Source organism: Sminthopsis crassicaudata, chromosome 1, assembly GCF_048593235.1.
Source record: "Sminthopsis crassicaudata isolate SCR6 chromosome 1, ASM4859323v1, whole genome shotgun sequence".
Classification (NCBI taxonomy): Eukaryota; Metazoa; Chordata; class Mammalia; order Dasyuromorphia; family Dasyuridae; genus Sminthopsis; species Sminthopsis crassicaudata.
Window position 1 is genome coordinate 53,991,842 of NC_133617.1, and position 69,758 is coordinate 54,061,599.

Genomic DNA, 69,758 nt, shown 5'->3' on the forward strand with positions numbered 1-69,758 from the left:
TAAACCAAAATTAATTCACAACTGGGAAAAGCGATCCTAGGAATTTCCTTCCATAATCTTCCTCCCCATCATTTCCAACAGACACATTATTGATTGTCCTTTCTCAAAGAATACCCATAAAACATCACTTTGTTAGGGTCAAGAAATAGCTGCTCAGACCAACAGGAACTTAGAAGGCTCTCCCACAGACTGGGGCCCTATGGACATTGAGTGTCAAGATCTCTAAATTTGCACCTCTCACATGTCTTTGAGCTGCTTTGGTCATACACCCTGATGGGGGGTCCTGTGCCAGGGTCTCCCATGCCTCCCAACCGATTCCAAAGTTCTTCAGAGAGCTGACACATACAAGCAGATTGGTCTTATCTCTCCTGAGGCTTCAGAGCTTCCTGCAGAATGCTGAGAAATGGACACAAGCTCTGTACTTGAATCTCTCCAGGAAGGGGGAACCTTCTGCTTCTACAACCAAACCAAAATGGCAAAACTGCTCAGAGTCAGATGGCCAGTTAAGAGGAGACTTTACAGATGGGGTTGCCTCAATGTCCCTTTTTTTGGCCTGGAGGGAGTAACATACACAAATCCAAGCTTACAACATGGAGCATCGGGTCCCAGTTGATTTTTGTTCAGTTTTTGTCCATCATCTCCAACTCTTGGAGTTTTCTTGACAAAGATACTAAAATGGTTTGCCATTTTTTTTTTCCAGCTCATTTTACAGATGAGGAAACTGAGGCAAACAGGATTAAAGGATTTCCCCTGAATGACATCTGGGTTTGAACTCTGGTCTTCACAAGGCAATTGTTTATGCTAAAGCTCCATTCCCTCCCCATTCCAGCTTGTCACATAGCTGTAAGGGGTCTAACATTTAAAGTGGACTACAACCGTCCTTTGTAGGCAGAACAAAGCAGTTTTCTCCAGTGTCTTATGGGGAGCAGGAAAGAGGGAGAAAAAGCGCCTAATTTCTTTGGTAATTATCTAGGGCCACTCATTTTTATGCATGGCTTTACGGAACAAATGGGGAGAGAATAAAAATACTTGGATTTGCCATTTTTACTCCAAAATAGAGGCTAGCTCTAAAACAACTAAAATTCATGTCAGGAGAAATATTAAAGTGCTTTTTTTGGCCTCCTCAAGATTTGTATTTCCATTTAGTTTCATCTACTAGATCTGGCTCATTGTTCTGCTCCCTCTAAATCATTTTGAGCCCTGTGTTTTCCAATGTTAACTCTCCCCCCTAATTTTCTGCCCTATCTATATTCCCTGTGACCTTAAGCTCATCACTTCTGGTCCCTCCACAGTCTGTACTTGGACCACCCAGGGGAAGCCTTGGAGAAGGCTGGGGAGCTAATGACTACTATCTTCTATCACTGCGCGTGGTCCCCCTCCCAGGTCAGCCCACCCCAGCCCCAGCTGCAGGAAGGGAAAAGGCTACCGGATCCTCGGATCCTCCAACTAAGGCCGGTGCCCGAGGAGTGGGGGGCCGAGCCAACAACCCTGGCCCAGCAGCCCGTGGGCAAGAACACAGTCTTCTACAAGGCATAGGTTGCAATGCTTTTATTAAATTCTTACAAAACAGAATACAAAATTCTGGCATTTGATAGTTGTTATAAAGGAAAACTCTTGAGCTGTATCAGTTTACCTGGTACCCCATAGTTAAAGTGCTTTTTTTCCCCTCCTTTTCTTTCTATTGGGATGGTGCGTGTTTTGTTTTTCGTTGTTTGTCAGCAGTTTCTAAGCTGACGTACCCCTTTTCTCATGGGGGCCAGTCTTGGATACCACAGCAGTGCAGTGTGTGACATCATTTCGGCCACTTTCAAGAATGGCCTACCCCATGCTGGGGTGGGGACAAGGGGGGCATCTTATTTATGAGCCTTGAAAAAGGTTCACAGTAACATTTCTAACCAGTTCCAAGTTGAATTAATTGGTTAAAAGGGGAGGGGGCAGGGACAGGGAAACAGTTGGGAAGGAAGGGGAAAGTGAACCTAAGTTAAAAAAAAAAAAAAAAAAAAAAAAAAACGAAAAGAAAAGTCAGTCATCAGTATCAGCTAAGTTCTGATTAGTAGGGGAAATAGCAATTTGAGTCTCCAAGGCTTTTTTTTGGGGGGGGGGGAAGGGAAGGGGGAGTTAAAAGAAAAAAAAATCCCAGAAAACTCCCAGCTGGAAAGAACAAGTATTGATTTTCCATTTACACCCCCCTCCTACTCAATAAACTTCAGATACTGCAGACAGCGTTAGTGGAAGTGAATCAGAAGTCTGACCCGAGAATGGGGCCGAGAACGGGGCCGGAGATGGAAAGGAGGTCTCTCCACCTTCCTCCTTCGTTGTACCCCACCCCACAACACTCACTGGGTCAGTAGGGGAGCAAACTTCAATCCTCCAGGCCCTGCCCTGGCCTGCCAGGTATGTCCAAAGAAGATTTTGGGGGAGGATTGGAGGTCAAGGCATGTGGAGGGGGGGAATCAGAGGAGGAGGGAGTTGCTTAAAAAAAAACCCAAGAACAAAAAACTCCGCCCCCTCCTCCAGGTGTGACCAGGATTCCAGGTGTAGCCGGGGATAGCCTGACCCCTACTTACACCATTCAAGTATTCTTAATATAAGACAAATACCCGCTGGGTAGGGGTGGGGGGCAGGAGGAAATCTACAAGTGAGAATAAAAACAAAAGGCTCCAAAATCCCTATAAAAACACAATGTACAAAGACCTCGGACTCTGAAGAAGCAATGACTACATGTCCCCAGAATCCCCCGCTTCCACCTGTGGCTGTCAGAGCAGTTTCCCAACGTCCTCGGCAGGCATGGGACAGAACTGACCAGTGGGACCCAGTCCGCTCCAGGGAGTTCCGGCCGGGGGCTGGAGGGGGGGGCTCGGGAGCAAAGAAATGGGGGGGGGGCAAGAAAACTGCTATTTGAGGCTTAGGGGGACTGACTATAAAGAAAACCTGAGGACTTCTCTCCGCGCGCCGCCGCCGCCTCCTCCCCCCGGCCGGAGAGCAGAGACCACACACACATTCACAGCTCCCTGTGCGCGCGGAAGACGGGGCTGGTATTGCATAGTTTGTCGCTGCCCAGGGCCCGGGGGGCGGGGGAGGCAGCTGCTCGCGCAGGCGCGCTCCGGGCCCCCGGGGGGGGGGGGGTTCTCTACTCGGAGCGCGGCCTGAGAGATGGGCCCGGAGGAGACACCGAGTCTCTATAGGAATTCCTGGCGGGAGTGTTTCGTCGGAACCGAACTAGAACCCTGAGCCGCTTGGATCTGCCGGGCCCCGGGATCCAAGACACGAAAAGTCTAAGCAGGAAACTAAAAGCTTTTTCCTGAACGTTGGCAAAAGAAATTCTCCCCCGCGGGCGCTGGCGCTCATTTCGGCTTCGGGCTTCCGAGGGGGGAGGGGAAGGCCTGTCCCCACGGACTGAAACCGCCCATTCCGGGCAGGCGGGAGGGAGGCAGGGGGCGCTCATCGCCCGCCCCCGAGCCCTGAAGAAGGGCCCGTTAGGCCTGGGGCACAAGTGCCCCGCCCTCGGCACCAGAGAAGCCCGTTCCAGCCAGTGAAGGGAATCAAGCCTTCCTCTGGTTCCCGGCACCCCCTCCCCCCGTGGGACAAGGTCGGCGCGAGGCGGGCGGGGGGAGGCACGTAGCAGCACCCCGGGGATCCTGGGAAATCCGGCTCTCCTCCTCCCACCCCGGGCGTGGGGGGCACGAGTATTTTAATGGCCCAGGATCCCAGCACCTTCCAGCAGTGTTGTCCCCGTCACCGACAGTCAGGTACGCTTGCTTCCCCCAGGGAGGCCGATACCTAACAGGGTCCCAGGAAAAGGGGGGGAGGGGGAGACTCGCAGAAGCCCCAGATTGTCTGCCCCGAGAGGTGGGGGCGGGGTTAAGTAAGGGACGCCAGCCACACCCTGTCTTAGACTACATTCTGGCCAGTCAGTGATGGGAGGAGGGCAAGGAGAGAAAAACGGGGGGCGGGGAGGGGAGGAGAGCCCCGTAGGAGCGGCCAGCTTGGGGTAGGCTCTACCTCCTCCACAGGGCAGCCCCCTCCTGCTCCAAGGCCAACGTGTCCAGGTGGGTTCAACTTGTGCTCCAAGCTAGACCCCAAAAAGGAGAGCTGGGGGTGGGGGTGGGGAGAACAATCATGGAGAGGAAGCTATTCTATGTGGAGCGGGTTCAGATTTCACCTGGAGCGCAGGCGACCACTCCTTTCTCAATACTGTACACGGGCCGGGGAAAAGTTCCCTTAGAACACTGAGAATTTCCCACGGGGCTGGATGAACGCAAAATAAATTATATATATATACACATACATATATATACGTACGCACGTGGATGAAATGCATATGTATATACACATATCGCAAGTATGCACATATGCAGGGGGGAGGGGGAGCGTGCCCCCGCCCCCCACCCCGGACTTTTCCTACCCCAGGGACCCTTCACCTGCTCTGGAAGACTTAAAAGCTTCTGGAGGGAGGACGCAGGCCTTCCTCCCGAGCCGATTCTTGGCGCTCAGTGCGGGAAAAGGAGCGAGGGCGGGCGGGGCAGGGGACCACGTGACTTTCCCACGACTGACTGGCCGTCTTTCACAGTTAGGGGGCGGGCTGAGCTGACAGCGCATCCTTTGGCGTAGGAAGGGAGGGAACCCTCAACAAACAAGGACCCAGAACGATCGGTGTGCCCCACGCCCGCGGAGCGCTCGGGTGGGTGCCGCTTTCTCGCTTCGTTGGTAAATACCATTAGACCACTTAAAAAATGTTTATAAAAAAAAAAAAAAAAAAAAAAAAAAAAAACTACTCCCAAGGTCAGCTGAACTCCCTGGAAACCAGCCAGAGGAGGGAGTGATCGACGGCTGGCAACAGCTTAAAAAACCAAACCCGACCCCGGCAAACCTCAACGGGACGAATGCGCAGGAGGGGCCGGAGGGGCCCGCGGGCCGTTACATGTGGTCGCTGACCAGGACCAGGGGGCTGACCAGGTGCTGGGGGGCCGGCGGGGCCTTGGACAGGCTGGCCTTCTGCCGCCGCTGGGCCAGCTTGGACTTGGACGGCGGCGACAGCTGCATGGAGCATGAGGTAGCTTTGATGACGATTGGTCGGTTCTCTTCCTCCTCGTCCTCTTCGCGCTGGGCCAGCTGGCGGTTCACGGCGATGGCCTCCGCTGCGAAGGAGGTGAGTTCTTTGGCACTGCTGTTTCTGCGGGCACGGAAAGAAGTGGGAGACATTAAGGCCCACCCCCAGCAGGCGGCTCCCTGGCCAGCACTGGGCCGCTTCGGGCCCCCACACCTCCTTCAGAGGCAGAGAAGGATCGCGGGGGAGGCAACCCCCCTCCCCCCACCGTGCACAAGCTTTGGCAGCAGCTCTTTTTGTGGTGACAAAGAACAGGGAGAATATCGCTGCTCTAAAAAATAAAATGACGGACAGGCTGATTTTAGAAAGGCCTGGGAAAGACTTCTAGGAACCGATGCTGCGTGAAACAAGTAGAACCCGCAATATAGTGTGCACAGCAATAACAAGAAGATTGTGCAACGATCAAGACAGACTTGGTTCTTTTCAGTGTTTCAGGGATCCCAGCAATCCCAATAAACTTTGGATGGAAAATGCCAAGCATCCAGAGAGAAAACTGTGGAGACTGAACATAAATCAACACATGCTATATTGACTTTTTTTTCCCCCTTTTGTTCTGATTTTTCTCTCTCAACAGGATTCATAAAGAAATATGTAAAAAAAAAAAAAAAAATCAACATACAGCCCCAAATCATTTTTACATGTAATTGGGGAAAATAATGTTTTGCTTTGTTTTGTTTTTTAAAACCCAGATAATAAATCAAAAAAGGAGTCCAGGATCAGGGTTCCAAGATGTGAGGCCAGGTAACAAGTTGGAAGCCCTATTTCTACACAGCTGCACTCCAGACTGATTCCAGGGAACTAACCACTGGGCTAAACTGGCCAACAGCGATAATAAATGGCTGCCTCCCCTAGCCCAGGCCTTCTTTAACTTTTTCCACTCATGACCCCTTTCCACCTGAGGAATTTTTACATGACTCTGGGTTCGGTGGTTATATAGAATAAGTATAGAAATCAAACACTTAATAAATTATCATCTCATGACTTCCACATTCAGGTACAAGACTCTCAATGGGATCGAGACCCACAGTTTAAGAGAAATTGGAAGGCCCAAATCTAACCAGGACAAAAGAGCAGCGCTCCACCGGTCCACCTTCTGTCCCCAAACCAAGAATGGCCGCCTTCCCTTGACCAGCCTAGAACCATAAGCCTCTCTCTAGAGCCACACTGAAAAGACAGGGAGTCAGGGAGTTGTCTCACCTCTGCAGGATGATTGGAGTGGGGAAGGTGTTATCTGGAGCACACTGCAAAGAGAACACAGACCCTTCATTAGTTCTGGGCCAGGTTGGGGGCCAGCTTAGGGTCTTGCTAAGTCCTGAGGCTGAAGGCGCTGCTTTAAGGGGTTATGGTACTTCTGTACCCATACCCACAGGAAGCAAAGCCAGTGGGGAAGTGGCTGTGCCTCGATGCCCTCCTTGAATCTAAATCCAAAGACCCAGGGCCTTCAATACCATCTAGGGAAGGGGAACTTTCCTTAGGGGGGTCACAGAAAGCCCCTGTAGAGCCCAAGTGAGAATAACAGCTAAAGTTTTGGCCAAGAACAAGCTCTAATTCCATTTAGTAGTTGGGAGACAAAATGCTTTCCTTTTGCTCTCATTTCCCTCATCTGTAAAGTGGGGATAAGAGAAGTAAAGTGACAGTTACAAAGTACTCTGGGAATTATAAAGGTTATGACTTTTGCCACTAAGACATGCTAGGAATTAGCCCCTCGTCACCTGGGAGGTGAAGACCCTGGGACTTCATTACCTACCTCTGAGGATGTGCTGGGAATTCAATGAGAAAATGGATTCAAAAGCAATTTAGAAAGCAGCCAAGTTACTAGGCCCACTTAAGGAATTAGTCATCAGGCTGTAGGGAAACAAGACATATTCCTCCCTCCCCCACCCCACCCCACCATGGCAGAACTTCCTGACATTTCTGGAACCAGAATTTTAGACCCAGGAGGCATCTCAAAGGGATCATCTAGTTCAATCTCCTCTTTAAAGAGGACAGATGAAGAAACTCAGATGTGGAGACTAAGCACCTTGTCCAAGGATACAAGGAATAAATCACATCGGTTGCTAGACTCAAGTTAATCACTGAACTACTCGTTCCGGAATGATGTGACAGATGAAGACATTAAGCAACTTTCCCACCAGCTTGGACTGGACAAGATAGCCAGGGCAGGAACAGGAGACAAGCTTCCAAAGACATAACAAGGTCCAGAAAAACAACTAAAATTGTAATAAGAATGTATAACGGAAATAATTTCAAGAATTTGAGAAGTGCCCATTTACATATCCTAACATACACCTCAATGTTGGTTGGCCCTGCCCCCGTATTCTGGTGAGGGTGACGTGTAATCTATTTTTCAACATATACATTCCCTTTTTTTTTTTTTTTTTTTTTTTTTTCCTTTTTTAAAGACCTCCTTTTGGAAAGGCAGTCTCCACTTTGTCCAATACCACATATTATACATTCTGTGACTTGTACCCATTTCCTTCTTTGTAAAATTACTCTACCTTGATGAAGAGTGGATACACTTGAATTCAGGAAGACCCAAATTTGAATGCTATCTCAGACACTCAGATGTGTGACCTCCTCAACATTATTTAATCACCTGGGGCCCTCAGTTTCCACAGAGTTGGATTTGACTAAGAAAACTTCCAGCTCTAAATCTCTCATCACTACGGATCCTTCTCCTAATTCACTAAAGTAGACTTTAGGACAGCTTTGGGGCCTTCTCATCTATTCCAACCTCATCCATCTACTCTTTCCTTCAACAAGAAGTTTTATAAAATGGCACACGAGCCATTCTAAGACCAGCCTGGCACTACATTATCCACAATCTGAGGTCACTAGCAAGGCCATCATCCCTTCTCCCTTTCCATTCCAAGTCACCAAGTCACCAGATTAGCCAACCTTCACCAGGCCTGGTCTCCCAACCTCACAAACACCTCGAGGACTAGCACTCATTCAGCCCTGAGCGAACACAGCCTAAGATTATTCTCCTGTGCACAAATGCCTTATCTCCCCCAAACAGACCTTTATCAGCGGGACGGAGCCTTCGCCTTCCCAGTGGCCCCTGGCACAGGGCTAACACACGGCAGGGGCTAAACATGTTTGGTAGAAGAGAAAACTACTGCTATGTCAAGACTGTGGACTGTTGTTCAGAGGCGGCCCAGGGCAGAGGGCCTCTGGGGCTTCTGAGCCTGGGAGACCTCCCTCATGCTCTCTGTTCCCTTCCATCTGGATACCTCCGACTACTTCTCTTCTAACTACCCAGACTATTGGATTTGAGGGTCAGGCCTTGGCCATATTTTATGTGTTTAACAACGTTATTCTGAGGAGGCTTTAGCAAGCAGACTTGCCCAAAGGGTCCAGGACACAATGAAGCTGACATCCCTTAAGGATCCCTTAATCTTTTAAAAGGTTAAGACTAGATGGATGTCCCGTATCTGGTACAGGGTCTGTTGCACTCTTGTGCAGTTGAGGGCCGAACTAGTCTTTGGGATGGCCCTTCTTCCAGCACCCACGGACAGAAGGGCAATGGAGGTGTGGGGAGGGGGTAGACCTACCCAGCTTAATGATTTCCTAATAATTGCAGCTCCCCAAAGTGGATGAGAGTGTTTGGGAAGCTTTCTCCCATGAGAACTCATTGGGCAAGGTCTGGAGGATTATTTATTAAAGGAAATTAAATTCTTGACCAGGTATGGGCTCAACTGGATAGCTTGAGGACCTTTCCCACTCAGATGCTTGCTTACATGTGTAAAAACCTTCCAAGAAGGTTCCATGCTCCACCACATCCCACCCCCATCTTCCTCTGTGACACTTTGTGTGTGAGTCTGAAAGTGCCAACTACTACTCCCAACAATTTCCACACGCACCATTGTTCCTCTGCCTCCTGTAGCATCAACAACAGAAGCAAAATTCGAGTCTACCAAGCACTTCTTCTGTGCTTGGCACCTGCTAAGTGCCAGCAAACAAGAAAGGAGAACAATGGACCCCGCTCTCAAAGAGCACCCTTCTTACAGGGAAGGACAAAATACTAACAAGGAGGAACAAATCCATGACAAAGGAGATGCTGAAGAACCTCTCCTCCCCCTCCCCCAAGCCAATCATTGTTTGCCCAATTAAACAGGGCCACCACCACCTATCTACTCCCTGATAAGCTCTGGCTTCAAGGGGTCTCAGACCCCTAATCTGAAAATAAAAGGAATAGGAGATAGCCTTCTACTTCAGAGCTTAAGAGTTGGCACAGAATTGTGGGAAAAGCCTCAGCCGGCACATGTGCAAGTCTGGATCTGACTTCTCAGCAACTTTATTACCAGAGGATAAGTCTCGGTTCCTCATTTGTAAAATGGGGACACTTTTGCCTCCTATCTCAGAGGGCTACTGTAACCTTAGAACTTCTCTAAACACAAGTGAAGAGTTACTATTACCCACTTCTAAGTCAGACTAGCCTATGGTTCCCAATGACTCTGATTTTCCCAAGTTTCATCATCAAGCACAACCTCTCGGGAGCTGTTTCTTCAGCTGAAAAGATTTCCAACATTCTATAATTCTGGGATACCGTTTGGAATTCAAAGGCGACCTTGGGTAAAACCAGGACTGGGAATCCCCAAAGCCATCCCCTTTTCCTTGTCCCCTTTAGGTTTCCGAGAGCAGTCACTCTTCCTTGTCCTTCCTCCAGGTCAAACAGAGCCCTAGCTGAAGCCTAGGGAGCAGCTTGGGTCATTCCCCAGCCCAGGGACACTTACCCCCTGCACCCAGGGGTGCTGCAGGACCTGGGCTGCACTCAGCCGCTTCTTGGCATCCCGGACAAGCAGCTTGGAGATGAGATCTTTGGCTCCAAAGGAGATGTGGGCCCAGTCCTTGTCAGGGAACTCGTACTTGCCTGCCTGGATGCTCTCAAAAAGCATGTTCTGGGGAGAGGAATTAGCCAAGAACTTTAAGAGCCCTGGTCCCTGATTCGCTCTCCCGCTGCGGACCCCAGAGGGGTCTGGACATTCTGTCTCCCAGCTGGTAGAGAAACCTTGGGGGAGCAGTGGGGAGCTCCCTCCCTTTCTTGCCCCTGAGCATACAGCAGGGAAGCGTGAGTCTGTCTCTTCCCTGGCTGATGGGCTGTGTCCAGTCAGAGAACAAGCCCGGAAGCTTCTCAGGGTCTCTGTATATATCAGAGGGCCCTCCCAGGGCCAGCATTCTGTCAAGTAGCTGAAGGGCTTCTAGGGGCCGGGACCACAGATTTCTGCTTAGTCCCAAAGGACAAGATTTGGGGAATGGGGGTAGGAAAAGCTACAAAGGGCCAATTCCTCCCTCCCCACGTGCCCCCAAGTTTCTTAAGGGTTGGAGTCCCAGGAAAGGCCCAGTCCGGGGCTCTCACCTGGCAGGTGTGGCAAGCTTCACCCCGGTCCCAGCCGCAGTCGCTGCCACAGTGGCCCACAAAGGGCGGGTACCCGCTGAGCAGGATGTAGAGGATGACCCCAAGGCTCCACAAGTCACATCGCTTGTCGTAGATGGTCGCCTCCTCGTTGAAAGCTTCTACCACCTCGGGGGCCATGTACTCTGCAGAGCCACACTGGGAGGGAGGAGGGAGGGTTATGAGGGGCTGCAGCGGGAGGGGGGGGGCCAAGCCCTGTGCTAGGCACAGGGAGCAAGGGGGTCTGTCCCCTCAGCCAGGAAGACTCTTGGGCAGCAAAGTGGGGTTTGCACCCTCCTGTAAACACGGTTCTTTGGGGTCCCCAGACCAGCTCTTGTCCTAGAAGGGTCCCATTCTGCTGGGGACAAAGAGGGGCCTCCTGACCTGGGACCAGGGCAGGTAGTCAGGGAGGACTTCTCAGAGGAGGTGGCAACTAAATACAACAAGGAGAAATCAGAAGAAAAGGGAGGAACAGATTCAGAAAAAGACTGCTGGCCGGGGCAAGGAGGTGTGGGACCTGGTATGGGCGTGGATCCTTTGCAGTGACTGTGGCAAATGCCATTTCTCCTCCACTTCCCACCTGGGAAGAACTTAGAAAGGATTTCTCATCTAACTTCCTTGGTTTTATGATCCCAATTAAGACAACAGCAGCTGGCACACATGCAGTGCTTTGTCTCAACAACTCTGTCCACATTGTCTTTTTTTTAATTGATGAAGACAATCCTAGGAGGGAGGTGTTATTATTATCCCCATTTTACAGATGAGGAAACTAAGGCAGACGGGGCTTAAATGGTTTGCTCGGGGTCACAAGCCTACTGAGTGTCTGAGACCCGGTTTGGAATCTGGTCTCTCGGCTTGGTGGATGCTTGTGGAGTGACTCACAGGCTGCACCTCCCTCTCCTCATCCTGTACCCATCTCAAGTGCTCCTGGTTAGCGATGCGATGCGTGCAGACACCCGACAGCTTTAAAGCCTCAGCATTCTTCCTGTCAAGCAGGAGGCCGCCAACATCCCTCCCACCTCTCCTAGCCGGGACCTCCCGTCTGACAAATCCACTTTTGTCTGAGCCCCACCCTCGCCAGGCCACCCAGAGTCCAGATTCCCGCTGGGCCAAAACGTAAGAGGCGGCTGTGTCCCACGGGAGTGTGGCTGGAGTGTGGGACACAGCAAACCTCCGGGGGCCAGGAGAACTTGCTAACCCCACCTCAGTAGTGAAGGAACTCCCTCAGCCAAGGGCCCCAAACCCACCTATGACCCTGCACCGGGGCCCGGAGGCGTGTGCTCCATGCTGGGGAGTCCAAAGCTCAATTCTGGCCCTCCCCCCTTCCATGGGCACCACTGTGTGCCAGCCCCACTGGAGCTCTGGGGATGCTCCTCTGGACCACTCCCAGAGGAGGGCTCAGGACCAGCCAAAAGCAACATTAGAGACTGAGTCCTACCCCAGCCTCTTCCCTTCTTCCCCTGGACCAGCCAAAGAGACCGCTCCTTCCTGGCCCTCACCATCTTCCCCTCCCCCTTTGTTACCCGCTAGGGCATCAGGAGCCTGCAAGCTGGCACATGCCTTTTCCCTCTTCCTTGCCATGGGGCGAGAGAAGTGGGGTTAGTGGGGGTCCCACAGGGGCCTGGCCCCTCCTACAAGCAGGAGGAGGGCAAGGGTGATGCCCTGGAGCCAGGAATTCAAATCCAGCCTTGGACACTCATTGGCCACGTGACCCAGGACAAGGAAGCGGCAGGTCCCGGCCCTCAGTGTCCTGTCCATAGGGACTCCCACAAAGGCCTGGCTTGGAGGTGGGGAGAAGCCAGATGGCGTCTCTGCCAGTGCTGGCTAGCAGGACTGCAGTTACCCCGGCTTCTCTTCCCATCAGCATCAGCACTTTGCAGTGAGAGGCACAACCTGCAACCATTATCTGGGTCCCCATGCCCCTCCTCAGGGCCTCCCTCCCCAGCTTCTCAGACCCTGGTGAGAAGGGGGGGGGGGTCGCCTCCCACTTTCTCCTGCCTCCAGCTCAATGCCTTTTTGGGGGCCGTCTTTTGCCATTCTGGGCCCATGGCTGCCACCTCGAGACAGTGCAGGGTGGGAAAGGGCCCAGAGGGCGCTCAGATACAGCACCCCTCCCCCCCTTACAGAAAGGTGAGCGGCTGGAAGCCCCTCCCACTGGCAGCCCCCAGTACAGAAAGGGTTAAGGCGCAGAGCCTGTGCTAGCTATGGGACTTTCCAGCCTCCCCAGAGCCGTGGGGGAGGGGCAGAGGGAGGCCCTCCGAGCACCAGAGACAGGAAGCTTGATGGGGAAGGGGGGGGCTGGGCACCCCTGCTCTGTAAGACAAAGCACAACTTTGTGCCTGAGTGGGGAAGGCTGCCTGAAATGCCAGGCCCAGCAGCATGGGGGGGGGGGGGGCCCTCCTGAGTCCCAGCTAGGAGCCTCACCTTCCCCACCAGGCAGGATGGGGTTGCATCAGCTCCTTCCCCGCCCAGACCGGGCTTCCAGCCAAGGGTTCTGCCCTGTAGGGAGGGGCTGCCTCTGCAAGGTTAGCTCCCCCAAAGACCCTGCGGGTGGGGGCTGACCCAGCCAGTCTCTGACAGCTCTGCAAGCTAGGACCCCGGCTGGTCAGGAGCTGGTATAACCCCAAAGTAAGAGCAGGGGGTGCCCCCAACAAATCTCTGGGGAAAGGGGGAGACACAGGCCGGCAAGGCGGCATCCAGGAGCTCTCTGGGGCTGTTCCCCTGCTGTTACTCCTGGAGAAGGTTAGGTCAAAGGTTACTGGCTTTGGGGGAGGGGAGAAGGGGAGGAGTGCAGGGCCAAAGCCCAAACCCTGGTTTTGACTGAAGACCTTGGGTAGGACGGGCCTGAAGGGGCAGGGTGTGGTCCTGGCACTGCCCCCTCAGTCCCAGGGACCCAAGCCTCCCACCTCCTCCAAGCCTGGCCATCTCTAGCACACATATTGCTGCCAGGGTGCCCTGGCCCCTCAAAGCCCCTCCTCTCCCTTGGCCCGAGCCTCGCCTGACCCATTTCTGGGTGCCCTGAGCGCCGGGCCCCACCCCACCACCCAATCAGAGCCACTGTTGCTAAGGCGAGCCCTAAGCTTTCTCCCTCCGACTCCTCCCATGCTGCTGGGCTCTGCTCCAGGCCAACCAGGAATGGGGGTGTTATGTAACTCGGGGGCCCGGGGGGGGGCAGGGCGCGTCACGGCCCAAAGAGAAGAGGATGCCGGGGCAATACCCGGGAGGGCTCACAGGCTCCCACTGAATACTGATCCGCTCCCTGAAAACTCAGGGGCTGTCTGGCCTGAGTCTGAAAGAACCTACCTCCTTGTTCCTGACTCTGCAGAAGCCCCCTGGGGCTCCAGGGCAATGGGGGAAACTGAGGCACAGCAGAAGGGGGTTACCCCCAGGGAGCCAGCTGACCGAAGGCTGGCGCAGGGCCCAAAGGCAGTGACCTCTCAGCCCAGCTCTGGGCACCAGAGGGGCTGACTTGAGCAGGCTTATCAGCCCAAATGTCACAGGTCTGCCCAAGCCCAGCATCCCAGGGCACCCGCCACTCCCCCCCCCCATGGTGAGGGGGACTTACCGGAGTGAGCAGCTCTGGGGTGGAGATGGGAGAGCAGTCGCCATTGAGCTTAATGCCACTGCCAAGGTCAAAGTCACAGATCTTGACTGGAGAAACCTGCAGGGGGGTGGGGGGTGGGAGACAGACAGGTGGGTGAAGCACAGGACCCCAGCACCCCGGGGGAGGGGGGACCCAGGGAGAGCCTGCAGGTCCCATCATTCTGAAGTTACAGGGGACAGAGATCCAAGCTAGGCCCAGGGGTAGCCAGTCAGTGTCCCAAATTCACCATGGTCTCATTTTTCCTCCTAAATTACTGCCTTTCCCCTGGCCAGTGAGAGGGCCAGGCCCAGGGGTAGAGGAGGTGGGTCTTGGTCCCTCAACCCCCTACAATGGAGGCTGCTGCAGAGCTTCTCCTTTTCCTGTTGGCCGTGGGCCGCATACTCCTCCTGTCTTGGCCAGAATCCCTTGGAGGGAGAGCACTTTAATACCAGGTCCTAGGAATGGCCGTCACCTCAAAGACCTCATGCTGTGAGCCAGCTGCAGAAGCAGTGTTAGAATGGAAAGAGCACAGAACAGGGAGTCCCTACATTCAAGCCTCCTCGCTGCTCTGAGCTCGAGCTTTCACCTCCATGAAATTGGGGAGGGGGCACATCAGGGACACTATACAGTGGTCCATACCACCACCTCCTCAGGAGGTTTCAGGGCATCTGTGAACTTGTGTTTTTTAATACCTGCTTTAAAAATGACTTTTTAAAATTTATCAAACTTAATTCTCTTCACAAATAAATTTCGCTAGCATTTGTAATTCTCTAGTTTTTCTATTTATGCAGTAAAGAAAGAGGGGGCATTCTGAGAAGGGATCCATCCCTCCTTGAAGGCCCCAGGACCAGGTGATGGGTGCGGGCCTTCCCAGTTCAGTCCCAAGGGAAAAACTGCTCCCCTCCCCCATTCCCTAGGCCACTCCTCCCAGGAGCCTCTCCTCACCTGGTCAGGATTTTCACAGAGGATGTTTTCAGGTTTAAGATCCCTGTGTGCAATCCCTGGGGGAAAGCCAGACAGGAGAGGTAAGGTCAAGAGTGTGGGGGAAGGGGCAGCTAGGTGGTGCAGTGGATAGAGCATCAGCCTTGAATTCAGGAAGACCCGAGTTCAAATCTGTTCTCAGACACTTAACACTTCCTAGCTGTGTGACCCTGGGTAAGTCACTTAACCCCAGCCTAAAAAAAAAAAAAAAAAAGAGTGTGGGGGAGAGCATTGGAGAAATACCTTAAGGAGCAGGGGGGGAGGGCAGGGACAGGGGGTCCCCAAGGGTCCTTAGGGGGTGGGGAGGGGGTCTCAGCTGGGCAGAGAGCTATCTAGCTAGTGCAGGGAGGGGGTAGGGAGGGAGGGGGCGAGAAGGAATCGGAGCCAAGCTTCAGGCCCAATCCTCTGCCTCTCCCCCTGGGACCCCGACATTGCCCACCTTTATTGTGCAAGAAGTCAAGGGCACTGGCAATGTCCTGGACCACCATGCTGGCCTCTAGCTCGTTGAAATGACGTCGCTGATGGATATGAGAGAGGATGGAGCCTGCCGGGGGAGGGGCAGAGGGGGAAAAGGCACAGTCGGGGGGAGGGCCGGCCTCCTCCCCCCCAGAACCCTGGAAAAGGGATGAGCCAGTGAGACCACTATCCCCCCAGAGGGCAGAGGAGGGAACCAAGGCTCAGAGAACGAACGGTTTTGCACAGGAGTCTCCCAGTGCACAAGGGTCTCGGGACTCAAAATCACTCTCCTCTGACAGAGTTTAGTGCTCTTTCCACTACAACACACTTCAGGTAGGGATGCTACCCAGAAAGGTGCCCAAGCCTGCCTCTCCCATGTTCCGGGGGAGTTACCATCACCACGGAGACCCTGCCTCTGGCCCCCAAGATGTGCCGGTGGGTGCCCACTCACTTGCCTCCCAACTACCCTCACATGGAGGGGAGCAAGAAAGGGCAAAGAGCCAAGAGCCTCCCAGCCATGAGAAGTGGGTGCTGGGTCCCTCCTCCCTGGAGGTCTCCAAAGCGGCAGCTTGGGTATAGGGAGTAAGGATTTTCAGGGAATCCAAGGCCAGACTAGTTGGCTCCTTCTTTCAAGATTCGGCTGAAATCCTCCTCCCCAACCCCCACACTTCAGGAAACCTTCCAGTCCCAGGGTAACTCTTGGTCCTTTACAAGTCTTCTCTCCCATTAGAATACAAGCTCCCTGAGGCCAGACACTGATTTGTACCTTTTGTGTATCCCAGTCACTCAGCCCTGGCTGGTACACAGAAAACACTTAATACTCTTGGGCGGGACTTGTCTACATGTTCACTAAGCTCCCTTCCAATCCAAGATCCTGTATCTCCCACAGAAAAACAACCCTTAGCCCCCCTTTTATATGCCTGTCGTAAGGCTGTTTCTTTGAACTCTGCCTGAAGCAGTCCCCATTTCCAGCCTGATCCCTCTCTTACAAGAACAAAAACCACTTTGCTCTAAGGTGCTGTTCCTGAAACATTACAGGGAATTCCCTCCTTATTTTAGGCCTGAAGCATCAAACCCAAACAGGAATAGGGGCCACTAAGCACTAAGTATTTTAAGCATCCCCGTGCTCCACATGCTGTCTCAATTTTAAAATGTAATATCATCTCTATTTTATTATATTCCTATTTATTGTGTTAATTATTACCAAATGGCATTTTCCCCTCATTGGGCCTCATTCGGGAGTCTTGGGGGCTGAGTAACACTCTCGTCTCTCTAGAACAGTTGTTCTCGATGTGGGAGAGGGCTTTCAGAAGATTCACAAAAATTAAAATGATTTTCCTAATACTAAGAGATACCCATGGAAATAAAAACTCTTGGTGGGGGGGGGAAAGAAAAGGGAGGGGTCCTTGATAATCTTCAAGGGGGTAAAGTGCCCCCAAAGCCAAAAAGCTTGAGAACCACTGTCCCAGACTAATGAAATTATAGGTGTAGTACCAATTTCTTTTTAAAAATCACTTCTGAGTTATTTATGGGTCCATTTTCAATATTATGTGGAAGAATGTCCTTTCAAAAATCCTCTACTCTCCTTGAAGATTTCATGGACTTTAAACATCTTTTTTTTTTTAACCTGGGTCTTTCATGTCAGGATTTAGGGGATGGGGGAGAAAATTAGGAGGAATGGGGTGAAAATACCCCACAGGGGTCAAAGGGAACACTAGACAGCCTCAGAGACAATCCTTCAATACTTACCACCCCGCATCTTCTCAAACACCAAATAGAATCTCTCCTCTTCTTCGAAGAACTCTATCAGTTCAAGGACATTTCTGGGGAGGGGGAAAGGAAGGAGGTGACAAGGGAAGGTGTTTTAGTCATCATTTGGCCTCGTTCCTAACTCATGTGGGCAGTCTTTGCCCTTGAAAGAGGGCCTGAATTGCCACCTTCAGGAACAAGAAGGAGCAATCCCAGATCCTGGACCTTGGGATCCCTGACTCCCTCAGAAAAACAACTGTTATAGGACTATCATGTGGGTATTTGCCTGAACTAGCTCCCATTTCCAACCTGACCCATCTCTTACAAAAACTAACTGATGGCCAGTTTAGGGGAAGCTAGACTCACTGCACTGGGGCTGGGACAGGGGAGGAAGATGCTCCTGCCTATCAAAATGCCCTCCATTAGACAATATCCCTAGGCAACGCAGCCTGAACTGGGCTGTAGCTGCAGAACAAAGACAAGGGCTAAGGCAGAAAGATGGGGCCGAGGGTGAGGGAAGAAGGAAAGGCTCATTACCGATGTCCCTGACACTGGTACAGCATCTCTACCTCCCGAAACACACGACTCCTTATGTGGCCCAGACGCTTCTCGATGATCTGAAAGAGAGCCAGGCCAGTGGGGTCACTAAGCCATCTGTGCTGCCCCAAAGACACCAGGACAGTCAGGCTGGGGGCTTCAGAGGCAGAAGAGCCCCCAGACCTGCAGAGAATTCTCTATTAAAATGTAAATCTTGCAGAAAAGGGGCTTATCCCTTGGGATAAGTCAGGGCTCTACACCTAAGGAGGAAGTGGACAAGGGCAAGCCTAAATAGGGGAGGGTGAACCCCGACCTGTCCAGTTCTGCCCAGAGCTAACTCTGCTCCACATGCTGGCCTCCCTTCTTCCTTTAGAAGCCAGGGGATAGAACGCGACATATTATAATTTGGATCGTTATCATTCTGAGTTAGAGAAAGAAATCCCAGGTATTTATTTCACAGTTCACCATGGGACCCACACCTGGCTCCTGGATAGGTACTGTGGTATAATGCACATTGCACCCACACCTTGGGAGGCGGAAGTCTGGCAGCTGGTGGAATATAGCCTTGGCCTAGAACCAGGAAGTCCACACTAGCTGTGTGATCCTGGCTAAGTTACCCATGATCTCAGCCTCGGTTTCTTCTCTGCAACCTGGGGATGATAACAACAATGCCCATCTTCCAGGGTTATTATGAGGACCTGATTTGTAAAGTTTAGTTTAACTCAGTTATCTGGCACATAGTAGGTACTTTGTTAATTATGATTGTGTAATATAATGCATAATATTGTCACATTAAATACTGTTATTAGGCTTCAATTCCAGCTCTGATGGCAGCTGTGTGACTGAACAAGTTATTTAAGTGGTTTGTAAGCAATGTTTTGTTTTGCCTTCCCATCCCCAGAGTCTAGAACTGTCCTGGACTCAGTAGTAAATACCTGTTGAATTAAATTTCACTTCTAAGGTTAAGTTTTCTCATCTGTAAAATGAGCCGATACAGGCGCCCTGCTTCCCGGAGCTGCTCCGAGCCAAGTGCTTCAGACAAGAGTGTTTACTATGACTAAATAACTGGGAACATTTTTTTCCCATTTATGTAACCTTTCCCAAGTTTATAAAGCAACTCCTTCCAAACAATCCCAGGAATTAAAGACCATGTGATTGTGCCCTCTCTCTGCAGTCTTTCCTGATTCTAAATGCAATAAGTCTATGACCCATGAGGAAACCGAGGCATTCAGGGATGGACAGCCAGGAAGAGGCCAAGGGAGAGTTAAGGAGTGTTATGGCAGGCTCTCAGAATTAAGAGTGGACTCCAAGCTCCTCTTCAGGCAGAAGCCATCCATTTCTGCTATCTGTGGGGCCATGAACGATCACTCATCTTACAGGGCAGCCCTGCTCTCCCCCCCACTGCCTGGGGCTCCCAAAGCCCTAAGCAGCCAACAGCAGGACAATTTTCCCCTCTAGCCCCCTAAGAGTTAATCAATCCCAGAACCCGGCCTCTCCTCCCCCATCTCTACAAGCCCAGAGGTAGCCACTTATCCCCCTCCTTCCTTCCACCTCCTTGAACAAAGTGCAAACTGGCCCTGGGGGGAGAGGGCTGTTAGGGGACAGCCGGGCTTGGAAAAATCCAGCCCCGACTCCTTCAGGCTCCTCACCTTTAGCATGGAGATTTCTTACAGAGAAATATGAGTATGTATTTTACTGGGGGGCAAAGGGGAGAAATGTGCCAGGAGTTTCCAGCTACCTCTTGGGTCTCTCTAATGGTGGGCCACTCATCAAGGGGCGGGAAAGCCTCTTATTCCCCCCCCCTTCCCTGAAAGAGCTCTCCACACTCCCTCCCCCAACACTGGGTCATCCATCTTGAAACAGACTGGGGGGGTGGTAATTGGGAAGAAAGAGAAAGAAATGTAGCCATGATGGGGACTTGGCAAAAGGAAGCATTGTTCCTTTCATAGCAGGGCCTGCCGGGTAGAGAAAGCTCCCCGGAGAGCACTCACCCCACAGCTGCCATCCTCCAGCTGTCCTGCTCCACCCCACCCCCAGAGAAGTCAATCTCTCGACCAATAGACAAGAGGAGGTGGGGGGAGCAGCCCGGCCCCAACCCCTTGGCTAGCTCCCCAACAAGGAAAGCCGCTTAAAGTGACCGACCCTGGCGGCGACTCCCTCCTTCCTGCCCGGAGCCGTCTCTGTCGGCTCCCACCCTGCATCCCCCAGCCTCTGCCAAGGTGGCCAGGACTCACACTGAGAAAAAGCCTTGAGCCAGAGCCTGGGGGAGGCCATTCTGGCCACAAAAGGTGGCCAAAAAAAGCAAGGGGAATTCCAGCCTCTGCCCTTTCTCCCCTTTGGAGAACAAAGCAGAGGATGCCCAGAAAGATGCCATGGCTGTACCTTCTCTGTTATTCCGTGTATGATTGTGTGAGTGCGAGGGGGGAGAGACAGAGAAACCCTTTCACTCATGAGAAGGGACAAGGATAGCAGCTTCGTGCCCAAGCTCGGGAAAAGGGCACAGAGGGAGGGAGGATGGTCAGACACCAGCCCAAACTAAGGGAAGGTCCCAAGTAATGCAAGGCTCTTTAAAGGATGGCTGCTTCACCAGCCACTTCCCATTCTGCCCCGTATGTGCCACAGCTGCCGACCCAGGGTATTCGGGCAGGTTTTAAAATGTAGCTAGTCTAGGGAGGTTCAAAAAGAAGCCTTGGTGTTGGCCAAGCAGGGAAGGCAGGGCCATGAGGGGCCCTTCTCCTTCCTGTCCCTGGGAATCCTCCCCGAGCCAGCCAATCACCATGAACTGTGTGCCAGGCCTTCCTCAGAACCACCTGAAGGCAGCACAGCTGATCCTCCATCCCCACTCAGGAGGGCACAGGAGAGAGATCCGTCCCATGATTCTAAAGAGGAGTCCATTTGCAAAGCATCGGACCTCAGCAGTCCAAAAGACTCCCCAGAGGTTCTTGCTTAGAGTCCTCTCCTGGCATTCTCAACCCACCCAATGTGAGTGTTTCTCCAGCCAATTGCTGTGTGAAGAGGCTCAAAATAAATTCCCTATTACTTCAGGATTGGGGAATGACAGATCGGATACAGATTTGGAGATTAGCCAAGGTGGCAAACCAGGTTTCATGACTTCTGAGCACTCTGCTTTTCCTCTCTTCCTCAGTTTACCCACTCTGTTATGTCACCGTCCCAATGAGATTCAAAGCAATCAATCAACAGCAGCTCTAGTAAGAGGTGTGCCCATTCCCAGCATTCACGGAAAACCTATTTCTTCAGACCCCAAAGGAACAAAGTATTCCACAGCTTTGATTGGAGGACCTGACCCTCCATGTCTCCACTTTCAGTTACTACAGAGAGATAAAGAGCATTTAGGTCTAAAGTTTAGGTTCAGTGAGTAACTGCTGCTCATGCACCTTGTGATATATGACCAAGTCCCATCCTTTCTCTGGACCTCGGTTTCCTTATCTGTATGTCCTAAGGAGGCTTGTATGTCCTACTTTGACTCTTAAGAAATGCCACTTCCCCTTTTCTAGGATCCATGGATACTAGATTAATAACTGTTACCAAATAAAAATAACAGCTAACATTGTAAAGCGCTTACAATGTACCCCAGGGACTGTATTAAAGTGCTTTATTAAAGCTCATCTCATTTTCACAACAAACTTGGGAGGTAGAGCTATTATTATCCCCAATTTACAGCTGAGGAGACTGAGGCTGAAAGTGATTAAGTGACTTGATCAGGGTCACACAGCTATTAAGTGAGGCAGAATTTTAAGTCAGATCTTCCTAAGTCCAGGCCCAGTACTCCATCACTGCACCACTTAGCTGCCCCTTATGTTCAGGGGATGGGGGAATCTAACAGGTTCTTTGCCACTATAGACTATGGGTTCTCTTACCCCCTACTCCACCCTCCCAGTCAGGAGATTGTTCATGAGAGATGGGATGGAAGAGAGAAGATGTAAAAAGAAAAAGAGGAGAGAGAGAGAGAGAAGGGAGAGAAAAAGACAGAGGGAGAAAGGAAGAGAGAGAGAAAAAGAGAACACAGAACAAGAGAGAGAGGAGAGAAACAGAGAAAAGGAGAGAAAAAACAGAAAGAGACAGAAAGAAGACAGAAATGAGAGAAGAGGAGAAAGAAGAACAGAGAGAAAGACAGAAAGAGATGATGAGGGGGAAGAGAGAAAAAGAGAATACAGAAAGACAGAGAGAGAGAGAAAAGGACAGAGAAAAAGAACAAAAAGATAAAGGCGAGAAAGAGAGACAGGGAGGGGAAAGAGAAAAAAAGAACAGAGGCATAGATACACAAAAGAGAAAGAGGGAGAGGAAAAACAGAGAAAAAGAGAACAGAAAGACAAAGAGAAAAAGAAAAAGACAGAGAAAAAGAGGACAAAAAGAGAAAGGAGAGAAAGAGAGACTGAGAGGGGAGAGAGAAGAAAGAGAACAGAGAGCCATAGAGGCACAAAGAGAAAGAGGAAAGAGAAAAAGAGAACACAGAAAGACAGAGACAGAAAGAGGAGAGTCAGAGAGAAAGGGAGAAAGCATGAAAGAGAGAGATAAGGGAATGCAGAGAGAAGGAAGAGTTGGGTGAAGATGAGGGAGAGATTAGAGAGGGAGAGGCAAAGAGAAAGGAGAGAAGAGGGGGCTGGTCAGTGGAGGGCTCTCCCAGGGAGGCCGGTCCCCTGCTGAGCTCCAAGCAGAGGCTGGCCAGTTATCATTGGTGAGGGCCGGTTAGTTGGGTAAATAGCCCTTGGGGAAGAAGGTCTGGGCAGTGACCTGGATTCCTAGCAGAGGGGCACGAGCCAAGAGGCCTGGGCTAGGCCCACGGGCGGCGGGGCTCACAGCCTGGGCTTCCCCCTCATCACTGCAGGATTTTGCTGCTCTTTTTCCCTGTCTGGGTGGAATCTGGGCCTTTCCCTGACCCCACTCTCCACAGCCTTGGTGAGCCCAACAAACAGCCTCTCGAGGGCAGCCCCCCTAGTAAGAGCATGGCTCCTTGCCCCTGAAATGCTGGCCTCAGAGGGAGCGTGGCCACTTCTGGCCTCCAAAAAGAGGCAGGACCCTCAGTCTCAGTTACCCTGAGTCCTTCCAGAGCTAGTCCAGCCTCCTTGCTTTAAGAATGGGAAACCGAGGCCAGGGGAAACCCATCACCCTGGCTGAGGATTGGCTGGGCCTGGGCCCTCCGGCTCCGACCAGGGGCCTCCTCCAGCAGCTTCCCTCCTGTGCGGACCCTGACGGCGCCAGCCCTGTGCGGCGGCCACCCCCTGCTTACCTTCACGGCGTACTCCTTGTTGGTGATGAGGTTGATACAAGTCTGGACTCGGGCGTGGGCTCCCTCCCCCAACACTTCGTCCTGCAACTGGTAAACATCTAGGGGAGAGAGAGAAAGGACCTGGGTCCAGCGGGCTGCCTGGGAGGACTGTTGACAAAGACGCTGCTGGGAGGACCTCCTTAAAATTCTCCTCTCTCCCTTTCTCAGGAGCCCCTGAGCCCAGTCCCTCCCCCTCCCTCCCCTCCCTCTCACCACCGGCTCAGAATTCTTGGCCCCAACAGACATCCATCCACCCTGCCCTGCCTGGACTGACTGGACCCACCTTCAAACCTCCCGGAGAAGCTATCGGTGGCCCGGCAGCGCTTCTTCTTCTTGCTCCTCTTCTTGGCGTCAGGGATGTCGATGGGCTGGCTCGAGGGCATGTCTGGGGCACACAATACCCCCAACCGCAGGCGGGGGGCACAGAGGTAAACGGCGGGCTCTTCCTGGGTCAGGACTCCTCCTCCCCAACCCCGACCTCCCCCCCCTCGCCGTGGGGTGAGGCCCTATTTAAAGGACTCCATCCCAAGCCAGAGACTGCCCCAGCTTGCCCCAGGGATTCGGCGCCAGCCCAGGCCACAAGACCTGGGGACCCCAGGACTCACCAGCTATTTTTAGGAGAGGGTAGGGCAAGGCGGGGACTGAGTCACAAGAAGGCCCTCCCGAAGAGGTCAGGGAAGGTAGGAAGAGAAGCTGACATCCGCTCTCATAACGAAGCTCCAGAGCTAAGAATCCTTTTCTCCAGGACTCTCCCCTCTGACTCCCCAATCAGAACTAGCTAAAGCGACGAGGGTCGTGGGACAGGGGCATCTCTGGCCATCTCGGCCCCTGGCTTCTTCCCCTCCATCAGTCCCTGGCCGTGCCCACTGCCTCCCCAGCCCTGGCCCTCCCCTCACTGCCCCTGAGGCCCCCAACTGGGCTGTGTGCCCACCGGGCAGAAGCCGAGCGCATTAGGGCTTACCTGGGCGGGTCGGGCACTCAAAATTGAAGACGGATTCTAGGTGGTTGGACTGGTTGACGGTGAAGGCCAACTCAAAAGGATTCTGTCCCTGGGAGGTGAGGAAGGGGGAGGAGTCCAGGTTATGGGAGGCGTCTCCTAGAACTTTTCCCTTCCCCCCCAAACAGCGACCCCTCCCACATGCCCAGTACACACATGCTCTCTCTGTGACCAGTAGCCGTAAAACCACATTCTCCTACACAGTTCTAGGCTGCTCTCTCTCTGCTCAGGGACCCCCACAATGATGGGGTGGGCCCAGACCCCAGAGGGATGAACCCGAGGTACCCCTCAGTTCTATTCCCCCATATCCTCAAAGGGCAAAATTAAGAAATTCAGGAACTCAAATTCGGCTAGAATCTGGACATGTTGGGTTTCTTCAGCAGGACTTCAGCCCTGCAAAAGCACTCCACACCTTAAGATTGGGGGACCATCAGAAGGGCACAGGGTCAGAACTTGGGGTGCAGCTGTCTGAACGGGGGTGCTGAGTACCTGGAAACCGCTCCCCCAAACAGCCTAGCCCAGCTGATAGGCACAAAGATATTAACAATCACAGGAATGTTTTTATCTTTCCCCAAACAAAGGGGATGTCCCAGCCTTACTGTCTATAAATCACGTGCTAGGAGCAGTGGGGGATGGGCTGCACCCAGCAATCCCCACTCTTTTGCCAGGTCTCCTGGGTAACCAACCCGGCCTAGATTAGGAGTATTGTCTATAATACCTGGGGAGTATCAAACCAACATGCCAATGCTACCAGCCAGCAGGAAGAGCATGGGATTTGGGTGGAGAGGAGCTGGGTTCAAATTCTGGCTTTGTTTCTCTCTAGAGCTAGGCCCTAAGTAGATCCTCTCCTTTCTGGATCCATTTCCCCCTCCATAACCTGGCCATGCTGACTTCTATGGTGCTTTCCAGTTCTAGCTCCTAAGACCCATTCTGGATCCTGATTCAGAAGGAATCTATTTATTTCATTCTTCTTAAAAACATCCTTAATTCCCACTAGAAACAAGCTAGAGGGGAAATTGGCCAACTCCGTTGGAGTCTCATGGCCCAGCCTCATGGCAGTGGCAAAGGGATCTCCAGCAGAGCTCTTTGTGTAGTTTCCTGAGGGAAGCTGCTTTTAACTGCTACCTGTGTCAGGAGGAAGGGCTTCCTCCTTTAGGTTTCAATTTACTCACCTGTAATAACAATAATAATAGCCGGTACTCATGTAGGACTCTAAGATTTGTAAAGCACCTTACAGATATTATCTCAATTAGCTTCACAACAGCTCTGGGAAGTAGGTGCCCCATTTTACAGAAGAGGAAACTGAGGCAGACAGGTTAAGTAACTTGTCCAGGGTGACAAAACAAATTAAGTGCCTGAAGCCAAATATGAAGTCAGGACTTCTTGTCTGCAGACTCACAGCTCCAGCCACTCTATCATCTTATCTATCTTATGCAGGTCTTTAGCCAATGCTAAACCCTATGAAAGGGTGGCCTGATTTTGCTCCCCCAACCCCCAAATATTCTCAAAAAAAAATCCTTCGATTCCTCCCCCTCCATTAGCTATCATCATCATGCTAAGGAGGACACTAGAGTCCAGAAATCTCATTAGCTCAAAAAGTTTTAGTAAGAATTGAGTAAACTTCCATCTCTCCTGCTAAACTGGAATTTTATATCAAGTCTGTCAAGTTCAGAGATCTGAAAAAATAATTTCAGCCACCCTCTGAAGACAATAATATTCAAGTATTATCAATTCCACTTTGCTCATCTGCATTTGTGCAAGTGATCCTCAGATTATTTTCCCAAATCCAACCTATCCCCCAACCCCTTATATTTTTAACTGCCCAATATACATCTCAAATCTGAGGTTTAGTGTCCAAAATTCGACTCGCCATCTCTTCCCTCCTAAGCCTGCCTTCTTTTCTTCCCTATTTCTGTCAAAGGTTCCACCATCCTCCCAGTCACCCTTGACTCATTATTCTCATTATTTCCATGTCCAATCTTGAGGTTTCCATCAAACATTCTTTCCTGTCTAGCTCCTTTTCTCCTCTGACACTGTGGCCACTGGTATAACTCCTCATCAATTCATACCCAAATTCTTCTTCCTGCCTCAAGTCTTTCCCCACTCCACTCCATGCTCCATTTAGCTGAAAAATTCATCTTCCTGGTCATGTCACTCCTCCCCACAGCATCCCACTAAATCAACTTCAGTGGCTCTCCAAATAGAACATCAGCTGGCAGTCAAAATCCTGCATATAGCTGGGCCCTGTTCTATCTTCTACCAATCATCTTCCGCTTTCCTCCTCTCCCCAGGTTCTCTTTCATCCAGTAACACTTTTCCATTCCTTGCCTAAGACACTCCTCCCAATTCAACATTTGCACTGGCTGTCTCCCACGTCTAGAACAGGCAATGTCTACCTCTTCATCTCTGCCTCCTGGCTTTTTCCAAGTCTCAGCTGAAATCCCACCCTTTACAAGAAAGCTTTTCCAAATCCCCTGTAAAGCCTTGTGGCTCCAATTTACCTCAAATACAAAATATCTCAGTTTGTGCATCAGTATTTGCATATTATTTCCTCCATCAAACAGTAAACTCCCAGAGGTCAGGAATTATCTTTTTGCCTTTCTCTGAATCCTGGACACTTAACACAATACCTGGCACATTTAATAAATGTTAGCTTACTGACTGATAAAAGATGACAGATTCAGAGCTGAAAGGGGTCTTTGAACTCCTAATCCAACCACCTCTTTTTCCAGAGGAAGAAACTGAGGTTCAGAGAGATAAAGTGACTTGTCCATATGAGGTCTGGGATCCAAAGGAGGAACTCTTAGAATCTAGCATCCCCCTTCTCTTGCATTCAAGGAAACGGACTCAGTAGAGTCATGCAGCTAACAGCTAAGAGTGTCAGGCCTTAAATCCAGGCCCTCCAGATTCCAAGGAACAATTAATTGTTCTGTGGCAATAAGCTGAAGATGACTTTCTCCTAAGTGACCAGTTAGCAAACATGATCACTGCAGAGTCTGTGCAAGAGATGACCCACAGGAATTACCCAGCAGGGATAGAGGTAGCACGGGCAGAACGTTAAACTCCACAGAGACTTGGACCCCTTTGCCACTTCAGGGACACAGGTAAGTCTTTTCAAGCCTCCAGGGAGCCAGTTTTTCAACTGCAAAAATGGATCATTGATATGCAACTGGAAAAATGAAACTTTGGATCCATCCAATCCAACTTTCTCATTTTATAGATAGGGAAACTCAGGCCCAGGGAGAAGAAATCTGCCCAAGATCTCTAGAAACTAACTCTTTTTACAGCACCAGATTCTATTTACTTTCTCCTCCCTCCCCGAAAGGATTGTGGTAAAATGTAAAGGAATGAGAGCTAGAGGAATTCGAATCACTCTTCAGAGTCATTCTCTAAGCCAGTCTTTTCTCATCGCACAATTGGTACAGAAGCGTGAGCAAGAGAATCCCCTGAAAGTCAGGCCTGGTCTGATCTTCAGAACCTCCCTGCTTCTACTTCCAGTTCTATAAATGGGAAAGCCATCCACCCAGTTTTCCAGAAGGGGGTAGGAAGGGATTTTTGGAAAATGTCAGTTGGAAGCACATGTAAATGTACACAATTCTTGAAACTTTTAAGGTACTTTATTTTTTTTTTCTATTTATAATGTGATCACCAAGGGGAAAAAACTTCTGGAAGACTGGAGGCTCATACTATTATTCCCTTCCAGACCTAATCCAGGAACACACATACACACACACCCCTGCCAGATGTTGACAGTTGCCTATCACAGATTCCTCCGCCAGGGAATAGGCAGAGGTCAAATCCTGAGGCTGGGAGGGGTGGAAAACAAGTGTTGCTCAAGAGCTGCTCCCTGGCCCCACCCCCACTCCCCCAAGGGGCAGAGATTGTTGCTAAGAGCCAGGCCTGGGAGCAGCGGGGGAGGAGGAGAAAGGGAGGAGGTTGCAGACTAAACTAGCTTGGGGTGGGTGGGGTCCCAACCGGTAAGGGTCCTGCCCCCATCCAACAACAACATCCCCTTTCCCAGCCAAGCTGTCATCGTCCCTCCACTGGGAGAAGGAACAGACTCCAGCAGGCCTTTAACTCTTCCCAGTTTTATGACTTCAAGAAGTCATTTGAACCTTTATGGATCTCAGTTTGCTCATCTGCATAATGGGATCCCACCATTCTCACAGGCCTGGGGTGAGGAAAGCAGGGGGTTGGGCGTCTAGCATTTATCATGGGGGATAGCTCATAAAATAAATGACCCCATAAAGGATCAATGAGCCTGTAAAATAAAGACCCTATCACCTTCCCATTCAATATTGAAAAACTATTCTAAAAAGCAAGGTCTCTCTTGGTTCCCACACCAGAGCAATGGCCAAGAGGGCCCACCACAGGCTCTCAGAGACCACTGCATTTTGACACTTGGGGATATCACAACTCCGAGCCTATTAAATGTCTCAGAAAAACAGGAGGGGGAGCGTCCAGCCCAGCAGTCTCTCCCCTCCCCCAACTCGAGCAGCGGCCTTCCCCTCTGATCTGGCCCCAAAGACCAGCACCCCTCACACTCCAGCCTGGCAAGGGAGGCAGGGTCAGCAGGCCTTGGAAAGAGGCTGGAACCATCGAGAAATCTGTGTTTACTCTGATCTGAAGTGGGGTTTATCCTCCTGAGCTGGCCCAGGACACGTCCCCCTCCCCACAGGGGCGGTAACAGCACCCCCTCAAAAGTCTCCCCAGGAATCTGTTCTATTGAAAGGCAGTTTGAAAAGATCAGGGAGTCTCTAGAGTTCAAAGGGGAAACAGGCTCAGACTGAAGAAAGCAAGAAGGGAAAAGGTCAGACAGGAGAAGGAACATACCTGTCTACCCAGAGTCCCAGTGGGACTGAGAGGGAAGAGGGAGGATGAATTACAAAGGTCTTTTCCACAAGTGCGGGGGCGGGAAGCAGAGCTGGGGGCTTGGTCGTGTGTCCCACAGCTCTCCAGAGACCCCGTGCCAGGCGCCACAGAGTCAGGAGAAACATGGAGAACCAGGTCCGTGGGGGGGATTCCGCCTTTGCAAAGCGCTCAGACCCAGAGCTGGGGGCCCAGGCCCGCGGTCCTCGGGAGCATGCGGGGAGAGCCTGACCGGGTCCCAAGTGCAAGAAAGCGCCGGCCCGCGGAGGCGGCCAGGCCCGGAGCGGGGGTGCAGCGGCAGGCCCCGGAGGACCCCGGCCGGCACCGGCAGGTTCTCCGCAGCCTCCGGCAGGATGCCCAAGCGCGCACACACAGCATCCCTGCCTCTCTCAGCCAGCATTTGGCCTCCAAATGAGGCCATTACATAAGCCCAAATGCTGACATCATTGTGTCCTGGGGAAAAGGCAGTGGAGGGCAGGGAGGAAGCCGCCTCCTCTCCCCACCGCGGGCCCTCCTGCTCCCAGCCACTGCGAGCCGCCCCCTCCCAACCCAACAGAAAGCCAGCATTAATCCGAGGTGGCGGAGGGAGCCCCAAAGCTTCCTGGTGAGACAGGAAATGGTTTCGAAGCCGAGGATCCAAAATGAAGGCTCGCCTGCTATAGTGCTGCAGGTCCGCCAAACACTCCCACTTAACCTGCCCCCCCCCCCAACCTGGTTCCGGGGTCAGGCCCGGCCGCTCGCTGCGGTAACGCGGCTCGCACCGGCCTCCCTCAGGCTGCGGAGGCCGCAGGACTGGGAGGTTGTGGGTCTCCCCGAGGCACTCCCCCCAAACGCCTGGGGGGCTCGGCCAGCCCAGACTCCCCGCCGGCTGCCTCCCCTCCCCCCAGGGGCCCCGGCTAGCTTCCAAAACGAGGAAGGGGCAGGACTGACTCCGGTCGGAGGTGCCGCCTCCCAGGAGAGCAGTTCTGAGAGTTTTACACCGAGTCAGGAGGGGAGGGGCAGAACTCCGCCCCCTCCTCCCGCTCCGCTCATCCCTTCCCCACGTCCATCTGCCGCTAAAGATTAGTTCTTCCTTAGCCGGAGAAGGGTCTGGCAATCAGAAAACACTTGTGTCCGAGCCGGAGAGCCCGAGGGGAGGAGGGGGAGGAGCAGGCGCACACCCCTCTCCTGCCGGGTCCCGGGCGGGCCCGGGCCGGGCTCACTCTTTCTAGGGAAGCGCTCCCCCGGGAGAAGCCTCACTGGGACGGGGGGCGGGGGCTGCTTTGTCAGCACAGCTGAGGGGGCCAGGCCCGACCTCCCCGCCGGAAAACCCGCCGAGCTCCTGAGACTCCAGCCCCGGCTTCCCGGGAAGCCCTCCCCGCAGGAAAGTCAGCCCTGGAGGAGAGCGAGCCCTGGGCAAAGCCGAGCGCCCTCCGGCCGCGTCCTCCCGCGAGGAGGGGGACCGGCCCAGGCGGAGCCCCCAGCTAGGAGCCAGAGCCTGCCCCTCCCTCCGCCCCGGAGCCCGCGCGCAGCCCGGGTACCTTGAACGAACGATGGAAACCCTCCAGTTCAGCTGCTTTCTTCTGCACCATCTTTTGTCCGGGATCTTGCCAGGAGCCGGAAAACCCAAGTAGAAAAAGAGAATGTTGGTGTGAGGGGCAGGGGGCCCACGGCTGGCCCGCCGCCGCTGGACGGAGACGCCGGGGAGGAGGGGAGGGGAGGGGAGGGACAAAGGAAAGGATGCCGGGTGCGACCTGCGGCGAGCGGCGGCCCTCTCCCACCTCCCGGGTGTAGGTGGGGGTACCTCCCCTCCCTCCCTCTCCGGAGCCCTCGGCTCCTCCTCCTCTCCGAGTGTCCCGACCTCCAGGCCCCGCCCCCTGTCTCTCTCCGCCAGTGTCACAAGGAACATCTGGGATCCCACCCCCTCTCACACACAGTCCCGGGGTGAAAGCAGAAGCAACTTCTTCCCTCCCCCTCCGCCAGCTGGGCCCCAAACAAAAGCTGCCGCCGCCTCAGCCGCGGTTCCTGCTCCCGCCGCCGCCGCCAGCCCAGGGACTGGGGTTCCCGGCACTCGGGGCTCATCCCTGCCGCCGGGTCTCGCCAGCAGCGGGGTCCCCTCATCGCCTCCGGGCGAGCTGAGACTGATCGCAAGGGTCCCCCGTGCTCGGACACGCGCGCACACGCACGCCCCCTCCTCCCCAGCCAGGCGGCGGCGCGGACCATCCGCAGGGGCGGCGGCAGGTTCACTCGCTCAGCCCCGCTCTGGAAACAGGGAAGCACAGGAGGGGGAGGGGGAGGAAAGATTGGAGGGGGCGCCCAGCCGCACTCGCTAGCCTCGGGCACTCACCGGGACTGAGGCCGGGGGCTCCCCAGTGCTGCTGCAGCTGCTGCCGATGGTATCCCAGCCCGGAGCTGAGGGCGCAGCGCCGCCGCCGCCGCCGCCGCCACCGCCGCCGAGAGGAGCCTGGCAGTGCCCGCGGTCGCAGCCTTTATAGGCTCTCCAGCCCCGCCCCGGGCCAGCCCCTTCCCTGGCCCCGCCCCCGAACCCTGTAACTGACCGCCGGAGGGGGGAGAGGAGGTGGTGCGAGCCTCCGAGTGTGTGAGAGAGTGAGTGAGTGAGTGAGTGAGTGTGTGTGTGTGTGTGTGTGTGTGTGTGTGTGTATGTGTGTGTGTGTGTGTGTGTGTGTGCGCGCGCGCGCGCGCGCTGGGGGAGCGGACTTGTAACTGGCAGAGGAGTGTCCCTGCAGCAAGTGGGGCTGCAGCGTGGGGCTGCACATTTTTGTAGAGAGAGGTGTCTGTTGGCCGTGTGTGAAAGAGACTTGTGTCCGTGGTCTCTGGGTGAGGAAAGGAGTGCGTGCGTGGGAGCCTGCTTGTGGCTCTAGGCGCAGTGTCGGGGGTGGGTGGAAGGGGCTGAGGGCAGCACGTGCGCCCAGGGGTGCAAGCGAGCAAGCGGGGGATGGAGCTCCCTCCCGGCCGCAGTGTGCGGAGGGGAGGGGTGAGCTAGGCCTGCAGTGTGAGAGTGTTTGTGTGCGTGCGTGTGCGCGCGCGCGTGTGTGTATGTGTGTGTGTGTGTGTGTGTGTGTGTGTGTGTGTGTGTGCGCGCGCGCGCTCGAGTGCTGCTACTGCTAGCTGGAGCAAAGATCGGAGAGTTGTTTGGAGGAGGGCAAGGGCGGGGCGAGTGTGTCCGTAGTGGGGAGGGTGTACAAGCTAGGGCAGGCGGGGCTCCGGGGCCTAACCAGTAGATCCCACCCCCGGCTGCTGCAGCTGGAGGTCCCCTCCTGGCTGACCTCGACTGCAGGGAAAGCCCCGCCCCGTCCCCCGGGAGGCTACTTCCACCGCGGAGCCAGATGCCTCGGGTGGGCCCCCCGGAGCCCCGCCCTCTCGGCCTGGCCAGACCGCTGGCCCTCTGTGGGGAGGGACTACAGTCTAGACCGACCCCTTCCCAGACTGAAGGCCGGGGGCTTTCCCGCAGCTCGCGGAGCTCACGCCTCCGGCCCTCCACAGAAAGGTCTCATCCATGACCTGTGCTGCTCCCCCACCAGGCCAAGCCCTCTTGTACCCAGACCCACGCAATGGCGCGGCCGGTGGCGGAGTGGAGGGAGCTTGGCTCCCGTAATTCCGTCTTCGATGTTTACTCCCTCGTACCCTCAGGCAAGCTTCTGTAACCTTCCTGTGCCTCGGTTTCCCTATTTGTAAAGTGCGGGCTTGAGCTAAATGACCTCTTGGAGCCCTTCCGGTTCCGTGACCTACCATAACAGCTCTTCATCTGTGACAGAAGGGCCCTGCTGCACGCCCCGCGCTCCGAGAAGAAAGAGCCCCTTTGGCTTACTCGCGGCCCCGGGGCTCGTAGACGGCATGTCTCCACACACCGCTGTAATGCACAATAGCCACACGCGCGCGCGCGCGACATCCTGCCCACAGTCACAAGTGTTAGGGTGACGGGACCTCGGAGGTCATTCAGCCACAGAGATGGAAGCACGACTCGGGAAGAGAACCGTCTTTGTCTGCAGTCACCCGCTTGTCCCTAGCGGAGCTGGAATTTGAAGCGAAGCCCCCGCTGCCCCGCGCAGACATGCCGGTACCCCACGCAGAGCGGGCATGGACGTGCACAGCCTCGTTCTAACCCTAATCCTGCCTCTTGCCCCCTGGGGGGTGGGGAAGAAATGCCGAGTTTGTAAAGGGCATAAACGCTTACTAACGGGCGACGAAGACCGTGAACATAAACACACCCGGAGGCATCGGGCACATTTTCTCCGTACCCATGCGAGTGCATGTACCCCCCAGTCACGGGTAGTAATCATACCACCCTCCCCTGGGCGTTCCTGGAAAGAACACTTCCATCCCTGGAGACTGTGCCTCTGCCTCCACAGCCCGGCCAAATATTGCAAAGCCCTTAGTCCACAGCAGGTCCTCCATCAACGCGGACTCCCTTCCCCTTCTTCCCTCTCTGCGGGCAGCCTTCACTCCCCCGGTTATCCAAACGCGGGCTGTCGTCCCCCTTGCAGCAAATTCTCAGAGCGCCCAGCTCCTGCTTTCCGTCTTGTATTATTTTGTGCGAGATTTTTCCATTTCCGGGATTTCAATTAGATTTCAATCTCTAGGAGTCAAGTGGAGCAGTGTGCTAAGAAACAGGCATGAGAGTTTACCTAAATTTTGGCTCTCCCCTCCCCTCCCCCCTCCCCCGTGGAACATGCGGTCTTCCAGACGTAGCAGACGCCCGGCACCCGCGGGGAAGGGGGACGGACTCAAAGGCCGCCCCAGTCCCCTCTCCCAAAGATGGCTTTGAATTGCAGAGAAAGTGCCCATGAAGTGCTGGGCTGGAGCAAGCCTGGACTTTCCGGCTGCAGCTCACCCTGTATATACTCTCTCCCCAGGAGTCGCCCAGGAGTTAGGAAAAGCCTTTAGAAGGAAGAATCCATTTGATGGGATGGACTGTTAGTTCAGAGTTTGCAGCCAGAGGCAGACAAGACTCAGATCAGGTAAACTGGGGGTGAATCAAGGAGAGGAGAAAGAACATGCAGGTAGCTACCGACAGTTCCCAAATTGCCGCTATCAGCCTAAATTGAGTCTTGAGAAGTGACCAGTTAATGTGAAGAAACGCATTAGGCTGAGGGGTGCCAAAGTAAGTGGACGCCAGAAATAGGAGTAAGGCTGACGTCCTGCCCCGTTCTCCTCTCCCCCTCCCAAAGCTAGAAGAGCTTGCCCAGGGAGCTTTCAGAAATCAAACCACTTTAATAATAACAGGCCACTTCAAAGTCTGCAAAGTGCTTTACAATGTATTTTATTTAATCCTCACAACAGTTTTCCAAGGTAAATGCTATCATTATCCTTATAAAACATAAAGAAACAGGTTCAGGGGAATTAAATGCCCACAGTCACTGGTGAGGGTTAGGCTGCTGAATTTGAACCCAGATGCGTCCTAACTCTAGTCCTGTGCCTTTTAATTTCAAGGTGCTACCCAATTCCTGAAACTTGACTTGTCCCCAGGGCCTTCTGCATCACCTCCTGCAGGCATTCTGGGTCCCATTTCTCTAGTAATTTTAAGGATACAAAGTGCTTTCCTCACATCCACCTTATGAGGAAAAGGGTGCAATTTTTTTATTTTATCCCAAACTTATGAGAGGAAATTAAGAATCAGAGAAATCCAGGGCCATCAAGCCACATGTCCACAAGCCAGGTCTCTTTGAACTCTGATGACGATTTGTTTCCTGGTGGTTTCCAACATCCACTGATGGGATGTTCTCATTCGCCCGCCCTGCCCACAGGTTGGGGTTCAGAGGTGCAAGAGCACATATTGAGGTTCTGCATTCATCGTGCAGGTATCCCCAAAGAAGTTGGAAGCTTAGATAATTTCTAAGTCAAAAGGTAAATGTTTTATTTAATTAAAATGATAATAAAAAGGGGTAAATTCCAAGAAAGGAAGATAGTAAAGAGCAGAAAGCAAGCAGGTAAATTTAAAGGGATTGGGGGAGTACAGAACAAAAAAGAACAGGATAAATGGCATCATGGCATTGGGGTCCACATGACTGGTGGGAAGTTTGGTGATGGAGGCTAACAACAACCCCCTTTCTTCCCTGGTGAGCCCAGGTGGGAGATAGCAACCCAGACTTTTGGATGAGAAACCAGACATCCTTGAAGTATGATAGTTTAGTGGAATAAAGATATCGGGCCCAACTCCCTTTCTTTCACACACATTTTCCAAGGCTGTGGCACATCACTCCCATTAATTAAATTCCTAAGGTGAGATAGTCTGGGGACTTGACTACAACCATTGCCAAGGCCAGGCCGCTGGGGGCTTCTTGAAAACTCTCGGGGTCTTTATAGGGTTTCTACTATATGACATATAGCCTGCTTATTCTCGCTCTGGGACATTGGTGACCAAGGAAGCAAACCCCCTGTGGACAAAAGGCCATCCCTCCCCAACAAATGCTGACCAGCTGCACCATCTGTGAGACAGGGGAGCCAGCCTAACTGAGGCAGCCAGACGTCCTAGGGAGTGGCAGGAAGTAGCACATCCCAGCTGGGTCACTGGCCACCACTTGAACTATCACCCCTTGATTCAAGGAAATTCCAATGGACTTGTGCTGGAAAGAGTCAACCCATCCACAGAGAGAACTATGGAGACTGAATGTGGATCAAAGCTTACTCTTTTCACCATTTTTGTTGTTTGTTTTCCCCCCCTTTTTTTATTTTTCTTGCACAGTATGATGAATATGGAAATGTTTCTTTTTTAAATAACAGATTTTTATTTTCAAAATATATGCAAAGGTAGTTTTCAACATTCACCCTTGCAAAACCTTGTGTGGAAATATGTTTATAAGAATTGCACATGTTTAACCTATATTGGATTGCTTGCTGTGGAGGAGAGGGAGAAAAATCTGGAATATAAGATTTTACAAAGATGTATGCTGTATATTTTTACCATGTTTAACATATAATGGATTACATGCCATTTAGGGGAGGGGGTGAAGGGAAAAGGGGGAAATTGGAACACAAGGATTTTCAAGGGTCAGTGTTGAGAAAATTATCCTTGCATATGTTTTGAAAATAAAAAACGAATAAAAAATTTTTAAAACCCAAATGTATGTTGAAAACTATCTTTGGAAGTATTTGGAAAAATAAAAAGCTATTTATTAAAAAAAAAAAACCCTATCACCTCCTCTCAGACTCTGATGGAGAGAGCCCCGATTCAGTGCTCTGCTTGAGCTCAGCTCTCATGGCCATCATCCAGACCGAAGCAACCCTGAGGAGATGTGACCAGGCAACTGTTTCTACTAGTTCCTCCTCTGCAGCCACAGCCTCTAAAGACCCAAAAGAAAGTTCTTGTCACCAAAAATCTCTGGCATTGTCAAATGGTTCAACATGAAAAATGAATATGGTTTTGGCAGAGGAAATCACATTCAAGAAGATACATTATCATCTGCTTTGCTGCTGCACCCTAGCAACCAAGGGCCTTCTCATGTGACTTGTGGCTGAAACCATCCCTATCTGTTGGGGCTCCCATTAGAATATGAACTCCTTAAAAGCCAGGATTGTCTTTCTTCTCTGCTTGTGTTCCTAGGGCTTAGCACAGCATTTTGCTTAATCAATGCATATTTACTCCTTCTTTCCTTTCCAGATCTCTATATCAGCTCAGACTTTTTCTCCTCCTGCCAACCAGACTAGAAACGGCCTTCAACCTGTGGAGAGGAAAATCAGAGTACAAACAGAAGTTTAATTTCAAAGTGAGGAAAAGGGCTTGCAAGCAGGGACCCCTGTGCCAGGGCCACCCCCGAGGGGAGGCACCCGAAGCAGTGTGGGGAGATCTCAGTATTTATGTTTAAATAATGAGCTGTGGCCTTGAGACAATGAGGGGTAATGGCAACAATGAGACAGGCTTGATTTATAGCCGGGCTTAATGACTGGAACATGGGTGCTACAAGTGTTTGGCCAAGCCCAGAGACCACCTGATGCTGCTGTGGAACAATACCGGGAGTCTGCTGTGACTGACATCATCCAGAGGCTGAGCACAAATGAGGGTTGTTTGGGGCACAGCCTGCTTGTTGGGCCTTAGCTCGGACAAACAGGGCCCCCAGCATCTTGACATGTTTTTTACAGCTCTGAACAAGGGGGCCTCTATCACCTGCTTTGCAACAACCAGCTTCCTGCTCTCTCCCGAACTCATCTTGGGCACCTGAGATAGTATATTTCCATCAATCTTGCCCCAGGTGCAAAAATGCTTTGGTGGTCTCAGCCTTCTCTGAATTGTTACTCACCATGGATGCCAAACAATTTAGAACTTAATTGATAGCTAACTAACTGTTTCAGGTGTGGGAATCCCACTCACTTTACTCCCCTTTGATCTCCTTTGGCCAGATACCAAGATCCTGCTCCGTAACAAGCACAGGGATGCTATGACAAAAACAAGCTCTTTCTCCCCAGCTTCTGCTCCCATTCCCACCTTTGATCCCAAATAGCCACAGGACTTAGCCAATGAACCTCTCTTCCCCCTACTGTTTGTCAGCTTTTGGAGCACGTTTTCAACAAATAAACCATACCATAACTTTCACAATACCTCATCCCTTGCAAAAGGGGAACAAAGCCACAAACGAACCACTCTTTGGGTGAAATTTTGAAGAAAAGAGTTGGATGCAAGAGGGAACCCAAATCACCGAAGGCTTCCCAGAGGAAAGGAGACACCTGTGTTTTAGTCAATAGCCCAGGAGAAGACTGAGAAAGGAGAATGAGAAGGAATGATAATAGAACATTAGGAAAGGGTAGAAGAAGGGAAAAGAAGGGAAGAGGATAGGGGAAATAATTGAAAAATGAGGACAAAGGAGGAAGAGGAGAGAAGGGAGAAAGAAGGGAAGGAGTGGGAGAGAGGAAAGGAAAGAAATCAAAAAGGAGAGGAAGAAAGGGAAGAAGAGACAGGGAGAGAAAGAAAAGATGAGGGGGGAAAGGGGAAAGAATAGAGAAGTGATAATAGACAAGAAGCAATGGGGAAGAGGAAAGAGATACCAACATTGTAGGATTTAGATCTGGAAGAGAATTTAGAGCTCATTTAGTCTAGGGCTCTTAGTCTTTTTTGTCCCATTTGACAATCTGATGGTGTAAAATAATGATTTAAAAAAAAAACTTAATTGAAGGAAATGTTAAATTTAGAGATTAGTGAAAATAAAAATGTATTTTTTTTCCTCATCCAAGTTCACGGATTGCAGGTTAACTAACTTAACCCTCAGTTAACATATGGGGAAACTGAGATGGGAGAAAAAAGAGAAAAGGGGGGAAAGAAGAAAAAAAAGTGAGGGAAAGAAGGGGAAGATGGGGTGGGGAAAGAGCAAGGTAAGGAAGTGGAAGGGCAGCTGCTGCCCCACTCCCAACAAGATTATATAGAGTAAGAGTGAGAAATGCTTTGAGAGATGCTACGGAAAGGCTCAGTGGACTCCCAGCAGCACCTGGAGGTAGGCTGCTTTGTAGGACTCAGAAAAAGGTCTGTGTTAGGGAGAAGACCTGAGTCAGAGAGAGGGAAGAACTCTGAAGGGGCCCAAGCCATTTCCTCCTCTGCCCAGGGCGATGGCTGAGTTTCTCCCAGATGGAAGCTCCTAATTATGACAAAGGCAACTCCCCCAATCCTGCATTCTGAGGACAGACAAATCCCAGATACAAACTAACAACCCAAGAGCACTTATAAAGCTAAAGACTCTTACTTATTTCCATCTGTCAAAGAAAAAAAGGGGAGGATGAAGGGGAGACTTTAGAGATCATCAAGTCTGATCTGATTTTAGGGAAGGAAATGGGAGGACAGAGAAAAGTAAGGGCTTGCTCATGATCAGACAAACTAGTAAAGGACAATGTTAGAGTCAAACCTCTAGTCCTGACTCAAGAACTTTGAACCAACCGTTTCCAAGCCAATAATATTAGCAGGAGATATAGCTGGAGAAGGGAGCCCCCTTCCTGGATAATGATTGTGTGAAGTATGACAACTGGTTGAGATAAGTGGGAAAAACCACAAAGCTGAAGGCACAGGGCACCTATGGGACACCTAAGCAGCTTGGACTGACAGAGAGTAATGCATTGATGGGATTCTGGATTTGGGTGTGTTTGGTGTGTATTTATTAAGCCACAGTATGCTAGCTTGGAATACAATGATAAAAATAAGTATTAAAAATAGTATTAAAATAAGTATTTAAAAATAAGTATTAAACTACAGTATGCTAACTTGGAATACAATGATAAAAATAAGTATTAGAGTACTACAATGATAAAAATAAGTATTAAACTACAGTACTACAATGATAAAAATAAGTATTAAACTATAGTTTAATACAACGATACTTGGAATACAATGATAAAAATAAGCCAGGCCCTGCCCTCAAGGAGCTTATATTCTACCATGTTGATCACTGGTTTTGTGCCAAATGGGCTCTCTGCATAGCATGTATAGCTATTCCCCAGCCTTGCCTTTTGTCCTTGCCACTGGACTTAGATGACTCTGGAAGAGAGGGAGCTGGATGACTTTGGGTAACTCTGACTCACTTAACCAATTCATGCATGAGTCAAGATATCATCCTATGATGTCACTGGTTGTTTTTTTGTTTTTTGTTTTTTTTTAAAAAGGACAAACAACTCTAAAACCATCTCAGCAGACAAAACCTTTCCTGTATTACAACTGAAAGCTAGAAAGTTGAGTGAGCTGGTCCCCTCTCCCCTTCTACCTTACCCCTCTGAATTTTACTGGACACAGTCTGGGAGACTTACAGAACCCCTATTCTTACCCTAATTTTGCTTATTTTGCCCCTACTACAGCTCCATAGGCTGTAAAAAACACCCATCAATCTGTCTAATTAGGATGCCAAGATTTTATGCATGGGTTCTCTTTTCTTACTTGTATGGAAGTTGACAACATTCATTTAGAGAGGCATTTGTTGACCAACTTAGGAATTAAAACCAGTGGGAAAACTTGATCAGTACTGGAGAAGTACATCTAACTCACCTCTCCTTCCCTCTAAAGTACCAACTTCTGTCCCACCCCAGTTTCCTCAAAATAGACCGTTTAAGCCAAAAAAAAATTTTTTTTCTTCAATTGAACCATAAGGGCCAGATCTCGGAGTGAGGAGAGCTGGGATCTATTACTAATTCTGACTTTAATTAAAATACTTTATGGCTTTAGGTATCACTTCTTCCTGAATTTCAGTTTCCCAATCTATAGAATGAGAAGGTTCTATTTTGCCCAAAGGACTATCAAACGGTACATATCCTTTGATCCAGCAGTGGTTCTACTGGGGGTCTGTATCCCAAAGATAAAAAAAGAGAAGAGAAATCACATGTGCAAAAATGTTTATAGCAGCCCTTTTTGTGGTAGCACGGTACTGGAAATTGAGTGGGTGCCCTGTGGAAATGGCTGGATAAGTTACAGTGTATTAATGGAATATTATTGTTCTATAAGAAACGATGAGCAGACAGATTTCAGAAAAACCTGGAAAAACTTGCACAAAATGATGCTAAGTGAAGAGACCAGAATCAGAACATTGTATATAATAACAAGATTATATAATGATCAACTGTGATGGACTTGGTTCTTTTCAGCAATAAAATAATGTAAGACCATTCCAATAGTCATGGGATGGAAAATGTAGTTAGAATCCAGGGAGAGAACTATGGAGAGTGAATGAGGATCAAAGCACATTATTGTCACCTTTTTTGGTTTGTTTGCTTTTTCTTTCTTGTGGTTTTTGCTTTTTTTTTTTTTTTTTTTCTTATTTTTCTTTTACAACATAATTAATGGAAATATATTTTAAAAAATGATTGTACATATGCTATATCAGATTACTTGCTGTTTTGGGGTGGGGAAGGTAAGAGAGGGAGGAAGAAAAATTTGAAACTCAAAATCCTACAAAGATGAATGTTGAAAACTATCTTTACATGTAATTGGAAAAAAATAAAATACTATCCATTAAAAAAAAGAAGTTTTATTAAATGCTCATTAAGGTCCTTCAGAACTCTGATGTTCTATATGTCTCAGGGTCTCTGAGAACAATGGCACTCTATAATCTAAGGTTCCTCCCAGCTCTGTTCTTTTCTATTTTATACTCTAATCAATCACTGATATCTCATCAGCAAGAAAGCTCCTGACCTCTGACCTCTGACTCTTGACCCAAAGGAATTCAGACAGTTGTGTGGAGAAACTAGATCAGGGGAAAGGGGCCTGAGCAGAGTACAGTGTAACCCTGGCAACGCATTAGTACCTCCCCTCACTTTAGTCCTGTGTCCCCTAAATTTAGGTAACAGTTGTTCAGGAGTCTAGGCATCAGATCCAGCCTTTCTATCATTATCAGCCTTAAACAGGGGAATCATGCTATTTCTGTTCTGCCATCTCCTATCCACTGCCTATTATCTGACTTTGTATGTACAAATGGATATGGATAGGCACACACATATACAGACATAATAGGGACAAGTTATTTCCTTAGTAATTCTGTTTTCCCCACATGTAAAATTCAGTTCATCTCAGAGGTTCCTCTGAATGTTGCCATTACTGAACTAAGGGCCCTCCCAGCTCCGACATCCCGGGTTCTAAGGACCCTCCCAGCCCTGCCCTCCTGGGTTCTAAGGGCCCTCCCAGCTCAGACCTCCTGGGTTCTAAGGACCCTTCCAGCCCTGCCCTCCTGGGTTCTAAGGGCCCTCCCAGCTCTGACCTCCTGGGTTCTAAGGGCCCTCCCAGCTCTGACCTCCTGGGTTCTAAGGGCCCTCCCAGCTCTGACCTCCTGGGTTCTAAGGGCCCTCCCAGCTCTGACCTCCTAGGTTCTAAGTGCCCTCCCAGCCCTGACCTCCTGGGTTCTAAGGGCCCTCCCAGCTCTGACCTCCTGGGTTCTAAGGGCCCTCCCAGCTCTGACCTCCTGGGTTCTAAGGGCCCTCCCAGCTCTGACCTCCTGGGTTCTAAGGGCCCTCCCAGCCCTGACCTCCTGGGTTCTAAGTGCCCTCCCAGCCCTGACTTCCTGGGTTCTAAGGGCCCTCCCAGCCCTGACCTCTTGGGTTCTAAGGTCCCTCCCAGCTCTGACCTCCTGGGTTCTAAGGGCCCTCCCAGCCCTGACCTCCTGGGTTCTAAGGACCCTCCCAGCTCTGACATTCTGTGGTCTATATCCTACATTCCTCAGTTCTGACATGTTATAACTCTAGATCACTCTCCATGTAGGATAATGTCTCATGTTTTGGGCAATATATAATATGCAACTCTGTATTCAATCCCACATGTTCATGAATCTATGTAAGTAAATATCTCATATGCAAATATGTGAGCATGAATAACATTAATGATAATGATAGTTAATATTTAACATGGTGCTTACTTTGTGCTAGACACAAAGCTCTTTACAATGATCTCATTTGGTCTTCATAACAACCCTGAGAGGGAGGTGTTATTATTATCCCCATTTTACAGATGAGGAAACTGAGGCAATCTTCACTCAATCAGTAAGTATCCGAATTTGAATTTCAATTCAGGTCTGGCTCTCCATTGCACCAAGTATATATACACGGGAAGATGTATGAGAATCCATTTAAATACAGTAGGCGTGAGAGTGCAGATTGTGTGCAAGACTTGGTTAATTCTCATTTCTAAGACAGTGCCTAGAGCACATAAAATCTAAAAGTTGCTGTCTTCCAACTTCCTCCAGCCCCCATCCCTCACCACCCCATGGAGTTCTGGGGCTGATTATTTTGAAGCATTTAAATATAGCTCCTTCTGTTCTCAGCTAGCCCAGCCCCCTCCCTGTCCCCACCTTGTGCACTCACACTGTCCACCTGCCAGGGTTCGATTTCCCTTTGTGGGCTCCCAGGGCTAAGGAGCTGAGTATATACATGTGAGTATGTTTCTATGTCTACCGATGTACTTGTGTTTGTGCATATTAAATGTGCAAATATATGTGAGCATGTATGGATAAGAATTTGTGTATACAAGAGTGTATTTTATAGTATTATTTTATTTATTTAAAGTATGATATTATTTATAGTATTATAAAATCTTCAAGACCACAGGGTTTTTAGGAGAAAAGACAGAGATCATTTGGACTAATCTCATTTTGCAAGTTAAATATATATATATATATATATATGACAATTTTCAAGTGCTTTGTTCAAGTATTGATGATCTTGCATGTGCATGTACATGGGATCTATATGTTACAGATACATTTTCTTAAAATTTATTTTTGCTGCTGAGGCAATCGGGGTTAAGTGACTTGCCCAGGGTCACACAGTTAGGAAGTATTAAGTGTCTGAGGTCAGATTTGAACTCAAGTCCTCCTGACTTCAGGGCCAGTGCCCTCCCTCTGTGAGGGCCGGCACAGTGCAGAGGAATTTGCGCTCGTGCCCACCCTGCACACCTGGGAAGCCAGCTGGGCTTCTGACGAGTGCCCAAGCTCACATCGGGGCTCTGGCTTGTTGACTCTGCGCTAGGCTGCAGTACCTGGACAGTCTACATCAGGCCCCCTCCGTCTCACAGCTCTCTTTTTGGGGTTATTGGGGATGGGGCAGAAGCCCCAGGTACCAGCGCCCGACAGGGTTTGTCCCTTCCTGAGGGCACTTTATGAGCACATGCATGTGGATGGCGGGTGGGGCGTGGCAGGGAATTGTGGCCTGTGTGTTTTGGGGGAAGGGAGGGGACAGCTGCCCCCAGCACTCGTGTGGCTCTCTGCTTTGCCCCGGTCCTCCCAGCTGGCCGACAGCCAAGACCATAGCTGGATTCCTGTAATTTTCCTTCTGGATCTTGTTTACAAGCACGATCCTGGGAGCGTCTGGGAGCTGTGGCCAATGGGAGGATCCACAGATGGTTCCTGGAATGGGGATCCCAAGCAGGCTCTGCTCAGGGACCCCCAAAAAAGGAGCCCCAGTACTTTCTGTGGGTACTGCGCTCTGCTCAGCCCCAGGCCTGAGCAGCCAGAAAGCCTGTGCTCACTATCTGGGCAGAAAGGCTCTGCCCAAATTCCAGGACGTCCCCCAGAAGACTGCTCAGAAGTTTGTTTTCAGTGGGTAGGGTACAAGGGGGACGCTGTGCTTAGGGCTCTTCTGGAAGCCAGCTCCCCCTTGGGCAGATGATCAACAGGTGGAGTTCTGAAGGAAGAGGCCCCTTCCAAGGACAGTCTTGGAACAAGTTTGGCTGTTTGCTGCCTCCATGACCTTGGATCAGAAGGCTTGGCTAACCTCCAGAATCCAGCTTTTCATCATCCATAGAATGGAGGGAGCTTGGCTTAGGGATCTCTGAAGTCTGGTAGCTGGAAAAGCTTTGAAGAGTCATTACTTAGAAATAATCTGGTGTAGCAGGGAGAAATGCCCTAATCTGCTCTAGGCAACTTGTAAAAAAAAATTATCATATATTTTGTTTTTTCAAAATACATGCAAAGAGTTTTCAAAATGTTGTATTCCAATTTTTTCTCCCTCCCTCCTCCCCTAGACAGCAAGTAATATAGATTAAACAAATGCAATTCTTCTACACATATTTCCACATTTATCATGATGAACAAGAAAAATCATATCAAAAAGGAAAAAACATGAGAGGAAAAAACAAGCAAACAATAACAAAAAAGGTAATGCTTTGATCCACATTCAGTCTTCACTGTTCTCTTTCTGGATGCAGATGGCTCCCTCCATCACAAGTCTATTGAAATTGCTTTGAATTGCCTCATTATTGAAAAGAGCCAAGTCCATCAGAATTGATTGTTGTATAATCTTGTTGTTGGATGTGTATTATGTTCTCCTACTCCTGCTCAATTTTTTAAAATTTAATTTAATTTTTTATTAATTTTATAATTATAATTTTTGACAGTATATATGCATGAGTAAATTTTTTTATAACATTATCCCTTGTATTCATTTTCCCAAATTTTCCCCTCCCTCCCTCCTTCTACTCCCTCCCCCAGATGACAGGCAATCCCATACATTTTACATGTGTTACAGTATAACCTAGGTACAATATATGTGTGTAAATCCAATTTTCTTGTTGCATGTTAAGTATTGGATTCCAAAGATATAGTAATCTGGGTAGACAGTAGTGCTAATATTTTACATCCAATTCCCAGTGTTCTTTCTCTGGGTGTAGTTGTTTCTGTCCTTCATTGATCAGCTGGAAGTGAGTTGGATCTTCTTTATGTTGAAGATATCCACTTCCATCAGAATATATCTTCATACAGTATCATTGTTGTTGAAGTGTACAGAGATCTTCTGGTTCTATTCATTTCACTCAGCATCAGTTCATGCAAGTCTCTCCAAGCCTCTCTGTATTCCTCCTGCTGGTCATTTCTTACAGAGCAATAATATTCCAGAACCTTCATATACCATAATTTACCCAACCATTCTCCAACTGATGGACATCCATTCAACTTCCAGCTTCTAGCCACTACGAAAAGAGCTGCCACAAACATTTGGCACATACAGGTCTCTTTCCCTTCTTTAGTATTTCTTTGGGATATAAGCCAATGGCAGCACTGCTGGATCAAAGGGTATGCACAGTTTGATAACTTTTTGGGCATAGTTCCAGATTGCTCTCCAGAATGGCTGGATTCTTTCACAACTCCACCAACAATGCATCAGTGTCCCAGTTTTCCCACCTCCCCTCCAACATTCATCATTATTTGTTCCTGTCATCTTAGCCAATCTGACAGGTGTGTAATGATACCTCAGAGTTGTCTTAATTTGCATTTCTCTGATCAGTAGTGATTTGGAACACTCTTTCATATGAGTGGATATAGTTTCAATTTCTTCATCTGAGAATTGTCTGTTCATATCCTTTGACCATTTATCAATTGGAGAATGGTTTGATTTCTTATAAATTAAAGTCAATTCTCTGTATATTTTGGAAATGAGACCTTTATCAGAACCTTTAACTGTAAAAATATTTTCCCAATTTGTTACTTCCCTTCTAATCTTGTTTGCATTAGTTTTGTTTGTACAGAAACTTTTTAGTTTGATGTAATCAAAATCTTCTATTTTGTGATCGATAATGGTCTCTAGTTCTCCTCTGGTCATAAATTCCTTCCTCCTCCACAGGTCTGAGAGGTAGACTATCCTCTGTTCCTCTAATCTATTTATGATCTCATTCTTTATGCCTAAATCATGGACCCATTTTGATCTTATCTTGGTATATGGTGTTAAGTGTGGATAATTTCTGCCATGCTCCTGCTCATTTCATTCAGCATCAGTTCATGTAAGTCTCTCTGGGCCTTTCTGAAATCTTCCTGCTGATTGTTTCTTGTAGAATAATAATATGCCATAACATTCATATACCATAATTTATTCAGCCATTCCCTGACTAATGAGCATCCACTCAGTTTCTAGTTCTTTGCCACTACAAAAAGGAGCTACTATAAACATTTTTGCCTAGACAACTCTTCATGACACTAAGTGGAAAAGGAGGAGCCCATGTGGAGAAAGGAAATCTCAGGTCCATTCCTTGTCCTGGTCATGATCTGATTGATCTGCCTAATCCACTTTCCCCAGATGTCACCCTTGACCTTAAGCCTCCTTTTTCACTGACTCATATAGTAAGGGACCCTAGTCCTTGGAACAAAGAACAGCAGAGATGGAGGATACCTAAAAAGTTTTCACTTCCAAAACTTTCATTTCCAGAGGTCCAGAAATCTGAAAGACCTTGATTAGGCCAGCTAGGAAGGGCCAGGGCAGGAAGTCTGGTGGGTCCCCAGAAACAGGAATGACCAGGCAAGTATTCCAAAGGGCCAGACTGGCCTGGGACCTGGGTCCAAGTCAGCCAAAGCAGGAAGAATCAATCAGTTGGATGCCTAAGACATAAACAGGTAGAATCTTTGGACCTGCAAATCAGAAGTAGGGAGAAATCACTAAAAAGGCAGGCAGAGGTTGTGTAGTCTTTGAGACTTCTATACACCCAGATGGGTGAGGGGGGTCCAAGCTGGCAGGTATTTGATGAATCCATCCAATTTGCATGCCCCATGTCCCCACAGGAAGGGACAGAGCACGGGGCCTTCTGGAAAACCCTTTGCTTTCCCTTCCCGGAGAACTTCACTTCTGCAATGTCACCCTCTCTCCTAGGGAACTTGGAGAGCAAACGAGCCCTTACCCCAGGGACTGTTCCTAATCACATGATGGCCGGCTCACATTTCTTGCACTGTTTACACAGATACCTTTGCTTGATGGCAGTGAATTTGTGTCAGTGATTTATCCAGGGTCATACAGATCATAAGTATGAGGGAGAGCTGGATCTCAGCCCCGGGGGTCCTGACGCTCCCGCCCAGTGCCCTTTCCTCCATGTCAGGAGACGGCTTGGCAAAGGGTGGTGATGTGAGCCCGGCCTCATGTCTAGGGGGCCCCAAGCCAGGACAGCTGTCCCTTTCCTTCACGACTATCCCTTGCCTCTGGCAGCCCGACTGTTGCCCATCGCTTTCTCCTCTTCTCCTCTTCCTCCTATGCCTTTAGCAGATGAAAGTCAGCATATTCTAACAGAAGCCCCCTGGGGAGATAAAGTCTCCAATGGGCAAATTTCAAGCCTGGGTTCAGACTGTCTAGGGAATTATTTCTCCCTGAAGGCTTGTAGAACATCCTAAAATCTCACATTTCAATAGCAGTTTATGATGTACAAAAGTATCTCTGTATTTCCATTTTCATCCCCTATTTCACTGAATGTCCATCTTTTTAGTGTTTCCATTTTCAAATGAGGAAAAGGAAAATCAGAGAACTCAAGTCATTTGTCCAAAGTCTCACAGGATGCTAAGAGACAGAGCTGGTCCTCCCAGCAGGATTTTCTGACTTTATACCAAAGGGACTTTAGGGATCTTAATCTAAGGTTCTTAATCACTTTTGTGTCATTCTGACCCTTTTGTCAAGACAGGCAAAGCCTGTGGCCCTTCTCAAAATCATTTTTTAATAATCAAAATATATGGTGAAATCCAATTGATTGAATCATATTTCTGGGTAGAGGGATGGGGAGCCAGTGCTGGGGATGGGGAACACTGAGGTTCAATGTTGGCAGTGAGAAGATAAGGGCCTCCATCCTCTCCCCAACTCACCTCCGTGAGCTTAGCTGGATCTTGGCAATTGTTGAAAGTCCATGGAATAGAAGCATGAAGGAGGGGGCTAAGCCCCTGGCCAGAATGAAGGAGCTCCAGGCCTTTCCAGTCTGGGGGGAGGATGAGGGAGGAGGGTGGAGGGGCCCATGGAAGGTCAGCTCTCTGGGGATCAAGGCTCAGGAGGAAAGGGAGGAAAAAACAGGAAATAAACCCGTGTCCCCTAGCCAGGCAGAGCTCAGCCATTGTTCAAAGAATTCCAGGGTTCAGGCTGGCTGAGAAAAGCAGATATGAAGCCAGCCTTCAGGGGCAGCTGCTCTGCTACAGACAAGACAGACTCACAGGCACATCCCCACCTCCCCTCACTCCCCCCCCTACATAGTCAGACTTCCCCCCCCACCATGCTCCTGCAGGGACCCACACCCTCTTAAAGTACACATCCTCTCATAAGCACATAACCACTCCGGCAGCCAGGCTCCTGCATAAACTGGCACCTATCATACAATATCATAAGCACTTTTTCTTGTTTTGTTGTTCAGTCATCTCAGTCACGTCCAACTCGTGGTGGCCCCATTTGGGGTTTTCTTGGCAGAAATACATGGTTTGCCATTTACAGATGAGGAAACTGAGGTAAACAGGTGGAGTGACCTTCACAGTCACTCAGCCAGTAAGTCTTCCTAGTCCAGACCTAGTGCCTGTCCACTGCGCCCCACAGGTGACCCACAGGTAGTCACTGATTTCAATCTGGAAAGGCCATTAGGGGTGGTCTAGTGCGCAGGTGTCTAAATTTACCTGGAGAAACATGCAAACAGAACTGGGGGAGGCAAGGCAGTGGTACTAAGAAAATATAGGGTGAGCCAAACCCTAGCTCTCTTACTGGCTGTGAGGCCCTGGGTAAGTCATCTGGCCACTCTGAGCACCTCTTTCCTGCTTCCCACCCAGTGCCTGCAAAGACCTGGGTGTCCTGGTTCTGGCCCTCCCCACCTCAGAACCCCACAGGGCCTGTAACCCTCAGGGAAATGCACCTGAGCCCCACGGGAATTACAGTCCTTAGAAGCTCATCAGCTTTCCCTCTACTAGGGTTGGGCCTTTCTGGGATTGTGAGGTGTATCTCTACCAGGCAGAGGTGTGTCTCTACCAGCTGAGCCGGGTGGCCAGCGCCATCCCTCAGGGACAGCCGCCTCCCTGGCTGCGGGCGGGTTGGGTGCTGTGGCCCAGCGCTGTCCCCTTGACTTTTGGCCAGTTTCCTCCTTTGTAAAAGAGGCCACAGGGGGCGGCTAGGTGGCCCAGTAGCTAAAGCTCAGAAGGGCCTGAGTTCAAATTCAGCATCAGATACCTGCCAGATTCCCCTCTAGATCCCAGGCCTAGGAACCCATTCTCATGGCCCTAAAGGCTGCTGGCGGTCTCCTCATTTAGCCTCCAATCCTGCCTGTGAGTCCCAGCCCTTTAGAGAAGGAGGCCAGGACTGACCAGGGCTGGGCTCCATTCTCTCCAGCCGCACCTGGTCCAGGAAGCTTTCAGAGCACCCCACCCAACTTCTCTAAGTCTCGCCTGATCCACATAAGCTCACCTTTCATCATCACATGATGTCTCCTGATGTATTCTACAAAACAGAGCAGCACAAGGAGTATTTATTTGACTTGGAGCTTGCCACTGGCCAGCTGTGTGACTATGGGCAAGTTCCCTCCTCTATAAAATGGGGCTAATAGCACCTGCATGCCTCCTCTCGGTGCCCTGGGACGGAAGCAGGCCCAAGCCTCAGAAACAAGGAACGGGGAGGCTGTGATTGTTCCTGGCACTCAGAGCTCTTGGGGCAGGCCTGGCCTTTTCTGAAATCCCCCTGCCTCCCCGCTGTGGCTGCCTTCTGCTCATGGCCCGGCCTTGAGTATGGCCTCTGCCGAGGGCCAACCCCCCTGCCCTCTCTGATGGGTGCCCAGCCATTAAGTGGGGGCAGGCTGCTCCCATCCCCGGGTCACACAGGGTAGGAGGGAGCCCCCCATGGAGGGGGGCATGGGCCGGGGTCCGGGAGCCCCCAGAGACAGGCTCTGGTTCTTCGTGGGCCTGGGATCAGGAGCCATCCTATACCTGGCTCCGCTGATCTTGAGACAGGTCTTAGCTGTTGGTGGCCAGCTTTCCTGAGGCTTCCCTGACTTGACAGGAGCCACTGGGGCTTGGGCCTCTGGGAGTCACCGGAGCCTCCAAAAAGAATCTCCCCGGGCACCAGCTCTAAGAAGGCTTTGTCGAAGCTTCCCTTTCTCCCTTCCTCCTCCTCCTCTGGGGAAGAAGAGACCGGACTAGGAGTGATGGCGGCTTCTGACCCAGTCTTTTCGAGACTGGACAAGCTCCGTACTTTAGGACACTCTGAGGCTGGAGACTGTGTAAGGAGTTCCCTGGGTCCGTGATTCACAGATCCTCACTGACTTGCCCCATCCAAGGGCCTCCCTGCCCAGAGGGCCCCTGCGCCTCCTGAAAGGCTGTTGTTGCCATTCAGTCGCGTCCCACTCTCCGCGAGCCCCTTTGGGGTCCGGAGTGGTTTGCCGTTTCCTTCTCTTTATAGATGGGGAAACTGAGGCCAACAGAAGGAAATGCCCTAACCAGGTGCACACGGCTGATGTCTGAGCCTGGATTCTTGGTTCCTGGCCAGCCCGCCACCTCCTGGACCACCCTAAAAGGCGAGACTGTAACAGGGACCTGCCCGGCACCACGTGTCTCTGCCCGATCCTGGTGGAAGGACCAGGGAACCGCAGGATTTGGGTATGGAAGCTTTTGAAACCTCCATGGCCCTGTTTTACAGCTGGGAACAGGCCTAGAGTTAAAGGACCTACAGTGAGCCAAGGAGAATCCAAATCACCATTTATGTGATGGCTCGCTCCACTGTGAGAGCCAGGCAACAACACTCCCACCTCAGAAAAACAAGCCTTCCCTCCCTGCCCTGCCTTCCCCCGGGCGGAGGGGGCCAACGCTGTGTTTGTGGGGAGGGGGCTGCACGCTGGGGGCTCCGCTTGGAAGCTCTCTAAGGCTCCTAGGATGCTGTTAAACAAAATAAATCACGACAAGGCGCCGTGAGGTGACTGGCCCTGGGACCAACACCACAGAGCTGGGATGACAGCCGGCGCCCCCGACCCGCTCCACAGCTGGCTGCCTCTGCGCCCTCGCGGTGGGCACTCGTGGAAGCGTGGGGGGTCACAGGGCGGGGGAGAGAAAGCCGATCTGATGCAACCTGGCTGTAAGCTTCCCCGCTTGGCTGTTCCCCGCTGCTACCATTGGGCACCGAGCCCACGGCCCCCACCCTGGCCCTCTGGCCCTTCCCCGAGCAGGAGGGCAGCCAACCCTGTTTCCTGGGGTGGGGCTGGAAGTGAAGGGGTGGGCAGGGAGGAGAGTGTGCACTGTGAGAGTGCCCAGGGCGGGAAGGGGGTGGCGGGCAGGGTTTGGCAGTGGCCAGGCTGGGTAATTGAGAAGGCCTGGCCCTGCGGTGACCCCAGCCGCTGGGCAAGGGGCCCAGAAAGGCTGCGCTGCTGCTCTGTCTCCGTTTCCTTTCTTCCCAGAGCTGGGAGGTGGTTTCCTTCCCTCCAACTGCTGCTCCTTCCCCCCTAGGCTTCCCAGTCCAGGGAGGGGCCCAGGCCCTATTTCCTAGATGGTATCCCTTGGGCAGAGCAGGAAGGGCTCCCTGGGGAATTCTGCATGGAGGCTCCGGCCCTAGAGTTTTGTTTTTTCCCCCTGAGGCACTTGGAGTTAAGTGACTCACCCAGGTCACACAGCTAGGAAGTGTTGTGTCTGAGACCACATTTGAACTCAGGTCCTCCTGAATTCCAGGCTGGTGCTCTATCCACTGCACCACCTAGTTGGCACATACCAGATTTGTAATCCCGTAATCTCTCTTCTCTGGGTCTGTTTCTTCAGTTGTAAAATACTAGCAGTTGGACTCTGTCCTTTTCTCAGATCTTTTCCCCTTTTTTCTCCTCTATCTCAGCCAGAAGAGGGGCTACAAGGGCCTCTCTGTGCCCCAACTTTTCTACCAATTCTTCCTTTTCTAGGCATCCAATCCTCATCTCTGCTCAACTCTAACGCTGAGTGTATCCCCATTTCCCAAAGGTTGGATTTCTTTAGCCCCCACTTCCTAGCCAGAGGCTGTGAAGACTGCACAACAAGAAGAATCCTTCTGGCAATATGGAGGAAGGTCCTTTCCTGCCAGTCCAGCCTCTGCCATCTCCAGATCCTCCCCCTCGGGCCCTGCCATCTACATGCCCTCTAAACCCTGGAGGTCAGAAGGGCCATTTCTGGGTCCTGACACTGAGCGCTGCTGCGTGCTTTGTTGACCTCAGAGGGACTGTCTCACTTTTCTGTTTGTGGATCTAGCATTTGACATAGTAAGTTCTTAATAAAAATCAAGTCCTTAATAAATAAATGTGTTTTCACTCATTCATTCAAAATCTCATGATCCTAGAACGAAGAGAATAGTGTCTATAGTAATATCAATATTATTTTAGAAACAATTTGAATGTTTCAATTTTTTTCTCCCTCCCTTTTCCCCTTCTCCTCTCCTAGACAGCAAGTACTCCAATATATGTTTAACATGGGCAATTCTTCTATACATATTTATACAATAATCAAGCTGCACAAGAAAAAAAATCAGATCAAAAAGGAAAAAAAGGAGAAGGAAAAAAATGCAAACAAACAACAGAAAGAATGAATATACTGTGTTGTGATCCACACGCAGTCCCCACAGCCTTCTCTCTGGGTGCAGATGGCACTCTCCATCACAAGACCATTGGAACTGGGCTGAGTCACCTCACTGTTGAAAAGAGCCACGTCCAACAGAATAGATCATTGTATAATCTTTGTGTTGCCGTGTACAATGGTCCCTTAGCAGAAACAATCTGAATTTTATAAATACCCAAATTAATAACTATAAAGAACATATATGAAGGGGCAGTTAGGTGCTCTAGGCTATATGGCACCAGCCCTGAGGTCAGGAGGATCTCAGTTCAAATCTGACCTCAGACACTTAATACTGCCTGTGTGACCCTGGGCAAGTCACTTAACCCAGTCTCAGTAAAAAAAAAAAAATATGGAGAAAGATGCTGTCTGCCACCTGATAAATAGAACTGACAAATAGATGTATAGAATAATTTTACATACATACACACATATGTCTATACCTTTTGGTTCTCATGGTAGCCATCTCTAAGGCAGAGGGGAGGAGGAGGGAAAAAAAATTGCCATGATAATTTGGTTGTTTATGTGAAGGGAATAACAAGTTGTACATAGTAAATTTGCAGTTTCATGTACAATCATCTTTTTTAATTTTACTGCTATAGAAATGCTTGTTTTAGTTCATAAATGAAAAACAAACGAAAAAAATCTCCTGTTCCTTTATGGATCCTAAACTAGGTTCTATCACTAGCTTGATGTGTGACTTTAGGTAAATGACTTCCTCTCTGGACCTCAATTTCATTATATGGGAAAGACGGATAAAAAAAAAAAAAGTCTTGCTTTATTTATTTTGCAAGGTTGCTTTTACAGAAGGTGTTGTTACAGGGGGGGAATGTTGTCTATTGGGATTGGGCTTTTTAAAGTGTAGACGGTTCAGGTGCTTTTTTGTATCTGGTTGGCAGCAAGCCCAGTTTGCCTCCCACCTGGCTCAGGAGGGTCACTCTCAGCTTGGTGGAACATGGTCTCCTCCCTCGGCCTCTCCCTCCTTTGCTCCTTTGCTCTCTCCTCCCTTCTCTCTCCAGTTCAGGGACTGATCTCCCTGCAGCTCAGAATGAAGTCTCATCCACGGAGGAATGCTGGCTTATTTCTCTCAGCTGGAAGGCTGGCCAGGAAGAGGCAAGGATGGAGAAAGACCAACATTAGGTGGAGAATGTCCAAGACCCCATTAGACCTCTTTCTACTCTCTTCTCTCCAGGCCTCAGGCACCCCCTGCCCCGCTGCTCTGACTTCTCAGTGGGATATAGTGGAAGGAGGACTGGACTCCACTGAGAAGCACGGCTTCAAAATCCATTTCTAACAACTACTGGTGTAATTCTGGGCAACTCCCTTTACCTCCACCGGTCTCAGTCTTCTCATCTGTAACATGGGGATGAGTTTTTAATGCAATTACATAAGGTAGTTTTGCAGAAAGCATTTTAGGAATCCTTTTTTTTTTTTTCTTGAGGGAGGTGGGGCATCTAGATCTGTGATGTCATCAGTGGAGAATTTCTGGTGCAGGAATTCCTTTCGCTGATGCAGAATGTAATTCTCTTTTCATTTATAGTTCTTTACATGAACTGATGCTGAGTGAAATGAGCAGAACCAGGAGATCACTGTACACAGTAACAAGAAGACTATATGGGGCTCTCTACAACAATGAGATGACTCAGACCGGCTCCAATGATCTTGTGAGGGAGAGAGCCGTCTGCACCCAGAGAGAGAACTGTGGGAACTGAGGGTGGATCACTACAAAGCATTCTCCTCTTTTTGCTGTTTGCTTTTTTTCTTTCTCATTTTTTCCTTTTTGATCTGATTCTTCTTGTGCAGCATGATAATTATGGAAATACCTATAGAAGAATTGCACATGTGTAACCTATATTGGATCACTTGCTGTCTAGGGGAGCGGGGAGAGGAAAAGGGAGGGAGAAAAATTTGGAAGCTTCTAGTTTCCAACCTTGGGCTCACAGGGGTGCCAGCCCTGCTTCTTCTTAAAGATCAAGGAAGGACAATGAGGAGAGAATGTGGGGAAAGAGAGGTCCTCATGGTTAAGCCCTGGAGATCCCGCCCTTCCCCTCATTTCTGTGTTCAAAGCCTTCAGAGGCCTCTTCGGACTAGTCCGGGAAAGGGCTAGATCCATAGTGGGACTAGAGGGTAGCATGGGTAGAGAGGCTGGGAGGAGCACTCACTTGGGGGGGGGGCAGGGTCAGCAGAGTCCATGAAAGCCCAAGTCTGCGTGCTCTCTCCCCTGGAGTCCGAGAGCTTCTGAGTGGGGCAAATCTGGGCCAGCCCTCAGCCCTCCCCAGTCTAGGTTCAATGAAAAGCTGATTTCTGGGTAGCCCTCACCCAATGCTCACCAGCTCAGTCCCTTCCCACCCAACCCTAGTTACAAAAAAGATCATCTTGTGAGTCTCTTTTTTCAAAGAAAGCAGCAAAAATAAAACAGAGAAGCTATACAGATTAGAATATACGAGAATAAAGGAGCTGTCTCTCTGTTAAGCAGAAGTATTCTAAATTGGAGAATTCTCTAGCAGTAACAATATGATGTGTCACTCCCATGCTAAAGGCTCACTCACCTTCAGAGAAAAAGGGGAATTTTATCTGTCTTAGATGTCCTCCCACCCCTGTCCCTTACTGCATCATCAACCAACAGGGCCACTTGCGAGGCACTGACCTGGTGGAATTGTTCGTAGTCATGGGCTGTAAAGGTCAAGGGACTAAAAATGTTTCCTGTTTTGGAAGTGAAAAACTGAAAAAATTCCTGCAGTGTTAAAAAGAAAGAACCAGGGCTAGTCTGAGAAAGGTAGGATAATTCGGTTCCAGAGGCCAGAAAAAAGAAATTCTTTTGTTTGGTGGGAAGTTTGTTTTTAAGTTTGACCTAATGTTGAGAACACAAAAAGTTTCCAATGTTTAACTGTGTTAATTTACAAATAGCAAGTTGTTTGTCCTTAGTTCTTGAAGAGCATTATGGCGTTTGAGAGATGATACTATGACATGGGAGTGAGAGAGGGACACTGTGCAGGGTCACCAACCTTGCTTCTTTCTCTGGAACCATGTGGGTCCAGTGGCCAGATATAGCTCAGGACAGCTCGAGGTAATCCAGGATGCAGTGGGAGACCTTGGACTGAGGCAATGCTCATTCAGTGGTATAGCAAATAGTGAGGGAAGCTAAGAAAAGTAGCTGTTTATCCCCCTTCAAAATCTATCCATCATCTCCAAAATTGTTCCTCCTTGAAGTGGATATTTTAGTTCCAGTGAATAGAGCTATACACAGAATTTTATGTGGCACTGATTAAAAATTTTAAATTAGATTTTTTTTAAAGGCCTGGGGCCTCTATAGGAAATTAAATGTTTCCAAAATCTTCACAAGGATTGGATTTAGGAAGTTTTTTGTTTCCTTTCTTGAGAAACAAAATAACTCCAGTTCTATTATTTTTTTTTAATGTAAATGTCCATTTTTTTTTTTTAGGCATTTAGTTATTGCCTCTTCCTTTGCTGCTATTCTTAAGTTAGACATGTTCAGATTTGCTGTGTTATTTTTGGAGAGAATCTGTCTACAAGAGCACAGTAAATGTCTACAACTGTGCATTTGGAAGAGGTCATTATTGAAAATTTGGTTTCAGCAGACTGTGTCATGGGGGATGAAACTCCGTTTCTGAGATCATGGTTTGTCATGACTCATCAGTTTCTGAAGCTATAAAGCAGAAATACGTGTCAATAAAATGATGAAATCTCCATATACCATTTTGAAAATACACTTGAAATTAAAATCTTTAAAAGCTGGAATTTGGTGAAGTGATTAAAAAAAAAAAATTCCTGAGCTGGAGGCTAAAACACCTCAGCTCAGCCAAGGTCAGAGAGTGTTATCTCCCCTTTCCTCGCCAACTCTAGCTCAACATCATCTTTTCTTAAGATTCTTTCCTAAAATGGGTGACCAACATAACTTCCTTACACAGGTCAATAGGGTCCATTTGTCTCTCAACAAATCAGGAGTCCTTCCTTCCTTCCAATCCATTTAGTGATTAAGTGGAAACTGAGGCAAAGAATGGTCTCTTTCAACTAGACCAAAAAAAAAAAAAAAATCAAAATCAGTTAAATCAGTAAATGAATAAAGCTGGAAGGGAAAGGTCTTTTTCTAACAAAGAACAAACAAAAAGAAGACAGGGCACCCCCTCAAAGTGCTCTCCTCTGGGGAGCCATTCCACTCGGGGACTTCCATTTCCTTAGCTGGGAGGGAAGTGGATTATAAAGTCACTCCAAGTCCTTTAGAATTCTAATTCTGCAATCTCATGAAACTGACCACTTGGCTTCTCCACCTTCTTCCTGGAGCCTCCCTGTCCTGTCACCGCAGTGATTTCTGGCCCACAGCCTTCCCTTACATCAGTCCCTCCTGCCCCACTCCCTGGCCGGAATGTCCTGAATCCTTATCTTTTATTTCTAAATTTTCCCCCTAGAACTTTTTGTGACTTTTTTTTGGAGACATGTTCTGGGTGTGAATCAATTCCTCCCTAGGAGTGTGAGCTTCTTCAGGATAAGGGTTGGGGCTCAGATTGATTTTTCTAGCACAATCCTGATTACTGGAGAGGTCATTAATAAACAGAACAGATGCTGATGGAAAGGAGAAAGACAGCTCGGGGACTGAAAAGGGGCCCTCCCTGGACCCTTAACACCAAATCACTGTGGTCCCAGACCCCTAATCCCATCCCAGGCAAAGACTGGAGTCAACCCTAAGGAAACACTAGCACAAACTCTTTCCTGAGCTCCCCTTTCACTCCCTGGATCCTGGGGGAGTCTTCCTCCTGCTGAACCTTAAACCTCGGGCTCTGAAAGCTGTCCCAGCAGACCACAAGTTCTGTCAGCCCCATAAGCTGGAGAGGGTTCAAGCAGGAGCCCAGGGAATGATGGGCACTGAAGGGTGGCTTGAGAGCACTGAACTTCTAACTTGGGGAGGGGGTAGGATGTGCTTCAGTGAAGGGACCCGCCCATACTGAAGACATGGGAGATAATTTGAAGTGATAAATCTCCCCAACTGGACGTCTCTTAATTGCCCCATGTAAACTTCTCCTGCACCTGTCTCCTCACCACTCTTGGGCACCCTCCTCATCCTCTCTCATGTAAACTATCCTTTTTGCCTTAAGTGTCACTTGATTCCAATCCATGCTCTACATAGCTGTCACAATGGCTTCCTTTTTAAGCCCAAGGCTGACCATTTCACTACCCTCTCCCAAAAACTCCAATGGCTCCCTATGGCCTGGAGGATCAAATCCAAACTCTTGGTTTGATCCAGTCCCTTAGACAAGGGCCCTGGTTTTCTTTCCCCACCCTCTCTGGTCTAGCCTGCTAACCTAGCTGATCACTCAATGCCTTTGCCCCTGACCATCTCTCACGCCGGACGTGACTGCTTCCTCATTTCCCTCCCGGAGACAGCTCTGGAACTACTCCCGTGTGCATTATCCTTTGCAAGGTGGGGAATCAGGGTTTATGCCAGGCTGCCTCCCAGTGTTCTAGGGTAAAGCAGAGATGACAAGGAACAGGGGAGCTCAGAAAGAGCTTCTGCAGTGTGGGAAGGCTGCCCAGAGGAGGAGGAATATCTGCTTAATGTGGAAGGGTTGGGGGCGAAACTGCACAATTTAGCAAAGAAAGGGAGTGCCTTTGGGACCAGGAAGAGAATTAGCAAAGGAAAGGTCCTAGTACGGTTTGGGCCTGGGGAAGAGAGGGGTCAGCCAGAACCAAGGCATAGTGCAGGGATAAGTACCACTGAGCAGACAGGCTGGGTTAGGAAGGTGCCATAGCAGTTCAGATCTTGAAGTGTGTGCAGGGAGCTTTCGGGGACCACTAGAGGGGGTGCTCTGATGAAAGGGGCTGCTGGGGAACCCCTGCCTGCCCCCAGTGTTTCTAAAGGGACAGTTAGGATGGAGCCTGGACTCTTGGTCCCTCCTCCTGGGTACTTGGCCCAATGCCAGGAGATCAGGATGCCCGTCCTGCCCTGGGTAACTGCTGAGGAACAAGGGAGGCAGGGAGTGGGAGGAATCCTCAGCTAGAAATTGACTGTAGGATATAGAACCAACCCCATGTCAGTTTCCTTTTATTTTAGATGGGGGGGGCAGCTGGGTGGTACAGTGGATAGAGCATCCGTCCTGGGGTCATAATGACCTGAGTTCAAATGTGGCCTCTGACACTTAATACTTCCTGGCTGTGTGATCCTGGGCAAGTCACTTAACCCCAGTTGTCTCCAGAAATAAATAAATGGTCGAATGAATGAAGGGTGGTCTCTAAATCCAAAGATCCTTTGACCCTGGCCCAGGGTCTGTCCTTCCTCTGATCCTTAGAGCGCGCTGGCTTTGGCACCTACTGTGTGGCTCTAAGTTTAAGTTTCTGCTCCCTGAGCCTTATAAAAGGGGTCTATAAAACGCTTCTCGCTACAAAACAGTGATAATGTCTGCCCTGACAATATTAGTTGGTTATGAGAAACATTATAAGATGCTTTGTAACCTGACCGGCTCTATAAATGTATTATTAGTTATTCTCATTAACTCTTTATCCCCTCTGGCGCCCAGCATTTGGGGTGACTTCCTCCCATTAGCATCTTCTCTGGGAAAGACAACCTTTGGGATGAGGCCGATCAGGGTCCCATTTGTTAGTGAGCAACTGCACAGGCTTCAGATTGTGGGACGATGTTAGGTTCTTACTAAGTGCTAATGAGATAATGAGATATTAGGTTCTTACTAAGTGCTAAGTCGGTACTTAACAATTCTCTAGTTCCGGCCTTTCCTGGGAGTTTGACTTGTGAATTCCCAAGGTGTAAACTCCCTTTAAAGGCCCAAACCAAAGGTCTGAGCCAGAGAACTGTCAAGTCAACCTGAGTTCTCACCTTGTCACTGTCCAGACAACCTGAGTTCTCACCTAGTAATCCTAACAGGGCGGGAAGGTGCCTCAGAGATGCCGTGGTCTGAAGAAGGGGCACAAGACTTTATCTTAGAGCAATCTTGGTTTGTAGAACTGAGAGCACATGCACGTTTTTGTGAGCTCCCAAGGATGCTTGGGAGACAGTGTTTTCAAATGTACAACATGGCTCTGGCAGTCTGAGAAGGGGAGCGCAGAAACCCCAGAATGTTCAAACGTCCCTGACACTTTCTCACTGTTCTTAATCCGCTCCTCCTTTGTGAGAATGGGAAGCTGTGCCAGGTAGACTTGAAGCAAAACTCAGGGCAATCTCCTGTTTCTCTTTGTTTTAAAGAAGTGAAAGCTTTCTGCCCACCGCCTGGTGCGAGATTCTTTTACAATTGGGGAAGCTGAGACCCAAATTTACTAAGGGAGCCAGAACTAAGATCTTGAGCAATTGCCAGTTGTTTGCTGGGAGACACCCATTGCCTTTTTCAGATATGTAAGTAATGTAGTTCTCATTTCAGCCAAGGCATTTAGGTAGCTACCCAAAGAGAGAGGTACTTGGAGCCTGAATTCTTCAGATTCTGTAAAATGGGAATTATTTAGTATCACCCAACTCACAGGGCTGTGCAAGGAGCCAGTGAGCTCACCTACAAAGTGCTCCGGAAACACTGGCTACTGGGATTGCCACAGCCCGAGTACAGTATTTATGCCCATTTTCCGAGGCTCAGAGGCACGTGAGGGACGCCCAGGACCGCTCGGGCGGGCGCAGTTAGGAGAGGGAGTTAACACATTGGGTAACGATAAAGTCGGGAATCAGGCCGGGCTTAACTTAACGAAGATATTGAATAGGATTAAATGGCGGTTACTCTGGGGTTTCTGAGGGTGGACGCCGGCTGGTCTTGGGGACTGGCTGCCAGCTGTGAGGGGGCTGTCCCAGCCCAGGGAGCCGGCTTGTCTCTGGCTCATCTTCCCGGGAAGGAGAGAAAGGTCGTTCAGACCCCATCGGGAATATGTGTCCACTTCGGGATCCCCGGTGAGGAGGACGAGCAGCAGGGCAAGGGCCTGCCCCGGTCCGTGTCCCGGGAGGATGGGGTGAAGGGCCGGGCACGGTCCGATAGCTGAATTTTGAGCATGTGCAAGGCTCTCCGGGAGGAGGGATTAGCCCCAGAGGGCGGGAGAACCAAAAGGCCAAGTGAAGGCCCAAGGCGGGCAGGAGTCCCTCTGTCTGCCGGGAAGGCGCGGCTCCGGGCCTGGGCCGTCTCCGAGGCCGCTGAATGCTCACGGGGTGCCCACGAGCGCGGCTTCCCACAGCGCTGAATGCCGTGGCTCCGGCAAAGAGCAGGGCCTGGCAGAGTGGGAACCACCGCGGCCTGGCTGGGACGCGCGGGGCCACCCCGGTGCACCACGGGGCCTCCCTCCTCCCCCCAGCCAGCAGCCTCCCTTCCCCGTGAGCTTCGGGAGCGGGTTTAGGGCCTGAAATTCACAAGGGAGGGCTCCTTCTCCGCTGCCCCGCCTTTGTCCGGGTCCCTTGGGATCCGGGTGCACCGTCAGCATTTCCCTCCCAGCACGCCCCGCGCCCATCTCCGGCTCTGGGCGCACAGCCTGGGCCCCAGGAGGGGCTGCTCCCCAGTCCGCCGCAGCCGGTCCCGGCTCCTCCGCAGCCAGCTCCCGACCAGGCTCCTCCACCCCAACTCTAAAACCAGTTTCTCCGCTCTGGGAGCAGGAGTGGGTCAAGCTGCAGCAGCCCGTCCCACCCAAGCGGGCCGCCCGGGAGCCAGGATTCCCCGCTGAAGGGCTCGCGGCCCCTCGGAGGTCCACGACAAGGGCGGGGCTGGCGAGGCTCAGTTTCTCCTCCGGAGAAATGGGCACAATAGTCCTTATGCTCCGCCTCCGCCCTCCAGCAGGTGCGTCGGGATAAAGGCCCCAGGGCATTTACTGAATCTCTGCACCCCGCAGACCCCGGCGGGGGATGGGAGAGGGGAGGGGCCAGGGGAAGGGCTGGGGGCTGGGGCTGGCGCGTCCCCACCTCTCTTCCTAGAAGGCATCGAGGCAGTCAGTGTTTTTTCCCGGGGACAATTCGCTGAAGGGACGGGGAGTGGTTGCTACAGCAACGGAGTTGCGTCACCCCTCGGGGAAGAGGCGGAGACCGGGGGTGAGCCGGGTTCTATGGACAGGGGGCTGCTCTCCCCCCGCGCATACCCCGGGGACTTGCGGCAGGGCCCCGAAGGCGGAGGAGGGGGCGGGGCCTCTACAATCAGCCAATCCCGGACGTCGCCTGCGAGAAAAACACGGCTAGGCAGAGGAGGCGAGGAGGGGAAGGCGGCTCCCGCCCCCTTCCGCCCCTCTCAGCGCCCGCTCGGGTGACGTCATTGGATCTTTAGCGGCCCCTGGCGGCCGATTGGTGCGCGGAGCGGGCGGGGCTTAGCTTCTGCGGCCTCCAGGCTCCCTTCCCCCCCTCCCGCAGGATGGGGAACCCGAGTGCGCCCCCCCACGTGCCTCCCCTCAGGAGCACTTTTCAGGCATTTAGAAAAGGACTTGTTAAGTTCTGAAGGAAAACACCCGGCCCAGAGAGACTTGGGAGACCCGAGGCCTGAGGGAGGGATCTGGGAAGGCTTCCTGAAAGAGGCTGCATTTAAGTGAATGGGGAGATAACCGCTGCGGAGGACCCCGCTCCTGGGGCGGGACGATGATCCCGGGGATCCCAGAGGACCCGTGAGGAAAAGTGCATCCGACGCGCGCCCGCAGACGGAAGCACTCTAGTGTTCTATTTAATTTTTCTTGTTTTTTGAGGGGCAACTTTGCTAATACGGAAATGTGTTTTGCAGGATTTCACCCAGTGACGCTATCACGGTGCTTGGCTCCTCAGTGGGTAAGGAAGGGCCTGGAGAGAGAAGGGAGGGCATGTGGAACTGAAAGTAAAAAAAACTTAATCATAAATCAGCCCCGGGTCCTCGGGTGTCAGAGTCAGAAAGGATGCTAAGGCGTGGACTTCAAGTCAAACTCTGGTTGGCTTTCGCCTGGATTAGGCACCGGAGCTACACAAACTTTAAAAACAATGTCCTGCTTTCAAAAAGAACATCTACGGAGGGGGCCCTTTATGTGGAAAGCTTTTCCTCTCTCTCTCCCGATGATTCTGCAAACTGTTCTTCATATAAATCCAACTGCTGCTCCCTCCGGACTCCTCTTACAGCACCTAGCTTTCAGCTCATCCTCACCTTAGGAAATGATTGCCAGCACCCAAGTGCCCTCTCCTCTCCGTCCGCCCCTAGGATAACTTCTGGTCACCTGCCCCCTTCTTCCCTTTAATCCAGACTGAGGTCACGGACCGAGCCTTGTCCTTGTTCTCTCGGTCCCAGCCCCAGCATCTCCAGGAACCTGCCTTTTAGATCATGCCCCTTTCTGGGCCCGTTTCAGCCTCTTCCTGCCCACTGATTCCCTCTCAGCTGCCTAGAAATATGCTCTGATTGCCTTGTCCTTAAAAAGAATAAGCAGACCATCCTCGGAAGTTGTGATATAATAAATAGAAAGAAGGGGCTGTGTGGGAGTAATGCTGGGAAGACTGGCTCAGCACAGATTGAGCATTTTACAGGCCTTGAGGAAGAGTGAAGAGCCGGGGGTGAACCCCTAGATTTCAGTCCTGAGTGACTGGAAGAAACTTTGCCCTCCACAGAAATAGGGACACGAAAAGCCCCCCCCCCCCCCCCTTAGCCAAATTCTGGAACTATCTCCCATTCAATTCTTGCTTTGAATCTCCTCTTTATCTCCACCCCCCAGTGGAAACTTTCCAAGGTCACACTTACCTCTTTATGGCCAAACCCAATCTCCTGTTCTTGGTCCACACCGCTCTGGACCTCTCTTTTGGAGTATTTGATAACGGCCGGACCTCTCCTTCTTGAATCCTTGCTAGTTTTCATGCCACTGCTCTGAGGGCTCGTTCTTTGTCTCGCTGACTGCTCCCTGATCCTCGAGCTGAATCATGTCCCGCCCCATCATGGGTGGCTGCTGGTAGCTCTGCCCTGGGCCCTCTTCTCTTTCTGTCTCTTGGCGATTTCATTCCACCCCCATGGATTCGACTTCTATCTCTATGACTCCCAATGGAACACATCCAGCCCTCATCTCCCTCCCCAGTCCAACCCTCCTTTCCAGTGGTCACTCTCACTAGTGGTTCTATAGGCCACTCAAAACTCAGGATGTCCAAAACAAAAGTCTTAGTTAGCCCAAGCCCACCCCTCCTCGCGTTCCTACTTCTGTGAGGCGCAATTGCTTGCAGTCATTCATTCAGTGTCGACATCTTGTTCATCCTCACTCTTCACTCTCATTCGATGCTCATATATAATCTAATGCAGGGCAGGGAACCTTCTTTCTGCCAAGGACCATTTGGGTATTTACAACATCATTCTCGGGCCGTACAAAATAATTTATCGTACCTAGCTTTCAGCTATCATCACCTTAGTGAATGATTCCCAGGCCAGCATTCTCCACCCCTGTTCTCTTCCATCTACCTCCTCAACATCCCTCCTATGCGTGACACATCTCCAGCGGGCTCTCATCATCTCTCCTCTGGACTGCTGCAAGCTAACTGCCCTCATGGAATCCAGGTTCTCCCTCCTCCAATCCCATCCTCCCACAACAGCCAGACAAGATGACTTACATACCGGTCTGATGTTATCACTCTCCTATTCAATAAACTCAAGTAGTTCCCTATTGTCTTCAGTGCAAAAAACAAAAGTCCTTGGGCTTTTAAAAGCCTTTCACCTACCAGCTGCAGTCTAACTCTCCAGACAGTGTATGAGCCAACCAGACTCACCTAAACAGCCATTACCTAAACACAACATTCTACCTCCTCCTCCAGTGCCTTTGTCCAGACTGTGTTGTTCCCATATTTGCACATATTCCCTTTTCACCTCCATCTCTTGGAGTTCCCTTTCAAGGCTCAGCTTAAGTGTTACTTCTTTCAAGAAGTTCTTTCTGATTTCTGATTCTCCCAGGGAATGTTCCCCAGCCATATTACTCACTTTCTATTCATGTTTTACATATCCTGCCTTTGCTTATTTGCAAACATGCTGTATCCTCTTCTATAATATAAGCTCTTTGATTGTCTGACTTCTATACAATATTTGTGTTCAGTGCGTTGGTAGATAGAAGGCACTTCTTGTAGAATGTTTGTTTATTGATGACACATATGGCCACAAATATATAGGTGAAGTGAAAAGGGCTTAAATTATGGTGGCAGGAGTGAAAGCAGAGAGAAAGGGATCAAAGACAGGAATGCTGTGGAGGTACAATCCTTTAGAGCTGCTGCCCAATTATGGAGATTAAAGCTGTGACAAGAGAGCTCCTAGGCAGTCTGGTCTGGTTCAGCCTCTCCCTGAACAAGGATTCCTTCCCCAGTGGCCTTTGCCGGTAGCAGCTCCTCCTCCCCACCCCCAGCCTGGGAGCTGTGTTTTGGGAAGCTTTTCCTTCTTTTAAGCCTCGTGTCACCTTGTAACTTCTGTCCATTGCTCCTATTTTTGCCTACAAGTCTGGGGCCAAGAACAACAAGATGATTCTAAGAACTGCAGAGTTGGAAGGGAACTTAAATACCAACATTTAGATGTGGAAAACAAGCCCAGTTGGGGAAGAGCCTTCCCAGCTCTGAGCTAGGCCCGAGCTTCTCCTCTCCCTATTCTGGGGTCTTTCCCTAAAACTGTTCTGTTTCCCAACCTTTACTGCAATCTGCTGTGTACAGGGATTGCTCTGTGCAGGATTGAAAGAAAAACCTGTCCAAAGGGAGCTCACAATCCACTTTGGGAAACTAGAAAAATCAAACTGCTCACCCTTTGATAGCTTCTAAACTAAATCTAGAAAGGTCTGGAGAGCTTTATTGTCCCCATTTAACAGATGAAGAAACTGAGACTGTATATAGAGAGAAGAAACCTTGCCCAAGGGTCACCCAGAGTGTCAGAGCCATTTCCTGATTCCAAGTCCAGTTTTCTTTCCACTGGATCATTCTGTCTTCATTTCATATCTTATATTAATCTACAGCTTAAAAGCTGACACAATGCTTTAAAGACATTATTTCATTTCATCTTCATAACGTCCTGGGATTTAGTGTTACTGGTATTAGTGATATTGGTATTAGTGTTCCTATTTTATAGATAAGAAAGCTGAGGCCAGGAGAAAGGGAAGAAACTTTTCCTAGTCATAAGACTAGTTAACTTGCACTAAACTGAATTCAGCAAATATCTGTTCATTTACTTATCTTTCACCTTAATTTTTTTTTCATTTTTAATAGCTTTTTATTTTACCAAATATATGTAAGGATAGTTTTCAACATTCACTTTTGCAAAACTTTGTGTTCCAATTTGTTCTCTCTCCTCCCCCCCTTCAAGACAATAAGTAATCTATTATAGATTAAGCATATTTCCATATTTACCATGCTATGCAAGAAAAATCAGATCAAAAGGTGAAAGAAAGAAAAAAAGGAAACAAAAACCCAGCAAACAACAAAAATTAAGTGAAAAAAATATGCTGTGATCTATATTCAATCTCCCATAGTTCTCTCTCTGGATGAGGATGGCTCTTTCCATTATAAGTCTATTCGAATTTCAGCAAATATTTAAATGTCTACTGGGTGCACGGTAGATGGCAGGGAAGCAAAGTTGGGTGCCTGGCCCTGTGAGGGCATTAAAAAGCTGGGTAAGAGGGCCCTGTCCTCGAGGATCTTACAATTTATCTGGGAAGACAGGGTGCATTTGGCAATTGTAAAAAATAAGCAGAGACTCCTTTGTGTTATGGCCTTCTTAGGCACGAGTGTCCTGCTCCTCCAGCTCATGACAGGCGACTTTAATTCTGGCAGAGAACAGGATTAGTTCTGTAAGTGACCAGGGAATTTGTCTTGAACATATCATTAGACACTTGAACCCCTTTTCTGGGCCTTGAGCCCCCTTTCTACATAATATTGGGGAGTGAGGATGAGCCCACTTCCTCTCCAGTTCTCTCCAGCTCTGTCTTGCCTTTACCCATTTCACATGGCTCCTTCTTTCCTCTCTCCCCTTCCCTCTCTCCCATCCTTTCCCTCCCTTATGAGAGCACCATTGCACCATCCTTCTCACCAGGATGTTGGGAGGGACAGCTAGGTGGAAAAGCAGATGGAAGGCTGGGCCTGAAATCTGGCTTCAGGACTTACTGGCTGGGTCACCCTGAGCAAGTCACTTAACCCTTCAGTTCCTCCTCTGTAAAATGAGCTGGAGAAGGAAATGGAAAACCACTGTATCATCTCTGCCAGAAAAACTCCAAATGGGGTCACGGGGAGCCAGACCCGACTGAACAACAACAGCAAAAGCTCACAGGTTGTTGGGAGGGTCAGGTAAGATAATATAGGAGAGTACTTTGAACCTGAACATGGTGATATAAATGTAGCCTGATGAGGATAAGAAAAGCCAGGCTTTTCTGGGTCTCTGAGGAAACAAAGCTCAGTACTTATTTAGATCCCCTTGGTGCCAACCTTCCCACTTGGAACTGGCACCCAGGGGGCATCCCAAGGGGCACGCCGCTGCACACCTATTCTATGGTTTGGTGGAAGTGCTTCTGGATGGGGAGTCAGGAGACCGCCAGGTTCCCAGGCCTGGACTTCTCTGGGTACCCTCCTTCCATCAGCAGACATTGCCCCAGTTGCCCCCTCTAAGTGGGAGCCTCAGACCAGAACAAGAGAAAGGTGCCAGTCTTCGGCAAGCAGCTGGTTGAAAGGCAGCCTCTTAGTTCCTAGCTATTCTCAAAGGAGCTTAGGCTCTTGAGTGGATTTTTTTTTTTTTTTAGTTCAGCAGGGAGGGGAGGTGACCTCTGTTTGTCTTCCAGGACAAAGTTCTAGTTTTTGGGAGAAGGGGTAGAAGGAGAGCTGCCCAGCTCTGACATCTCAAAACATAAACAGCTGCAATATTGCCCTTCTGTGGCTTAGGTTATCCGGCCAATGGTGGCAGAGAGGCAGGGTCTGGCCCTGTGCCCCTGTTTGAGTGCCTAGACAACCACAACAATTGCCTGGGTGACCCCATCTGCTCCCAGTAAACCTCCAAACATCCCATACCAGCTCCTCTCAGTTCCCATCAATCAATACACAGCCATTTTCCAGTGCCTGTAGTGTACAAGGCCTCATGCTAGACTGTATAGAGATGTATCAAGGCCTCACAGAGCTTTCAGCATACTTTGGGATAGAAGAAAAAACTCATGAAAAGCTTTAAAAAAATCCACATTAACCAGCCAATAAAAGACCAAACAAGAAGGGCTGAAGTGCCACTCACTGCTCCCATCTCTATGGCATTTTTCCATTGTCAGTAGTTTTCCTTTGCTACAACCTGATGAGGTTTATCTGTTCTGAGCTGCTTGGGAGGTGACTGACTTAGTCTGGGCCAGCTCGAACCCAAGTCTTCTGGCTCCAGATCTGGGGTGCTTTCTAGAAACTCCCTGGCTTCCTGGAGGAGCCTTCCTGGACTGGTGCTGGGCCTTGTGCAATGAGAAAGATTTAGGATCCTCTGGAAGGTGGGGAGAAAAGATCAGTTTGGCTGGAGTGGCAGAACAGTAGGCCATGAGTGATGGGCGAAGGACTGGGACATTATTCCAGAAAGCTTTGACTTTTTGCTCCGGCTCAGAATCTTCTGAGGCTCCATTGAATGTAAGACTCCCTTCTACAGCCCACCTGATGAGCCTTTGTGGAGGCTGTCTGACTGACAGGTGGCCTTTCTTAAGGGGACACCTTTTGCTGGTGAGAGGATGATCTTCCATCAAGCCCTAAAGTCGCCTCTTTGGAACCTCCCCCCATTGCTCCTACTTTTGCCTTCTAAGTTCAAGGAGAACAAGCTGCTTTTCCTCCTGCCTGACAGACTTCAGCTATTTGAAGAGCTAGCTTCGAAGTCTCTTCTAAATCATCTCTTTCTCAGGTTAACCCTTCCCAATCCAGGCAACTCAATTTTTTTTCTTCAAACTGATAGCATTTTATTTTTTTAAATTTTCTATAATCTTTTACTTTCCAAATATATAGTTTTCAACATTCATTTTTGTAAAACTTTGTGTCCCAATTTTTCTCTCCCTCCCTTCTTTACCTCCCCCCTCCCCAAGGTAGCAAGCTATCTGATATTGGTTAAATATTCCTTTAAACATATTTCCATGTTTGTCATGTTGTGCAAGAAAAATCAGAAAAGGGAAAACCCACAAGAAAGAAAAAAAAAACTGAAAATACTATACTTGGATCCATATTCATTCTCAAAAAATCCTCTTTTGGGTTGTAGATGGCATTTTCTGTCCCAATTCTATTGAAATTGCATTCAAGCAACTTATTTTCAAATTTTTTTCCTCTGGTTGCTGTCCAGCTTATCAATGTCCTTCCAGTATTGTGGTATCTAGAGTGAGCAAAAAAAATAATAGGACAATTGCCTTCTGATTCTTGGGCTACATTTTGTTTGTATGGTTTGGTTTGGGCTCTGCTTACTTTACACTGCATCAGTTCATGGAGATCATTCTTTGGTTCTCTGTATTTGTCACATTGGTCATTTCTTATAGTACAGTAATATTCCATTATATTCAGCCCTCTAAGTTAATTGTTGTTGTGATACGGGAGCCACCTGCCAGTGGCTGCTGGAGGTGTAACTCAGACCTGGAGAATGGATCTCTTCAAGTGAGAGTATGATAGTGATACAAAGAGACTGAGAGGCAATTGCATTGTCTGATCTCTCCCCTCTTCCCTCCGCCTCCAATTTATCTCGTTCCCAATCCACAAGCAACACCTGTGTCAGTAAAGGCTGCCCTGCAACTCCACAGCTGTGGAAGCTCTGGGAGAACTAACCTGTTCCTTCACCTAGGCGTGGGCATCAAGTTTGTTTCCAATTCTTTCTTATCACTAAAAGTACTGCTAAGAATATTTTGATTTATATGGGTATTTCTTATGAATGGCCTCCTTGGGAGAATATGAACCTAGTCATAGAAACTTTGGGTCAAAGGATAGGGATACTTTAGTCACTTTATTTGTATTTGAGTCATCGTTTTTGGCAACTTCATATTTATTTTTTCCCAATTATATGTAAAATCAATTTTAGCATTCATTTTTCAAATTTTGATTTCCAAATTCTCTCCTCTTCTCTCACATAGGAAAGGCAAGCAATTTGATATAGATTATACATGTGTCATCCTGCAAAACACATTTCCATGTAAGTCATGTGATGAAAGAAAACACAGGGAAAAAAACAAGAAAAATTAAAAAGTATCT

At 49.9% G+C, this 69,758-nt stretch overlaps 1 protein-coding gene and 2 long non-coding RNA genes across 7 annotated transcripts; 1 reads left to right on the plus strand and 2 right to left on the minus strand.

The window, feature by feature from the left end:
• Positions 1-1,533: 1,533 nt before the first annotated feature.
• On the minus strand, positions 1,534-31,399 carry MKNK2 (MAPK interacting serine/threonine kinase 2). Of its 2 annotated transcripts, XM_074303783.1 has the most exons (14): positions 31,288-31,399; positions 30,482-30,546; positions 24,057-24,144; positions 23,379-23,480; positions 23,057-23,154; positions 17,809-17,888; positions 17,272-17,345; positions 15,506-15,610; positions 15,031-15,086; positions 14,068-14,163; positions 10,467-10,661; positions 9,844-10,008; positions 6,305-6,348; positions 1,534-5,173 (listed from the first exon to the last, which is right to left on the minus strand). In XM_074303783.1, exons 2-14 carry the CDS (start codon positions 30,530-30,532, stop codon positions 4,918-4,920), a joined length of 1,410 nt encoding a protein of 469 aa, XP_074159884.1. In that variant the 5' UTR covers positions 30,533-30,546; positions 31,288-31,399; the 3' UTR covers positions 1,534-4,917. The 2 variants fall into 2 exon arrangements, with proteins under 2 accessions (XP_074159884.1, XP_074159892.1); XM_074303791.1 differs by lacking the exons at positions 30,482-30,546; positions 31,288-31,399 and adding an exon at positions 28,926-29,059 and having other exon boundaries at positions 4,721-5,173.
• Positions 31,400-42,313: 10,914 nt separating this feature from the next.
• On the plus strand, positions 42,314-52,308 carry LOC141563144 (uncharacterized). 2 transcript variants are annotated; one of them, XR_012488346.1, is made up of 3 exons: positions 42,314-42,389; positions 50,505-50,701; positions 51,982-52,308. It is a non-coding gene; the product is annotated as an uncharacterized LOC141563144 (long non-coding RNA). The 2 variants fall into 2 exon arrangements; XR_012488347.1 differs by having other exon boundaries at positions 52,040-52,308.
• LOC141563137 (uncharacterized) lies at positions 42,966-64,221 on the minus strand. 3 transcript variants are annotated; one of them, XR_012488341.1, is made up of 5 exons: positions 63,325-64,221; positions 61,551-62,405; positions 52,644-53,762; positions 47,951-48,125; positions 42,966-46,738 (listed from the first exon to the last, which is right to left on the minus strand). It is a non-coding gene; the product is annotated as an uncharacterized LOC141563137 (long non-coding RNA). The 3 variants fall into 3 exon arrangements; XR_012488345.1 differs by having other exon boundaries at positions 61,551-62,433; XR_012488342.1 differs by lacking the exon at positions 61,551-62,405 and having other exon boundaries at positions 42,969-46,738; positions 63,325-64,207.
• Positions 64,222-69,758: the final 5,537 nt, after the last annotated feature.

Coding starts and splice junctions, on each gene's coding strand:
- MKNK2 (XM_074303783.1), bottom strand. CDS start 30,532: ATGGTGCAGAAGAAAGCAGCTGAACTGGAGGGTTTCCATCGTTCGTTC. Junction 23,155..23,378: donor CTTCTCCGGGAGGTTTGAAG/GTGGGTCCAGTC, acceptor TCTCTCCCCTAG/ATGTTTACCAGTTGCAGGAC. Junction 15,611..17,271: donor GTTTGAGAAGATGCGGGGTG/GTAAGTATTGAA, acceptor CTCCCCCGGCAG/GCTCCATCCTCTCTCATATC.